At 46.3% G+C, this 70,666-nt stretch overlaps 4 protein-coding genes and 1 long non-coding RNA gene across 8 annotated transcripts; 4 read left to right on the forward strand and 1 right to left on the reverse strand.

Moving 5' to 3' along the window:
• The first annotated feature begins 20,519 nt into the window (after positions 1–20,519).
• LOC136467227 (uncharacterized) lies at positions 20,520–25,828 on the forward strand. Of its 3 annotated transcripts, none has more exons than XM_066465835.1 (4): positions 20,520–20,804; positions 20,996–21,139; positions 21,738–21,906; positions 22,744–25,828. In XM_066465835.1, exons 2-4 carry the CDS (start codon positions 21,026–21,028, stop codon positions 25,662–25,664), a joined length of 3,204 nt encoding a protein of 1,067 aa, XP_066321932.1. In that variant the 5' UTR covers positions 20,520–20,804; positions 20,996–21,025; the 3' UTR covers positions 25,665–25,828. The 3 variants fall into 3 exon arrangements, with proteins under 3 accessions (XP_066321932.1, XP_066321933.1, XP_066321934.1); XM_066465836.1 differs by having other exon boundaries at positions 20,520–20,714; XM_066465837.1 differs by lacking the exon at positions 20,520–20,804 and having other exon boundaries at positions 21,002–21,139; positions 21,706–21,906.
• Positions 25,829–25,895: 67 nt separating this feature from the next.
• On the forward strand, positions 25,896–29,725 carry LOC136467228 (peptidyl-prolyl cis-trans isomerase CYP59-like). 2 transcript variants are annotated; one of them, XM_066465839.1, is made up of 7 exons: positions 25,896–25,949; positions 26,131–26,216; positions 27,314–27,388; positions 28,057–28,161; positions 28,407–28,521; positions 28,765–28,818; positions 28,914–29,725. In XM_066465839.1, the coding sequence occupies exons 4-7, from the start codon at positions 28,058–28,060 to the stop codon at positions 28,941–28,943; spliced, it is 303 nt and encodes a 100-aa protein (XP_066321936.1). In that variant the 5' UTR covers positions 25,896–25,949; positions 26,131–26,216; positions 27,314–27,388; position 28,057; the 3' UTR covers positions 28,944–29,725. The 2 variants fall into 2 exon arrangements, with proteins under 2 accessions (XP_066321936.1, XP_066321937.1); XM_066465840.1 differs by lacking the exons at positions 25,896–25,949; positions 27,314–27,388 and having other exon boundaries at positions 26,127–26,216.
• Positions 29,726–29,887: 162 nt separating this feature from the next.
• Positions 29,888–33,391, forward strand: LOC136463688 (protein FLUORESCENT IN BLUE LIGHT, chloroplastic-like). The gene is made up of 5 exons (XM_066462659.1): positions 29,888–30,084; positions 30,172–30,317; positions 30,916–31,075; positions 31,196–31,513; positions 32,983–33,391. The coding sequence occupies exons 1-5, from the start codon at positions 29,982–29,984 to the stop codon at positions 33,186–33,188; spliced, it is 933 nt and encodes a 310-aa protein (XP_066318756.1). The 5' UTR covers positions 29,888–29,981; the 3' UTR covers positions 33,189–33,391.
• Positions 33,392–34,265: 874 nt separating this feature from the next.
• On the forward strand, positions 34,266–34,813 carry LOC136463690 (glycine-rich protein 3 short isoform-like). The gene is made up of 2 exons (XM_066462661.1): positions 34,266–34,353; positions 34,500–34,813. Exons 1-2 carry the CDS (start codon positions 34,275–34,277, stop codon positions 34,673–34,675), a joined length of 255 nt encoding a protein of 84 aa, XP_066318758.1. The 5' UTR covers positions 34,266–34,274; the 3' UTR covers positions 34,676–34,813.
• Positions 34,814–39,730: 4,917 nt separating this feature from the next.
• LOC136463691 (uncharacterized) lies at positions 39,731–54,962 on the reverse strand. Its single transcript, XR_010761056.1, has 2 exons — positions 54,815–54,962; positions 39,731–39,994 (listed from the first exon to the last, which is right to left on the reverse strand). It is a non-coding gene; the product is annotated as an uncharacterized lncRNA (long non-coding RNA).
• Positions 54,963–70,666: the final 15,704 nt, after the last annotated feature.

Here is a 70,666-nt window from a genome sequence, read left to right on the forward strand (position 1 = left end):
CTATGCTCAAGTGACAAGATCAATATTGACATGTTGGCACCCTCACTTGATGAAGATTGAAAGACACGGCATCAATTTTAAAGAAGATCAACTCAAAAGGTTTAATCTCGTTTTTCTTTTGATCTTGAGTTAATAGGTATGCCGTACTATTAAGAGGGATGCAAGTTTAGGTGGTCTGAGAAAGATAGAGTGCTCGAGCATATTAAATTAAATTAAAAGAGAGACACTCTAGCACTTCACGTGCACATAGAATAATTTTCTGTGACTGTCGGTGTCGGAAGTCCCGACGTAAGCCGGAACTCCCGACAGTCGGAAATCACGACTCTTGCCGGAAGTGCTGACTCCCAGTCACAGCCTGCGCGGTGACTGTGGACGTCGGAAGTCCCGACGTGAGTCGGAACTCTCGACAGTCGGAAGTCCTGACCCAAGCCGGGAGTCCCGGCATCGATGGTTCTACTGACCTGCTGTCTATGCCCGTCGAAAGTCCCGACGATCATCGGAAGTCCCAACGTTTGTCGGGAGTTCCAACACTGACTTGACCCAGGTCGGGAGTCCCGGCATCAGTAGTGCTGACTGTTTGTTCAACTGTGCACGTCGGAAGTCCCGACGAACGTCGAAAGTTCCGACCGTCGGAAGTCCCGACGTTTGCTGGGAGTTCCGACACTGACTTGCACCCGTGGACTTTTGACCTCGCGTGAACAGTGTTTTCTTCATACGTCGGAAGTCCCAAGATCTGCGTCGGAACTCCCGACGTAGATCTGAACGGTTAGATTTTGCCTTGGAGTATATATACCCGTCTCCTCCATTCTAACCGTTGCCCACTCATTTCATTGCAAAAAACACTCGGCCAAAATAGCCCCCAAGCATTCTAGGCTCCCCTCTCTTCACTCCTTTACTTCCAACTTCAATTCCCAAAGGGTTTGAGTGATTGGAGAGTGGATTGAGTGAGAAAAACACTTTGAGCAAGCTTGAGCACTTGATTTCTTCGTCAAGCCGGTTTGATTTGCATTTGTTACTCTTGGGGATTTTCCCCTAGCCGGCTAGGCGTCGCCCAAGAGCTTCCATCTTGTGGAAGAGCCTTGGGAAGTTTGTATTACCCTTGTTTTCTAGTGAAGAAACTCAAGTGACCTTTGTGGTATCCTTGAGTGAGGCAAGGAGGTGGAAGAGACTCTGACCAAAGTGGTCACCTCAACAACGAGGACGTAGGAGCTCCTTTGTGGGGCTGCTGAACCTCGGGATAAATCCTTATCTCCCGCGTGCTTGTTGTTGTTGTGATTTGCTCGAAATTACATGTATTTGGTTGTCTTCCTCTCTCTAGCTATTTCTTAGGGTTTGGGCCTCGATCTACGGAGTGGTGGCTTATCAACGTCAAGAGAGTGACCCAACACCTTACCTTACCACTAGGAAGTGGGTTTGTAAGTTATCGGCATCACAAAGTTCATTTTAGCACTTGTAGTTCATTTCCCGTAGGGGTCGGAAGTGCTGACAGTTTGCGTTGGAAGTTCTGACCCAAACTGTTGGGACTTCTGACACGTTGGAAGTTCTGACCCAAACGTCGGAACTTCTGACACGTCGGAAGTTCTGACCCAAACTGTCGGGACTTCCGACATTAACTGACTAGTGCATTTTGATTCAACTCTTTGGTTGCCGCTGTTTGTCTCCCTAGGTTTATCTAGTATCTTTTATATACTTTGTGGCTAACTTGTGAGGGGTGGTATTACTCTGATTTGGAGTTTCCATTTTGGAAACTCCTATTACTAATCGTTTCCGCTTTTAAAGGTGTTGATTTTTCAGAAACGCCTATTCACCCCCCCTCTAGGCGGCATCCTAGGTCCTTTCAGTTTGCGCATAGGATATTTCCTTAGTTCACGAGTGCCCCTAGTTGGAGATATATTGACAATTATGTAAGTCAGAAAAGGTCAGAAAACTATTTTGAGAATTGTCTCTCTCTATATATGTATGACACTGGATATAGATAATATTTGTGTAATATTATATTTTGCACAAAATCTAATTACCAAATGACATGTCACTATAGCAGGGAACCATTACTATTTTTATTTTGGTTTCACTTCTTTTTAGTGCCTACATATAGTGAAAACATCTAGGATGGTTAAGCGATTGTAACCAATGCGCAACAACAGCAGAAAAATGCATAGGAGCTATTTTGATCCATAGACAAGACTTGACTCAATACATGTCAAAGTAATCTTCACATCAGCTAATCCATAGCTTTGGGTTTTCCCCATCAAAAGATGGAAAATTCATCTTGGGTAATTTGCTACTAGAACTAGGCAGTATACTGCCTAGGTTTGGGTGGCCAAACCCTACACAAAACCCAATCATGTTGCTTACCCAAGCCTAGGGATGAAAGCGGGAACGGGAAATTCCCGTACCGACCAACACCGAACACCGGAATTCCTGACCGGATATCATTTTCTCGGGAAAAAACGGATTCGGGAAGAAATCCAGGAAAATTCAGCGAATCCTGGATTGAAATCGGTTAGAGTGATTTCCCGACCGAATTAGCGAATCCCGTATTTGGTCAGGAAAACTCCCGCGGGAATTTCCCGTTTTTAATGCCGCAGACGACTCGCAGGAGTTGCAGCAAGGAAATTAACATCGGCGGCGGCGCCTCATGCCTCGCTACTCGCGTCGGCGTCGCTTCCAGTTCCCCGCGAGCGATCCTGATCAGCGATTCAGTCATTCAGAAGCGGAGCGGACTGCGGACAGGCGGACATCAGAGGCAGAGCTGCAGTCTGTGTTGTGCCGTCGTGCCCGCGTCCGGTCGGCGGCCGCCAATAGCGAGCACCAAGCAGCCGAGCCCGAGCGACCACTGATTCGCTGCGACTCTATGAGCAAGCAAATCTACAGGCGCAAGCGCAACTGTGCAAGGTGCAGGCAGCCGCAAAGTAAGTATAAACTATATGATATGATTTCTAATTTTTTTAATTGCTAATTGCCTAATTTGCAATGATCATTTGTCATCCGTGCAAATTTTTATTTCTATGCTCATTGTTTGCTATTGTTTGCATATGGATTATACATGGTTGCTATTGTTGCATCGAGCTCACTGTTTCAAGTGGTTACATATATCGATGTTTTCCGTTTTGTGTTACCACTTCCCGATCGTAATCGACACGTTCCCGTTCAAAATATTCTGTTCCCGATATCCCGTAATACCGGATTCGTTTTCCCGTCTGGCCTTCCCGTTCCCATTCCCGTTCCCGGCCAAAAAATACACTAGCGGGAATGGTTAAGACATTTTCCTGACCGTTCCCGACCGTTTTCATCCATACCCAAGCCCTCCAAAGCCAAGGGAGATGAAGAACGAAACAACAAAGGGTTGGGTGGACTATCACTACTACATTCAGACCAATCACAAGTGGTTCGTAAAGCCCTTCACTAGCGTTTTTCGGTCTTGGCAGTAAGCTGTTGGTGGTGATGACATTCTCATCACGGGCGGTTTGCAACGTACGATGATAATAGCTTATCACAGTCGGTTCGTATTACCAGCCGGTCGTGATTTGAATTTTCAAAATCCAAAAAACGAGCCAAAAAATAGCAAAATTTTTTGTTTCAATCCCAGAAAGCCTCCCACTAGCTCCAGCTTCATGGTACCGAGAAGCTGCTGGACCTGAGACCTTTGTCTTTTGCTCCTCTAACCACTCTTCTCTAACCACTCCAACCCTAAGCCACTTGTGTCTATATAGCATATCAATTCCTCTAGTATTCACTTTTTAGGATTTAAAATGAATATTTAGAACCCTAAACAGCTTCAGATGAAAAAGTCATAAACTACAAATTTGTTGTTCTAATCGATATCTACAACTTTGATTTTGGTTGTTTCGCCATCCGAGGTCGTTTAACAAATTTGAATTTCAAAATGTTAAAACTTCAGCTAGACATTTGAGACCTCAAATGATTTCAAATGAAAAACTCATCAACTACAAAGTTGTTGTTCTCATTGAGATCTACAACTTTGGTTTTAGTCGATTTTTCATCCAAGGTTGTTTGAAAATTTTGGTTTTTAAAATTTTAAAACTTTAGATATAAATTTGAGACTATAAATAATTTCTAATGAAATAGTTGTCAACTACAAACTTGTATATCTCATCGAGATCTACAACTTTGGTTTTAGTCATTTTTACATCTAAGGTCGTTTGTACAATTCAAAAAATTTGAATTTCAAAATTTGAGTGCTTCAAACAGAATTCTGGGACCGTAAATGGTTTCAAATGAAAAAGTCATCAACTACAAAGTTGTTGATCTCGTCGAGATCTACAACTTTTGTATAAAGTTTGTTTTCATCTTACTTTATTTGAAAAAGTTATGAATTTATTTATACTACAACATGGTTATCACCGCCGTATCGTACAACAAACTGACAGTGAAAATGTCTTCACCGTTGGTTCATATGGCGAGGCGGCAGTGATGAGGAGCACATTATCACCGTCGGTTGGTGGTGCAAAGCAGCTGTGATGATGGACTATCACCGTCGATTGGTAAGATGAAGCAACGGTGATAGTTATCAACCCGCACGTTCTTACGAACCGGCGGTGATACTCTCATCACCAACAGTTCGTATTACAGACCGTTGGTGATAGCCATCACCAACGTTTTAATGATACCAGCGGTGATAAAAGGTGTTGGTGATAGGTCAACCAGTAGTAGTGTATGCATACCCTTGACTAGGAGAGGAGCATGTCAGTGCAGGACCCACGGGATACCCCGCAAGGAAGGGAAAAGATCTAGTCTAACTAGGATTCTTCCCATATAATCCTAGTAGTAGTATTATTCTATAATCCTACTAGAAACTCTCATTGTAAACCGACTAGGACTCTGGCCTCCTGACTATATAAAGGAGGGCAGGGTTCCTAGAGACGGGACTGAACAACACAACACTTAACAATCAATCCAACACAAAGACTAACGCCGACTGGACGTAGGGCTATTACTCGACTGTCTCTTGCGTTTACTGTTGAGTTCCGCATACGCTGAAGCCCGAACATACTACCCCGGGTACCCCCATGGCAGGCTATCGGTGATCAAACATCGACAGCTGGCGCGCCAGGTAGGGGCTTTCGGCGAATTTGCATCCAAGAGCTCGACAGACCTAGACCACATGATCTTCTCGACGGGATCAACCTTCATCTTCAGCTCATGGATCTGCGAGGCGGACGACAATGGCAAGCTCCAAAGCCATCTCCTCGAAGATTCAGATCACCCTGAAGACCATTCTATTTCGGCGACTACGACAGATCAACTCACTGGAAGATTCGCGCAGCTAGCGATGTCCGATTCAACTCAGATTTCGTGACTTTGCGCATCCGACTCAAACTCAGGTTCCACATCCAAAATGGAGTCTTACCCGAGTTCTTCCGAGAAACCAAGTTCTTTTCCAATGGGGCTTCAGAACGTGGCTTTGGCCTATCAAGAATACAACTCGGAGTACAATCAAAGTCTTTTCAAGAAGTTGGGTCTTTTTCCATTCGGACTCCACAACACGGCAACATTTTATCAGGCACGGCCTAAAGGATCCCCTGATCCGGTGCTTAGAATGCCACTGGAGGGAGCTTAGGAAGGTCTGATACTAACTATAACATCTCAAGACTGCATCGTCCACTGGCCAGGTTCTATTCCTGACGATAGCGGAACCCGACTAGTCGACACGATGGCGACAACAATTCTACCCTACCAAGAAGGAGACTTGATCTGCAACCTTGAAGCCTCTACTAAAGTTATCAACTACTCCGACAGTGTGGAAACTGACGCCGATAGCAGAACAATTCACGCACGAGAAGTATTCATGGTTTGCTGTCCTCGATCACCATTGGTCCCCCTAGAAGCACCCGACGTCAGGTCATCAGATGAATCTGAATCCAACATATCACCCTTTACCCAGAGGCATGATGGTGAGACCGAGAATCAGAAGCAAGCCAGAGAAAGAAAAACAAGTTGAAACAAGGACACCAAAACCGTGCTAGGTAGCACAAGGAAGCTTGGATCAGATATGAGTCAGAACTGGCCGAGTACAATAGAAGAAAATCAGAACGAGAAGTCGAAGAAAGACGCACGGCAAATACACCCTATGATAAGATCCGAGAAGAACTAGAAGAACTCAGAACGACCTCACATCCCAGTGAAAAACAAGAATAGCTCTAGGATTTTCTCCGGTCAACAGCCCTGAGGACGCACGAAGGAAGGACCCGGTCAAGACTACCCGCCAGGTCAACGTCTCATAGGCAAGAAGATCAAAATCAAAGGAAGTCCGCTTTCGAGAGACTTGGACCAAGCGGAAGTCACAATAGAGAAAGTAGAAGGGATCATAGTCAAAGCTACCGAGTCGAACAACCAAGAAAGACTAGAAGCAAAGCACCTGCTCAGATAGCCTCGCAGAACTACTCTCACCAAAACAACAGTTGGCTAGAGGGAGGTGCCGAATCAGAATACAAAGAAGCCAGAACGCACGATAGATTCCCCTGTTTTGCAAATAGACTTGCTTCAATACGACTACCTCACAAGTTCAAGCCGTCCAACCACTATAAGTATGATGGCAAAACTAATCCAAGGCAGTGGCTTAGGATATACTCGCAATCGATTGAACTAGCCAGAGGAGACGACGATATCAAGACCCTGTTCTTTCCCATGGCCCTAGAAACCATGCCCCTCCAATGGTTCGACAAATTGAATCCAAGGTCAATCAAAAATTGGGAGGACTTGCAAAGAACTTTCTGTGAAAATTTCGCGGGTATCATTACGCATCCCATCACCCATGCAGAATTAAAAGGACTCAAGCAAAAAGGGGGCGAAAGTCTCAGAAATTACTATCGATGATTTGGCGAACTACGAGCTCAAGTACATGACATCACCGAACGAGAAGTAATTGAAGCTTTCTCTCACGGAATCATGGCTAGGTGGCAATTTCAAGACTTCTATAAAGAAAACCCGAGAAACAATGAAGAATTCAAACGAACAGTAGAAAAGATGATTACTGCGGAGGAGAAGACACGAGAAAGGTTCTCGGATAGAAACAACCGAGACAAGCAAAATCATCGAAACAACAGACATCAAGAGAGAAAACGTGGACCAGACAACACCATAGCGGTAACTGACAAATCAAGGAACTTTTCCAAGCCTAGAAGGTATGACGACATTGAAAACATGTGTTGCATCTTGCACCCTAAAGGAAATCACACCATCGGAGATTGCTACACCTTCAATGATCGATACACAAGAAAAGATAGTAAGGGGAGCACTAAAGAAGACAATCAGAAAAAAGAAGAAGACAACCACGAAGACAAGGGATTCCAAAAATCCATGGGGACAGTAGTAGTGATCTTCACCAGGGTTCCAGATTCCAGACGCAAACATCAAGAAAAGCTAGCACTACGAACCATCATGGCAGCAGAACCGGCTACTCCAAGATATCTCAATTGGTCACAGTATCCAATCCAATTTTCAAGAGAAGACCAATGGACTAGCATAGGAAATGCAAGCCATTACCCACTGGTTCTAGATCCAACTATTGCTGGTATGACTGTCACAAAAGTACTAATCGACGGGGGAGCCGGACTCAACATCATTTTTCAGAAACTCTAAGGAAGACGGGACTACAACTCGCCGGGATGATTACACCAACGAGCACCCCTTTTTATGGCATAGTACCCAGCAAGGCAGCGATGCCACTTGGACAAATCACTCTACCGGTTACTTTTGGGACTCCCTCGAACTACCGTACAGAGTTCATCAAGTTTGAAGTTGCAGACTTCGATTCATCATATCACGCAATCCTCGGGCGCCCAGCACTAGCAAAATTCATGGCGATACCGCATTATCTATACCTATTGCTTAAGATGCCAGGGCCTAACAGTGTCCTTTCTCTTCGGAGTGATTTGAAGCGCGCTTTTGACTGTGACATTCAGGCAATTCAAATTGCAGCAAAAGCACAAGCCGCCGATGGTAGAAAAGAAATAGCCTCACAGCAGAAATGAGCCTAGAAGAGCTAGAGATACCGGCTAAAAAACCCAGCATCCTCGCACCACCAAAAGAAGCCTACGTCAAGCAAATCGACCTGGGCACCGGTGATCCTTCCAAAACGGCAACCATCAGCGCCCACCTCTCGGCAAAATAGGAACTCGCGCTCACCAACTTTCTTCGGGACAACAAAGATATCTTCGCTTGGAAGCCGGCCGACATGCCAGGTGTCCCAAGAGAGTTGGCTGAGCATAAAATTGATATCAATGAAGGCTCCAAGCCTGTGAAGCAACAGCTACGACGATTCTCACCCGACAAGAAGGCAGCAATTTAAAAAGAAATCACAAAGCTAATGGCAGCCGGATTCATCAGAGAAATCCTTCATCCAGATTGGCTAGCAAACCCAATTCTAGTACAGAAAAAGAATACGGACGAGTGGCGCATGTGTGTCGACTACACAGATCTCAACAAACACTGCCCGAAAGATCTGTTCGGGCTACCATGCATTGATCAGATAGTTGATTCAACAGCAGGATCTGCCCTATTATCCTTCCTTGATTGCTATTCAGGATATCACCAGATTGCATTAAAGGAACAAGACCAGAGCAAGACATCTTTCATCACTCCGTTCGGTGCCTACTACTACAAAACCATGTCATTTGGACTCATGAATGCTGGTGCCACTTACCAAAGAGCTATCCAAACGTGCCTTGGTGATTAGATCGGCGAAAACATAGAGGCATACGTGGATGACGTAGTAGTAAAGACAAAGAACCCGGATACACTAATTGAAGACTTAAAGCAAACCTTCGAAAACCTGAAAAGATGGAGGTGGAAATTGAACCCAAACAAGTGTGTATTCAGAGTTCCTTCAGGACAACTACTCGGATTCTTGGTCAGTCATCGCGGAATAGAAGCAAGCGCCAAGCAAATTCGAGCCATAACAGAGATGGGCCCTCCTCAAAGTGTCAAAGATGTGTAGAAACTAACAGGCTGCATGGCAGCCCTCAATCGTTTCATATCAAGACTCGGCGAAAAAGGGTTACCTTTCTTTAAACTGCTAAAGAAGACAGACAAGTTCGAGTGGACAGAAGAAGCCAACGAAGCTTTCAAGAAGCTCAAGGCATACCTCACCTCCTCGCCTGTTCTCACACCTGCAAAGAAATATGAAGACATGATGCTATACATTGCGGCAACTTCTACTGTGATCAGCACAGCGATTGTCGTAGAAAGAGAAGAAGAAGGGCGTGTATATAAAGCACAACGCCCCGTATACTATATCAGTGAAGTACTATCAGAATAAAAAATCCAGTACCCGCATGTGCAAAAACTACACTATGCCCTCCTGATCACTTCACGCAAGCTTCGCCACTATTTTGAAAGCAATAAGATTACTGTGGTGATAGATTTCCCACTCGGAGACATCCTACACAACAGAGACGCAACAGGGCGCATATCTAAGTGGGCAGTTGAACTTGGTGCTCTCAACATCGATTTCACCCCACGGAAGGCAATTAAATCTCAAGCCCTTGCCGATTTCGTTGCCGAGTGGACAGAAATTCAACAACCTATGTCGAATACCATCCTTGATCATTGGAAGATGTACTTTGATGGATCACTCAAGCTAGGCGGAGCCAGTGCAGACGTTCTCCTCATTTCTCTAGACGGAAAACAACTCAAGTATGTCCTTCAGATATTATGGCAAGCTACAAACAATGAAGCAGAATATGAAGCCCTCATCCATGGGCTCCGAGTGGCAATTACCCTTGGAATCAAGCGTTTACTCGTATACGGCGATTCAGCAGTAGTCATCAATCAAGTCAACAAAGATTGGGACTGCACCAAAGAAAACATGGGCGCTTACTGTGCTGAAATAAGAAAACTTGAAAAACATTTTCAAGGATTAGAAATTCTACATGTCCTGCACGATTCTAATATTGCGGCAGACGTCCTCGCCAAGCTCAGATCGGACAGGGCGAAGGTCCCACCCAGTGTATTCATAGAGGAGTTATCAGCTCCCTCTATCAAACAACCCGGTGAGATAACCCCTGAAATCTCAGCTAAAGGCACCCAGATTTTGGTAATCACCACCTCATGGACCCAAGTTTTTATTGATTATATCAAAGAGAATAAGTTGCCAGCAGATAAAGAGGAAGCTACCCAAGTTGTTCGCAGAAGCAAGAACTACGTCCTAGTAGGGGACAAGCTCTACAGAAGAGCCACGTCATCAGGAGTACTCCTAAAATGTGTCTCATTTGAAGAGGGCAAAGAGATCCTAGACGAAGTACACTCAGGTTGCTGTGGAAATCATGCCGCCTCAAGAACACTAGTCGGCAAGGCATTCCGCACCGGGTTCTACTGGCCAACCGCTTTAAAAGACGTAGAAGAACTTGTCAGAAAATGCAAAGGTTGTCAAATGTTCGCAATACAAGCTCATGTGCTAGCTCACAATCTCATCTGCATCCCACCTGCTTGGCCTTTCTCCTGCTAGGGGCTGGATCAAGTAGGACCTCTCAAGAAAGCAAAAGGCGGTTTCGAGTACATCTTTGTAGCAATTGACAAGTTCACCAAGTGGATTGAATACAAACCACTCGCAAAATATAGCGTAGCCAAAGCAGTCGAGTTCATCCAAGACATTATGCACTGCTTCGGCATGCCCAATCGAATCATCACAGATTTGGGTTCGCCCTTCATAGCCACAGAATTCTAAAGTTGGGCACAGGACTGTGGCTTCAGCATAGATTACACATCAGTCGCACATCCAGAGGCCAACGGACAGGTAGAAAGGGCTAATGGACTCATACTAGCCGGATTAAAACCAAGATTATATGAAGAACTAGTGGACTATGGATCAAAATGGATTGAAGAATTACCCAAGGTCGTATGGGGGCTACGAACTCAAATAAGTAGAGCCACCGGATACTCACCTTTCTTCCTAGTTTACGGATCAGAAGCCGTACTACCTGCCGACTTGATCTGGACATCACCAAGGATAGAACAATATGACGAAGGAGAAGCAGAACACACCCGAAGATTAGAACTAGACAGTACAGAAGAAGTCAGAGTATACGCTACCCTTCAATCAGCAAGATACCTCCAAGGATTAAGACGCCACTACAACAAGAATATCCAGCCTCGATCACTACAAGTCGGAGACCTAGTACTAAGAAGAATACAAAAAACTGACGGACGACATAAACTACTCAGTCCATGGGAAGGTCCTTTTATTGTCTCAAAAGTCACCGGACTATGCACGTACAAGTTGATAACTGAAGATGGAAAAGAAGTCAACAATACATGGCACATCAGCCAGCTAAGAAGATTCTACGCATGAAAACAGCTCATGGAAGGATATATACACCAGCCACAAGGGATCAATGTTCATGATCAATAAAGATGGTGTTCCTCGACAATATATGTATTATTATGGCTTATCAACGCTCATGATCAATAAAGATGGTTTTTTCGACAACATATGTCTTATTATGGCTATCCTCGAGTTGTTTCCAATAAGCATACCGGCTGAGAGCAAAAGAGCTGAAAAGACGCTTGAGCCCGCCGATGAGGGTAGCTAATAAGCTAACACCCAAAACAAAAAGCAAAATGGCTGAAAATATGCCTGAGCATACCGGCCGAGAGCAAAAGAGCTGAAAAGATGCTTGAGCCCACCGATGAGGGTAGCTAACAAGCTAACACCCAAAACAAAAAGCAAAATGGCTGAAAATATGCCTGAGCATACCGGCCGAGAGCAAAAGAGCTGAAAAGACGCTTGAGCCCGCCGACGAGGGTAGCTAACAAGCTAACACCCGAAACAAAAAGCAAAATGGCTGAAAATATGCCTGAGCATACCGGCCGAGAGCAAAAGAGCTGAAAAGATGCTTGAGCCCGCCGATGAGGGTAGCTAATAAGCTAACACCCGAACCAAAAAAGCAAAATGGCTGAAAATATGCCTGAGCATACCGGCCGAGAGCAAAAGAGCTGAAAAGATGCTTGAGCCCGCCGATGAGGGTAGCTAATAAGCTAACACCCGAACCAAAAAGCAAAATGGCTGAAAATATGCCTGAGCATACCGGCCGAGAGCAAAAGAGCTGAAAAAATGCTTGAGCCCGCCAATGAGGTAGCTAATAAGCTAAACACCCGAACCAAAAAGCAAAACGACTGAAACTAAGCCTGTGCATAAATCAGAGCAATTTCAAGACAAGACCCTCCAGCTCCTTGTGCCAAATAGCAAGAGGCTTGGGGGCTACACTCAGATGGATGTACTTTTCCTTCAAAAAGCACAAACCACTCGAAGATCCCAAGAAGCGCTACACGGTTTCGCTCAGGAAAGCACTCAGACGACGCTTGTACCTACTCGGCAGGACCTGAAGGAACAAGACGAGGCTTCTAGAACTCAACCATGAAGTGCTCAGGGGCTTATCGATCCTAAGATGTTTTTGCAACCAGGGAAAGGACCAGATGCTGACCACATCTCGAGTTAAGCGAAAAGCTGAAAAGAAGAAGCTGAAGATACTTGAGATCGCTGGCCCTAAGTCTTTTCGGTCCTAACAAGAGCACAAAGTTTGTCAAGACAACGATCTATACTGAGTTGTTTACACGGCGCAGACGAAAGCCAGACAAGCACTCGACATCTACATACACCAAGTGTTTTGCACAACGCAGATGAAAGCCAGAACAAACAACTACTCGGAGAAGATTCTGATCACTTGGACAACTCATTTAAAGAATAAGCAAGGCGAAGACATCTAGGCAAAGAAGACATGAACAAAAATAAAGAATCTTCATTCAAAAGGAAGTATAATATCCTATTACAAAGGCTGGAGTACAAAGGTCAATTACATCAAACATCGTCATCAGGAGAAGAAACATCAATATCAAGATTGTCCACAATCCTACTGGCTAAATATTTGACCTCAGGCTCCACCTTTTCAACAGCATCTAGATACTCTTGACTCTCGGCTTCCTCTGCAACCTTGAGCAAAGGGAACTCCGGAGCAAGAACTTGGACCTGGGCAAGAACATTTCTGGTACATAAGCGGGTGCACCTCTTCACGAACTCCTAGAAACGAGTCAGAACTTGGGGAATAAATTGAGCCCAAGGTTGACCATCATCTGCTAGAGTCCGAAGAATGTCGGCTACTGACCGAAAAGATTTCCACAAAGCATTCCAGTTCTCAGTAGCCGTCGCCAGCTTGCCAGTCAAGACTTCAACAGTTTTTTGGGCCTGCACAAGATCCTTGTCAGCTCCACGCCTAATCAACTTAGCAAGCACGAGTTCTTCTTTAGCTCGAGTAATTACCTCCTCAGCCCTGTTGTGGTTAGTGCGAACAAGTGTCTTCATCTCCTCGATACCCTCCGAGAGCTTCTGCTTTTCAACTCAAAGAGCTAGACCAGGCAACAAAAACAAGTCAGCAGAAAGGGAAATTTGAATACAAAAGGAAACGAAAAAGAACCCGCAATACCATTGCACTCTTTCTTCATGGCCTCCACGTTCTTCAAGGCCTCCTGGGTAGCTGCATCCCTCTGCTTTTCTGCCTCAACCACCCGGGCATGGAGAGCCTTCTCCTCCTTCTGATGCGTCTGACGCTCGGTCTCCAACTCGGCCCGACAGAGGTCAAGCTCTGCCTTTAAGGTACTCACCTCAGAAGACAACTTTTTCTCGGTTTCAGACGAGAAAAAGAAGCCGGTATGATCCTGAGAAAAAGACTAAACAAAAAGAGAGAGAGAGGAAGAAGGCATAAGAACAAAGCAAAGACGAACACCCAAAGAAAGAACTTCAGAAAAACTTACCTGGAGCTTTTCTCCAAAAGAAGTTGAAAGGGTCCCCCAGGCGGCAGTCAGCTCTGACAAACGATGAGTGGCATCGAACTACTGCAACACATCATCATCCAAGCGCCGAGCACCGGCACCAAGAGGAGCAGAGGGAGAAGCCGCCCGATGCGAAGAAGGCAAGGCCAGGGCCATATCCTAGGAAGCCCCGGCTACCTCCTCAGAAGAACCCACCGCCGTGGCCACGGTCACTTCCGGAGCCACTGAGTCAGTAGCAGTGGGTTCATCAGGGAACCCTGTCCCCCTCACAGCCACCTCGCCGACCGTACATGCCAAGTCCCCAAACTCAGCACACAGAGGCGCGTCAGAGGACTGACAAGAGGTTGGCGGAGGGTTAAGGGAAGGCGAGGGCCTGCAAGATGATAAGGAAAATCAACGATAAGAATATGAGTCAGGAAAAAGGAAAACAGAAGCAAAGAAACATAACAAGGAATCACTCACTCGGCTATCTTCTTCTTCATGAAACCAAAAGAAGACCTTACAGGAGGAACTATGGCAACAAAAACATCACCGCCGCTCTGCGACAGGAGCGGCGCGGCCAGTACCGGAGCCCCAGAATAACTCAAGCTCGACGGCCGCTTACTACAAGAGGACAAGACCAAAGTCAGAACAAGAAGAGGTGTTCAACAACAGAAAAAAAATAGGGAAACAACTCACCGATGCGGGACAAGGGGCGCATCATCGTCCTCATCCTCCTCACTCTCAAGCAAAGTAGCCATAGCACCATCTGAAAAAGGAGAAAAGTACTCGGTTCAAGGCACAAACAAACCACAAAAAGACAAAACATATTAATATGCTCACCTAGGAGCACACTACCTACAACTAGAGTACCTGGACGAGTACTCGACTGGCGAGACTTCTTGGCAACGGACAAACCAGAAGAAGAACTCTCAGCTCGCCCCCTCTTTCCGACACTACGAGGGCCTCGAGGAATTGGACGAGGAACATACTCCACATATACATCAGAAACCGTGAAAGAAACACCAGAAAACATTATGGTGGTTTGAAACTTACTAGTTAAAGAAGCCCCAGCAAGACTATCCCTAGTCCCCACAATGGCAGGGCAGTCACCAAGGGGGATCGGATCAACAAAGTTATGCCCCAATTCCTATAAAAAGAGTAAAACAACCAGACAAGAAAGATTAAGCAAAAGTGGAGACAGCAAAAGAAATACAAAAAGTACCTGCATAAGAAAAAACAACTCACAGCAGGAGGCGGGTTGTTAGCACTATACTCAAGGACAGCAAGCGGGACGCCGCTTACTCCTTTCAACATGTTCTGAAGACGCTCGGGCACCTCCTCATCAGTCAACTCAAGGGTAGGGACCATACGAGAAGGATCCTCCGCCCCACAGTACTCAAACCCAAAATTCTCCTGCTCCTTCAGAGGCTGAACACGGTGGCGAAGAAAACTAGAGACGATACCGAAGCCGGTCAAGCCCTGCTGCTTCAGAGTACATATCCTCTCAAGAAACGGCTTGATCGCTTGGCTCTCATCCGTTGTCAAGGGGTTCTTTTCCCATCGGTCATTAACCAAAGGACCAGATCTAGAATGAACAGAAAAAGGAGGAATCAAATTAGCGGCATAAAACCAGTCGGCACGCCAATCCCTCACAGAATCAACCAGGTCATAGTCAAAGAATTTGCTCTTAAGACCCTGACGAAACTGAATCCCACAGCCACCAAGAACATTGGTGTCATCGCGGCGGGATTGTGGCTTCAGACGAAAGAAGTAACAAAATAAAGAAAGAGAAGGAGGAATTCCAATGAAAGTTTCACAAAGATGAACAAAGACAGAAAGATCAAGGACAACATTGGGAGCAAGATGATTCAGGCTAATCCCAAAATAGATGAGAAATCGGTGAAGAAAAGCAGAAGCCGGAAGGCAGAGTCCGACACGGATAAAGGAGACGAAAAGAATAATCTCACCAGGACCTGGAGTAGGGACCCGATGCTTGTCTGGAGCTCTCCAATCAGCGATATCCTTGCTCTGGATCAGACCATCACTGACAAGCTCGCGCAACTAATCCTCAGTTATAGTCGGAGCCAGCCAGATCTTCTGAGCGGCCCTCATGGCCATGAATTCTTGATTCTCAATCACGGAAAGCGAGGCCTCCTCATCCACAAAGGCTGCCTGGGACTTGCTCGCTGCTTTCTTCCTACCCATATGCTAGCGAAAGCAATAAAAGCACTAAGGAAAGGTGATGCTCAGGTGGCGGCGCTCAGATGACGGTGACAATGGTGGCGGTGGAACTTTGAAGACTAGGGTTTCAAGGCAAAAGCAGGGCAGTAAAGAAAAAGAAGACGAAAGGCCTTTAAATAGATTTTACAGCAGTAAAATGCGGCCCACCGAGCCTATTTTAACACGGCATAAGGACGCAACGGTCCATTTACTGACATAGCTAAAATGACGGACGGCACAAATCCACACAACGGTACAGTTCAACGGGCAGATTTCAGACTTATCCATCCAGCACCATGGCGGGGTTATCATATTGCTACAAAAAGAACTCATCAACCATGAAGCAGCGAAGGGTTACCCCACAAGGAACATAAGAACCTGGTTCTTATAGAAAGAACTCGAGAATCTCATAAACAACCTGAACTTCAGTAGAAAAAAAGAATGACAACTCAGAAGACAGGATTCTTTCCATTACAAATGGCTTCAAAAAATAGAAGATTACATATCTTACAAGACTCAAACCCAGACACAGCTATCTGGAACGACTACGTGTTCCAAATTGCTACTCAGTAGAATAAACCGTACTCGGCTACACTATTTTCTTCAAAGGACGGGCGCAGTGCATCCAAGACGGAAATCAGCAACACGACGGGACAACATAGACCAGGGGAAGCCGACAGGCATCTGTCTACCCAAGTCCGATGTGATGCTGGATATGGTGTTGATCTACACCGGACAGTCTCAGGGCAAGCGGCGAGGATCAACCTAGAACTGCTGGATGAAGGAACGCATCCCACATCACAAGACTTCCTCCAACTACCGCCACGTACTTCCAAGTACAATGCTGCTGTGAGATTAGTCTACCTCTAATCCCTATCATAAGACTTCCTCCAGCTACGACAAGATGTACAAGAACTACAGAATACGCCCGGGGGCTGCTCTACTTCACAAACTATCATATTCATGACTTTGGAGATTTCAGACCATGCAACAAAATGCTCGATGAATCAAAACAGCACACCAGGAGGATATTTATAGACCAAAGAAGTGGTGCACATGGACCGGGCGCGCCAACGGAACAAACCTAACAAATGACACAGTGAAAAGACAGAATTCAATGAAAGAGGACTCAGACATGAAGGAATAGTACTCAAGAACGAGTATATTCGGAAGAATATACCAACATTGTACAACTCGTGAACAAACAGCATTTACTTTCAACCACCACCATACAACTACATCTGACAACAGCAGACTACCAGAGAACATGCCAAGACCCTGTACCCGAGTTCTTTTTGAATAAAAGAACCTAGGTATATGCTCGGGGGCTGCAACAGGAGAGGTTTTTAGTCTTTTGAACAACTCAGATTCAAGACCCTCCAACTCTTTGTTCCAAATAGCAAGAGGCTCGGGGGCTATACTCAGTGAGTGCACTTTTTTCTTTGAAAAAGCGCACATCACTCAGAAGACTTCTTCAAGACAGCAATTTTCAAAACAACATAAGATTCAAGACCCTCCAACTTTTTGTTCCAAATAGCAAGAGGCTCGGGGGCTACACTCGATGAGTGCACTTTTTTCTCCGAAAAAGCACACATCACCAAGAAGACTTCTTCAAGACAGATCACTTCAAGACCTCACGACAAAAAGAACATGGACCTAGCTATATCCGAGCTCTTTTTGATAAAGAACCCGGGTATATGCTCAGGAACCCTCAAGAGAAGACCCTCCAGCTCCTTGTGCCAAAAAGCAAGAGGCTCGGGGGCTACACCCAAATGGGAGTACTTTTTTCTTCAAAAAGGTACACATCACGCGAAGATCTCACGAAGCGCTACACGGTTTTGCTCAGGAAAGCACTCGGACGACGCTTGTTCCTGCTCGGCAAGACCTGAAGGAACAAGACGAGGCTTCCAGAGCTCAACCATGAAGTGCTCGGGGGCTTGTCGGTGCGGGACCCATGGGATACCCTGCAAGGAAGGGAGAAGATCTAGTCTAACTAGGATTCTTCCCATATAATCCTAGTAGTAGTATTATTCTGTAATCCTACTAGAAACTCTCATTGTAAACCGATTAGGACTCTGGCCTCCTGACTATATAAAGGAGGGTAGGGTTCCTAGAGACGAGACTGAACAACACAACACTTAACAATCAATCCAACGCAAAGGCTAACGCCGACTGGACGTAGGGCTATTACTCGATCAACGATCGAGGGCCCGAACCAGGATAAATCGACTGTCTCTTGCGTTTACCGTCGAGTTCCGCATATACTGAAGCCCAAACATACTGCCCTGGGTACCCCCATGGCAGGCTATCGGTGATCAAACATCGACAGAGCATGGGTGTAAACCACACCAGACCCAACCGCCCGGTGACCATGTTCGACATGGTGCCCAAAAGGGTCGACGGCTTGCCGTCATGTGAAGTCACTGCAGCCTCCTCGAGTACTAAGAAGACGCCCTCCGATGAAGCAGCACCCAAATTAAGAACCACTCGGATTCATAGTCTTCCACAAAGCTTTGAGCTCTGTGCAAGTCATCCATCAATGCGTCTACCTTTGGCCTCCAACCGTCGAACACCTTGGCTACGATCTCTAGGTTGCTGAAGTGCGTGCCAATGGAATGCTCCACCGAATCGGTGCACGCGATAAGCAATGACTAAAGAACCGTCACCGAGTTGTGCACAACCTTCTCGTCGAGGATCAACTTAAATTGGGGATCCATAACGCTGAGATGTTTGCGGACGCGAGTAAATAGATCATGGTGGATTTGAATCGGCTCATGAACGATGTCTCAAATACCAATTTGTTAACTACTATAATGTGTAGAAGTAATTTGAGGAAAGGCTAGAAGAATTCGGGATTGGGGAATTAGACGATTGATAACTTGGGGAAAAAATTGTTCAGTGTTCTTCTGGTTACCCTCTTTACACGAGTGTCGTTGCTCATATAGCACACATAGACGCGAGGTCAGAACCCAATCAAGCTGCTCGGTGATGCACTCATGATGTTGACCCAGTCTGGGCCGTAGACGTGTACGCTCCTTCTGGGTAGGCTCTGTCCCTTATTGAAGCCCAACAACTATTATCTTACTAGCCCTTGTTTAGTTCACCAAATTTCCTGAATTTGGCACTATGCAAAAAGAAGATTCCCCGTCACATCAAATTTGCGGTACATGTATGGAGTACTAAATATTGACAAAATCATAAACTAATTGCACAGTTTGGTTGTACTTTGCGAGACGAACGTTTTGAGCCTAATTAGTCAACGATTGGACAACTATTACCAAATACAAACAAAACGCTACAGTACGCTACAGTACCGGAACAGTGCCAGAAAATTTCGGCGGCGCCGATTCTGGAACGAACTAAACGCGGCCCTAGTTGCGAGTCCCGTTGGTGTCCTCCCAGATGGACATAGAATCACTGACACTGAAATATAAGGTATCCTAGGAACTTTAGGGCAAATTATAGGGTTATGAAAATGACATGTAACTTTTCCTTAACTATAGAGAAACTTTGTACTTACCATATTTTGAGTCTGGTGATAAATACACTGAAATATAAGGTATCTTAGGAATTCTAGGAAAAATTATAGGGTAATGCAATGACGCATGTATCCTCCCTTAACTATAGAGAGACTTTGTGCTTACCATATTTTAATTTTGATGATAAATACTAATGTCAATTCACCTAGAACCCCTTATATTTTTGAAAAAAAATTCAATACTCTATCACCTTATATTTCAAAACAGAGGGAGTAGAAGTTATGAAGCAGAATCAAAAACTAACAGAGGGAATAGAAGTTAGGAAGGAGAATCAAAGACCTTATTTCCTCATGGTTCATGTCACCTTGGTTTCCGACGAGATTTCTTAGGCCAGTCTCAATAGGAATTTCATGATATTAAATAAGCTGACATGATATAGAATAGATGAAGAGAGAAATGATGAAAATTTTATGAGATGAAATAAGTTTTATAGGGATGAATTTTATTCACAATATTTTTAACATATAGAGTCTTAGGGGGTGTTTGGTTGCCCCTCCTAAATTTTAGTCGCTGTCCCATCGAATGTTTGGACACATGCATGGAGTATTAAATATAGACTAATTACGAAACTAATTGCATAGTTTGCAACTAATTTGCGAGACGAATCTTTTAAGCCTAATTAGTCCATGATTTAACCATGTTTTGCTACAGTAAACATGTGCTAATGATGGATTGATTAGGCTTAAAAAAATTATCTCGTAGAGTACTGACGAATTATGTAATTTATTTTTTTATTAATATCAAATACCCCATATAATATCCTTCCAACATAGAGTACCTCCTAAATTAAATTTTAGTCACTGGATCAACGCTCCTTTGAAACTGAGACAAACAAAACGTTCCACCGTGTCCCCACCCATCTATCGGGTTAAGAGCTTAGCCCAGACCAACCCGCCTACATCCCAAGTCGGCGGTTCTCTGGCTTGGGTCCGGGTTGATCATCGGTTTTGTCAACCCATGAAGAGCTATCCCGGCCCGGTTGGCCCACAACGACATCGGTTTTGTGTTGCTTCTCCTCTACTATCCATCCCCAACCTCAAGGCTCGACGAGACTTCGACTCGCGGACGCGTTTTCTGTTCGCCGAGCGCTCGAGGAGGCGTCGAGCGGGAGGCGGGCCAGGAGCTAGCGATAGCCGCCGCCCGCCGCCCGCCGTCTCAGCGGATCCACGCTCGACGGATCCACGCTCGGTAGGCCACTGGCGCCTTTCGCCTAACTTTCACCGGTCTGCTGGAGTGGTGGGGAGATCCATCCGCCTTGGATCGATCTTTCTCTACTTGGTAATTAAGGAATGACTGGTGCACAGACTGGCCTTTGTTCTGCACAATTGTGATTTAAATCCGAATCTATGCTGCCATATCGTGATGAATTAAATCCGAATCTGTGCTGCCGTACCGTTTCTTTGCCACGAGAAATCAAATCAGATTATTTGAAGATGAGATTAACCTTGGAAGGTTCCTGATGATTGCAGGGAGAAGAGAGTTTATCCACACAGGCTTCTATGTTGAAGAAGATTGGGTTGCCCCCGAAGCCGTCCATGCGAGGCGCCACATGGGTGGTGGATGCATCCCACTGTCAGGGTTGTTCTGTTCAGTTCTCCTTGTTTACTAGGAAGGTAATCTCTTGTTTTTTCTCCCTTGCAGTGATGGTATTCTGAATAGATGCGCGCCCGGCAACCCTCCTTTTTCTGTTTTGTTAATTAAAAGCTTAATTTAGTTCTCCTCCATAATCCCATAAACTGTCATGGTTGGTTTATTTCATGGGACTCCTATTTTTTTTTTGGTTCAGTTACGTTTATGTATGCTGCTTGTTTCAATTACTTGCTCCACCACTAGCAAAACTCATGAAGTGTTAGACTACAAGTCTACAAAGCAAATTGATTAAATAAATTCATTGATTGTTGATTGTCGAAACTATAATTGCTGTGTTTGGTTCATGTTCTCCATTGTTTTTCCTTCAGTCATTTTCCGCTTGTAATGCTTTTCCTTCAGCCATTTACTGCTTGTAAATATGGTCAGTCATGAAGTTAAATGCTTGCTATGAAACTTTTGAATCCACTGCCTAAAAATGTCTCACTTGTTTGTTTCAATAAATTAAATGCTTGCATTGCCATGTTCATGGTATTTCTGAATTTGCCATTCAATTGAAAGTTTATCTTATTATAACATTATGGTTCTGCAGGAGGTGTTAACTTTTGTGTATTTGACATGTAGCACCATTGCCAAAGATGTGGGGGCTTGTTCTGCAGCAGCTGCACCCAGCAGAGGATGGTTTTACGTGGACAGGGTGATTCACCTGTTAGAATTTGTGATCCTTGCAAAAAGCTTGAGGAAGCAGCACGCCATGAGTTGAGATATGGGCACAAAAATAGAGCTACAAGAGGTCTATTTTCTTTTTCTTATCCTTCTGATCAGTCATGTGTTTCAGTGAATAAATGTGATTTGGTTGACACTACTGCTATGAAATATGTTTAAATAGTACATTTGTGGAAATCATAATAAACCAATAGCAATCAAGGCCGTGTTGATTGAAATCTGACTATCAGCATGGAACCCAATGGAGATGCAGTTTTACGTTGAAATTTGGCTCTCATCATAATATAAATCACGTTTGACCATTTTGGGTGCTTGTGCACAAGGTTTGGGCTGGTTGGTATTTTTTTTTACATTTTATTATGCTTTATGGGAACTATATCGTTATGCTCTGAAACACAGTGCTTATTGACACTGTATCCTACTTCTCATTAGTGAACAATTAAACAGCTTTGAAAATATTTTGTTCTATCTGAGGGAAATTATTTTATTCTGTGGTTTACCTTTTATTAGCTACAACTAGTGCTTACGTCCTAACCAGTTGCAATGACATAAGTTTGATCTTTGATCTGATATACTTACAAAGATCTATTTGTACATATGTAAAGGTGTACCTTTTTCATATTTCTATATTACATGCAGTATTTTGCCTATCATTATATTGCACATGAAAAAATCTCAAAATAGGATTAGGATCTATGGGAGCTAACATCTATAGTGAAATTATTCAAATAAAATAGTGTGTTATGCATGCATGGGACTGATCTATGATAAATGGTGCACAATCAAACGAAGAGAACTTTTTGGTCTTACGATGGAGATTTTTTAGTATGTAGTTGTCATCTATGTTTCTTATTATCTGAGAAAGATTTTTAACATAAAAAATCCTTTCTACCTATTTCTACAGCTACCACAAAATCTGCTTCGAAACCAGAGGATGAAATTCTAAGTGAAATTCTTGGAGGTGGAGAGCGTATCCAATCTCTGGATTCTGAGCTTCCTGGGAGAACCACAAGCAGTGCCAGTACCTCCAGAAGAACTTCTAATTTCAGTACAAATGCAAATGGAGATGGAAGCTTTTCTGCTGAAGCACACAACTATGAACTCAACGATACTGCATCTATTTTTACCCCAGAGGAGTTACACCAACAAGCTGTAGAAGAGAAGAAAAGGTACAAAACTTTAAAATCAGAAGGTAAACCAGAGGAAGCACTGCGGGCTTTCAAGCATGGTAAAGAACTTGAGAGGCAAGCTGCAGCGCTGGAATTAGAATTAAGAAGGAGTAGGAGAATGACTACAAAAGCGCCTAACGTCTCTGCTGCTGTTGGTACTTCGACGACTACTGGTTCTGATGAGGCTGAAACAAAAAGGTCTTCAACTGGGAAAAGGATTAAGAAAGAAAAGAATGATCTTGCCTCTGAGCTCAGAGATCTAGGCTGGTCAGATGCAGACCTTCGTGATGAAACAAAGGCTGCCCCTATGAGTCTGGAAGGAGAGTTGTCACAGCTTCTTAGAGAGGTGGCCCCCAAACCATTGGAGGGCAAGAGAACAGGTGGTGTTGATAAATCTCAGGTTAATGCTCTGAAGAGGCAAGCTTTACTGCTAAAGCGAGAAGGTAGGCTTGCTGAAGCAAAGGAAGAGCTCAAGAAGGCTAAAATTTTGGAAAAACAACTCGAGGAACAGGAGATTCTGGGTGAAGCAGAAGACTCAGATGATGATTTGGCTGCTATTATTCGGAACATGGACGATGATAAAAATGATGACATATTTATCGATGATCCAAAATTCCCTGCTTTCAACTTTGAACAAATTCTGGGTGCCTCTAATGATCTTGCCACTGATGGCCACTTTGATGTTACAGATGATGACATGAATGACCCAGATATGGCTGCTGCCCTAAAATCATTTGACTGGAGTGAGGAGGATGACAAACAATTGGAAAATCTTGAACCTGTTTCTTCTTCAAATCAAGAGGTACTCAAGGAGCAAGTACTTGCTCTAAAAAGAGAGGCTGTTGCAAACAGAAGGTCTGGTAATGTTGCAGAAGCCATGTCGTTGCTTAAAAAGGCAAGGCTACTTGAGAAGGATCTTGAAACTGAAGAGCCAGGCTCAAAGGTTCCTTCTCCAGAAGGACAGAAAACTACACATGCAGAAGATGCCACTTTTGCAGGGATGAATGCCCGACCTATATCAGCGCCAAAAAGTAAGCTTGCAATTCAGAGAGAACTGTTGGCTCTGAAGAAGAAGGCACTAGCTTTGAGGAGGGAAGGGAAGGTGGATGAGTCTGAGGAAGAGCTGAAAAAAGGTAGTGTTCTTGAAAAGCAGCTTGAAGAGCTTGAGAATTCCTCCAAACCACCTGTAGCAAAGGAAACCAGGAGCTTGCCATCTAATCCCCCGTACAAGGTTGAACCCCCAAATATCAGTCTTGCTGATGAGGTATATGAACCTGAGGTTACAGACAATGATATGCAGGATCCAGCATTGCTATCGGTGCTAAAAAATATGGGATGGGAAGATGCTGGTTCAGATTCTGTGGAAACAATTGACAAACCATCAATTTCTTCACATGTAGTTCCTCATAAATCATCAAAAACTAAGGGCCAGCTTCAGAAGGAATTGCTTGGTATAAAAAGGAAGGCTCTTGCACTCAGACGGGAAGGGAAAACCACTGAAGCTGAGGAGGAACTGGAGAAGGCTAAGGTCTTGGAGCAGCAAATTGCAGAGATCGAAGAATCAAATGACTTGAGTGCTAATCAAAGTGTTACTTCTGCTGGCCATCAGATTACAGAAAATAAGTATGATGTTCAGCATATCCCTGGTGTTGATGCAACTGTACACCCATCTTCAGTAAGAAACGCAATGAAGGGGGACGAAATATTGCCAGTGCATGCATCTGAATCTGGTACGTCACAGGTTACTCCATGTGGTTCTTCAAGCAAACCGCAGATTGAGACAACGAATTCTAAACAAGGTGATGTGGGAGAAGAAAGTAGAGCTGAGCATCAGAAAACACAAGGAGATGATACTCTTAAAGATGAGATATTACTTCATAAGAGAAAAGCAGTTGCCTTTAAGAGAGAAGGGAAGATGGCAGAAGCTAGAGAAGAATTGAAACTGGCGAAACTCTTAGAAAAGCGTCTTGAAGGTGCTCAACAAGACAGCATGGATGGTGTGGGTGACTCCATTACTCCTGCTGTAGAACAGAACAGTGTGGTCCAACAACCTGCTAGCTCCAGCAATCACACTGACGATGTAACTTCTGCCCCTCCTGCACAAGTGAGCAAGTCGACGCAACCTCAGAAAGCAATGTCCAGCCGTGACCGTCTCAAAATCCAACGCGAATCCCTCGCTCACAAGCGCAACGCCCTCAAGTTGCGGAGAGAAGGAAAGACTGCAGAAGCAGATGCAGAATTCGAACTTGCCAAGGAGCTAGAGAGCCAACTGGAAGAGTCAGGCAACCAAAGTTCAAGCACTGGGGGCAAGTCAAGTGAACCAAACGACGCGATCGACGAGAGACTTCTTGATCCTCAAATCATGTCTGCCCTAAGATCCATTGGTTGGAGTGACACGGATTTATCCATGCAATCTTCTAGTGCACAACCTCTGAACCCCATGCAGCCCTCAAGTTCTCAACCTCCGCAAAAAGTGGAAGCAAAGTCATCTGTCGCAGCGACCAGCAAACCTCAGAGCGAGAGAAGTCAACTTGAAGAACAGATCAAGGCGGAGAAACTGAAAGCGCTTAACTTGAAGCGGGAAGGGAAACAAGCAGAGGCCCTGGAGGCCCTTCGCTCCTCAAAGCGACTGGAGAAGAAGTTGAACTCAACTTAGCTAATCACACCCTCCCAGATTGCTCATGTTCTTTGTCAGTTGTTCAATTTGGTTACCTGATATCCTAGGGTTCCAGCTAGAACATAGAACCATATTGAGTCTTGTCACCCTGTTTGGCACAACTTGTGAGCATTGAGCACATAACTTATGTCCTGTTTGTCTTGTGTGCTTTGAGCAGGCCCTTTTGTGTATGTGTAAATAAAATAAAATCTGATGGACGGTGATTCTTTTCACGAATTCATGTATACACAATGATGGGGAACGTCAATTATACAACATATACAAGTTGGAAATGTGAAAATTTCTCATGTTTGTCATTTGATAATGTTTCAATTCCTAAGTCCTAGAGGCAAACAAAATATGAGGGGCCATCTACAAATCGTGGCAGTAGTCAGTAGATGCTCAATCCATCGGTCCATATGGACGTTTCCAGGCTCCCAACTTATGCTATTTGGCATTTGCACAGGATTCCAATGCCTCCGCCTTCCATGCTATTCGGCATTTCCATCTTCTCGCAGCCGGATTCCATCCCTCCTCCTTCCAATGCCGCTGGTATGGAATTTTTTGCCTACTCTCAAGTGCATATCTTGTCTTCTGTAGTAGTGATATGTTGGTGTCGTGATTGAGTGACTGTTATCTGTCTTTTATTGATTGACTGTTATTGGCAACTACATAGAGAAAATTCAGACCTGTCCTAAAGAAGTTGCTAGTCATGACTGATTCAGAAGTAAACTTTGTCTTCTGCAATACATCTGATCATCACATTGCTGGTTTATCTGTTATGTTACATGCCTTGATAGATAGAAGCAGCTCACAGCCTCACACCACCCACTTGGAGTCTTGACAAACCAAAAATTCGTGAGCCATGTTATGTGCATTGAGTTATTGGCAAGCTGCATACTACATAACTGTGTGATGGCTTTCTGAGTTTGTTGATCCATGGATCCATTTGCTGTAAATAGCTCCCAAGCACCTTGTTGATCCACAAAAACATGTGTAAGGATTATCCATTAGGTAGGACCAGGTGAACCCATCTGTGAAATTTGTTGTTCAGAATTAGATGCTACTGTGTGCTGTCTTGTTCATTGATTTCTGTGTAAATGGTAAGATTTATTTATATAACAGATTAGCATATTGCACCTGTATTTTTCTGCTGAGAGTTGATGGTCCAGCTAGTTTTTTTGCGGTAGTGTCTTATGTCCCTGGTGATCGAGCCATAACTGTTTGCATGGGTGAGGTAGACATATTCAAGATATTTTGACAGTATTGTACAGCTGATTATACATCTGTACAGTACTGATGTATACAGCTGCTATCACTGTATTTATACAACTGAGATGGGAATGGAATTTGCTATGGTATATAAAAAAAATGGGCTCAAGCTTTGGCTGGAATCAGTAGCTAGCTTGTGTTCTTTTGTTAAAAAACTCTTGTTGAAAATGTAATGATCACCAACATTAGCTGGCTGCTATCTGTTTCTGTCAAGTTCAGTTCGGTCACTCGTCAAGAGTCCGACATGAGCTTTGGTACTATGTACCTGAAGTAATTTGACTTGTTAGTGAACAAATTTAATTTGGGCTAGTTTAAACGTGCCGTACCTGTAGTAATTTGGGCTCATCGTAATTTAATTTTGGGCTCATCGTCACCAGCGTGGGCGACATCGAGGTGGATCTCCACACCAACCGGTGCCCTCTCACCACCAAGAACTTCCTCAAGCTCTGCATGTAAGCATCCCGTCCCGCGTCTAGGGCTTGTTTGATGTCTCGGGTTCGTCTGTAGTTCCTGACAACACAACACGGTTGATGATTTATGTACTGTCCTGTATCAAGCTGTTCAGTTGTCCAATTCGGCGTTGTAGGGCCACTATTGGCTTGATTGTAACTTTTGGGTTGTGATTGCAATAGGTATAAGTTGGTGAAGCTAGTCGCTAGTGGTGATCCTGCATCTATTCATAATTTACATCTAGTTTCATGGGATTCCTAATTCCAAATGTATTTAGCTGCTTACTGATTTCTAGGCTCATAGGTATGCTACCAGAAATTTCAAAATTATTGCGTTGCAGGCTTAGTACTGGACCTTTATAGAGATGATAGAGCCACAGCAATGACCTTAGGCGCCATCAAAGGATTGTATTCTGTTTCTTAGGTTTCTTGTTATCAATTTTTATGGCATTATGGGAACTGGATTTAACTTCTACTGTGGTTCCTGCACTCAATTTCTTCCACATAATCTTGAATTTTCACCATTGGTGAAGTGCTTGAAGAATCGAAGATTATGCCTGGCTGCTCTTTTGTTATCACTTAATAATGGAAAATACCATCTCATGAATTTGAGATTATCGTTTCAGATAATTAGGGTACTTATTCTCTGGTTTTCTTCTTTGACCGACTAGAATGAAGTACTCCAATGGGTGTCTGTTCCGCAAGGTGGAGAAGGATTTCTGGGCACAAACTGGCGATCCAACTGGAACTGGCACCGGTGGTGATTCCGTATACAAGTAAGTGATTCTTTTGATTTGAACTTTTTGAAATGTCTCCAAAGTTTCATCTCTGAACCATGTAATGCGGTATCCTACATCTAGATATAACTAGTGTCTTCAATGGATACAGTACACATATAGTTTCGATAGACTCTTTCTTAGATGTTTGCTCTTTTTCATATGTATACAGTTATTATTATTGAGGTATCTTATTATTACATATTGTTATATGTATGCCTGAAAACTACATCTTATTTCCTCAGATTTCTCTATGGTGATCAAGCTCGATTTTTTTATGCTGAGATCCGTCCAGAGTTAAGGCATTCAAAAACTGGAACTGTTGCTATGGCCAGTGCTGGTGAAAACTGCAATGCGTCGCAGATGCAATGCCTGCCCCACCGTCTCCTGTTCGTTTGAGCTTGTTTGGCTTATAAGCCGTACTTTTTCAGCCAACGAATATTATTTTTCTCTCACACCAAATCAGTCAACAATACTTTCAGTCATGGCTTATCAGTCAAACAAGCCCAAACGAACAAGGCGTTAATTGATAATATTTGATGTTCTATTTTTCAGTATTTTGTTGCTTGTTTTGGCCTTCTATTTATGTTTTTTTAATGTTTTCAGTTCTACATTACCTTGCGGGATGACGTGGATTACCTTGATGATAAACACACTGTGAGTAGTACTTGATTCTGTTAACTGATATTTTTTTCCTTATGAACAGAATTCCTTTATTTGAACAATTCCTGTGTTTGTTCTGTTGACCATAGGTGTTTCGGATGGTTGCCGAAGGTTGCTGAAAATACACATAAATAAAATTCCTTCTATTTATGTGTATTTTGATCCTTTATTTGAACAACCAGTAGACTTTTCTCTTCCCATTGTCGGAGTCGTCTACTCCCTCCGTTCCAAATTATAAGTCGTTTTTATTTTTTTGGTATATCTATTTTACTATGCATCTAAATATAATAATATGTCTAGATACATAACAAAATAGATGAACTAAAAAAGTCAAAGCGACTTATAATTTGTAACGGAGGGAGTACATCTCAAGAAGTTGCTGAAAATACCAATTTGGGAGATGAGGATCAAAATATGAACGTAATGGTTTCTAGCTAGAAGAGAGTGATTGGGAGAGGAGTGGAATTTGTAATAAAAATAACAAAATTTGTATGCACCATAATTTTTTATTTTTATTTCTGCACTTACGCTCTGCGCTTATATATAATTTATCGGTTGAATATAAATTTGTATGTGAAGTGGCAGGGCAGTGCAACTAGCAGCAGCCACGAAGGTAGCAGCAGCAACAACGCGGCTAGCTGCACAGCGCAGTGAGCGGCTAGCAGCAGCAGCAACGCTGTTTTTTTTTTTAAGATTCCAGCTATTTATTAGCTGCCTGTTTGGATGGGGTAATTTGGGCTAGCTAATTATTAGCTCTACTTTTAGCTGGCTAAAAATTAGCTCTAATCCAATCCAAACAGGCCGTAATTCTTGTGTCCATGTCTTGTGGTATTTTATTCAACTTTGTTTTTAAAATGGGCTGATGATCTGTACTAACGGAAACGAAAAAAAAAACTATTACAAGAAAATCTTTACAAAAAGTTAACAAAACGGAGGCCTGAGCTGTTATCTCCATGGGCTGACCAAAACCGTGTACATAGCCCACAGGGCCACAGTCCACAGGCCCAGTCGAAACCTTCGTGCGGTGATGTAACACGCCGCACGCGACCTCGACACGCACGCAGCACGTGACCACCGTCACCCGCGACCTCGTCCCACACTTCCCACTCCCTCCCCCACCTGCCGAGACCGAGGCCGTCGCCGCCCGAGGCCTCGACATGCAGGCGGCAGGCGGCCACCGCGCTGCCAACCTTAGCTCCCCGTCACTCTCGCGCTTTCAGTGTGTCTTCCGTCTCCCCGGCCGCGCCCACCTCTTCTCTGGTAAGCCGCAAAACCCTCCGAGACCCAGGTTCTGGTCTTACCTTTGCTGCTTCGGTTGATTCGCGTTCCGTGTTGATGCGAGAGTAGAAGGCGCGGCGGCGGCGCCACTGCGCGTCGGCTCCCTGCCCCAGCCACGGACCCATGGCTGCGGCGGTTTGGCGCACCTCGAAGCCATGGATGGGGAGGCGCCGCGGCTGCCGCACGCCCTCCGGAGAATGCTTATCGATCATCAGGTGGGTTCGATTATGCTTTCGATTGCTGCAATGAGAATTGAATTGATCGAACTGTGAACCAACTACTTTAAATTTCACGTGATGTGGGTGTACAGTGGCAATGCATAAGCCCACATGGAGCACTGAGTCTTAGAGGTGACACACTGACATTGCAACTGAATACCCTATTGATGTGGCTATGGCTATGGTATATGTAGAGTCATAGATTAGATAGCGTGTTCAATTCGAGGCACTTGTATTTTGTTTGTTCCTCGGCAGTTTGTGTGATACTTTTGCCCACCACCTGTAACTAGTTTGTGAATCGCAACCAGGCAGAAATATGGGCTTACATAGTTACATCTGAAGTGAGCAGAATTTCTGCTCATCGTGAAGAAAGAGGCTTGTTGCAGAGTTCAATGGGTTTAGGGCACAGTGAGCATAATCTGCATAATTTTGCATACAGACAAAACTTTGTGCGGTTTAGTGCATTTACATTTCACTAGTGGAGCATATTCTTGCTTGCCTTTGCTTTGATATGCTGTTCTGCTCTCCATTCAGTTGTGTTGCAGTGTGGATGTTGACCCAGCATTATCTCTGCACTTGAAATTTGCCACTGCAGAAAATGGCATGTCCCAACCTTCTGAAAGCTGCTGTACTTTCAACCATGACATTACTTGCTGTACCTCTTGAGGCATCAGCGGAGACGTGTCAACCACCTAATTCTTTCGCCAATATGCCAATTTCAATTGCTGTAGCTCTAATAGGAGCTGCTGTTGGCGGTAAGACATCTGAACATGTGTGCTCACTCGCATCATTGCTTCTTGCATGCAAAGTTGATGGAGATGGATCTTACTTAGTACTCGCTAATATTTTTTTCGTCTCTGATTTTTCACATGTAGGATTGTTAGCACGCCAAAGAAAGGAGGAATTGAAGCGGCTCAATAATCAACTTCGCCAGATCAATGCAGCACTTAGAAGGCAGGCACAGATTGAATCATTTGCGCCAGGCCTTACTTATGCTCCAGTTGGGAGAACAAATGAAACCGATGTTATTGTTGACCCAAGGAAGCAGCAGTTGGTCACAAACCTGAGAAATGGGAAGAATTACATGAGGAATCAAGATCTTGATAAGGCTATAGTGGAGTTCAGAACAGCTCTGGAGCTTGCAGAGAGCATAGGCGATCGTTTTGAAGAAAAGAAAGCTGCACGGGGACTAGGTTTTTTCTCCCTGATAATCACTGTTATTTATATTTTTGTTATCATAGTGGATGAACAGTGCTTAAATAATATAACCTGTGCTGTTCTTAAGAAGGCATATATGCTTTCCTAGCTCTCATAGAAATGGTCAGTCTACATAATATTAATCAGCACAATATAGTTGACTGATGAAGGGCAGGCCTGGTGCAAGCGGTAGAGTCTTACCGCCTGTGACCGGAAGGTCCCGGGTTCGAGTCGCGGTCTCCTCGCATTGAGCTCTCTGCACTGGGTACGCCCTTTAATATAGTTGACTGATGGAGAACTAGCACTGCTGTCCTAACTTTGGCAACAAGCATTAGCTAAGTAGTGGATATTTGTATATAAAAACTGGAAGTGACTGAAATGTTTGGTGTTGTTTCACCTAGGTTGCATTTTCTTGCTGTCCTTGTGTTTTCAGTTGCTCCTGCATGAGATGACTGTTGTTCAACTTTGAATTTTGAATAATTCCTTTATTTATTGTAAGCAAAGATTTATTTGGCAAACCTTCTAGGAGAATGATTGCCAGGTGAAGATCTTCAAGTAAAATTTTGAAGTAGTTTTTTGCAAATCCCATTAGATGGTAGATTTTGCAGTTTGGTGGATACCGATTACATAAGATCTTATCTAGCTTCTTACTGAATACTTATTTGCCTGTATCCTTGCTCTCTAATTGGAGATCTGCATATCTGAAATAAGTTGAAACATATTTTACTGTGAACTAGTAGCAGAGTTTATATCAACTGGAAAGCTATTGCTCAGCATAAGGTGACTTTAGTTCTTAACGATGAATTTAATGTCTTTCAAACTTCTTGGTCTTTTTTTTTGGGAGGTTTCAAAGTTCTTGTTTAGTTGCCTCCAACGAACAAAGTTATGTAGTTTGTTGAGGTTGCTTTAGTTTATACTGGTGTTTAATGGTTTTTCCAGAAACAAAATCCGACCTTATTTGTAGTTCCAATTTCTAAAATTAAATACGCATCAGATGCAAAGTGTCACAAATCGCAATGGATTGTTGAGTCGTCAGATAGCTACATATTGTACATTTTTATCTGCATGTGTGCTTAGTCTGTAACTTTGGAGATTTATTTACATGCTGGAGATTACTTGAAGCAAATTCTGTTGTGAGCTAGTAATAGACTTTATATCAACGAAATGACTACATCAGTTCTTAGCATAAGATGACTTTAATTATGTTTGAAACCTATGGTCGAGTTGTCTCCAGTGAACAAACTTATTTAATCTGTTCAGGTTGTATTGGTTTATAGTGGTGCTTTAATTTTTTTTTTCAATGGAAAATATTTTGTCAACCTTCTTTATCACCCCCCTAGAGAAGAATTCTAGTTTTAAGTTTCAGTCACTTGCACAGGCAGGCACAAAGCGTCAGTACGCTGTTTCTCATGAAGTCAATCTGTAACCTGAGAATTTCCTCACTCGCTATTTTGCTTCTGATTAGGTGCATCGTTGCAGAGGCTCGGAAAGTACCGAGAAGCAATGAGACAGTACACCAAGGTTCTGGAGCTGTCTAAGGAGACAGGTGAAGATTCTGGCTGCACCGAGGCGTACGGTGCCATAGCTGACTGCTACACCGAGCTGGGCGATCTGGAGCGAGCGGCGAAGATATATGACAAGTACATATCGAGGCTGCAGCCCGGCGAATAGAAAGCGGCGGCCCTTGATTTCTTACAGACGAGACAGTGAGTTCCTTCCTGTTGGTTAAGTTTTACTCGGCACAAGGAGTGGGTTTTGTCGGTCTGTTAAACTCACTGCAGGGCTTGGGATTGTTCTGAGAACGATTTTAATATTTGTAGATAAATAAATATTGATGGTGGTGCTGCTGCCCCGCCTGACCGCCCTTCTTTCCTTGACGCTTTGTTTCTGATATGCCTGCCTACTGAGTCTTGACACAGCATGGTCCATACGGTTGCAGTCGCGATATGTGTGCATGGCCCATGAACTCATCGGTGCTGTTCCAGCTTCCAACCGTTCTAGTATCGATGAATCGATCAGTGCTATACTGCAATGACTTGCTGTTTAACGTATCTTTTTCCTGCAGCATCTTTTACAATACTACTCGTAGTACTTCATTGAGACGCCAGGACGCGTTGCTCCGCTCTCTGGCACCAGCTGATCGGTTGGGTCATCCGGTTGGGAGTTGAAGAGAAAGAAGCGTCCACAGGACAATGTGAGCGTGTCACTGTGTGGCCTGTTGAGGCCGATAGCGAGCTCGCAGCTGCAGCAGCCGACGTATGCACTGGCACCGCATTGCAGACATGAGCCAGCCAGCCAGCCGGGTGTGCGTGCCTACCCTGAATCTGAATCGCCGAACGGCGGCCAGCCCTGGAGCCGGGTGACGCAGGAGCCTGCAGAGTCGTCCGCCCCTGCTCACATCATCATCACAAGGTCACAACGGACTCGCTCAGCAAGTATTCAGGAACTTGAGAATTGAGATCAACGCCGTGGCGGCCAGGCCAAGCCGGTCGGTGAAGCTATCTGAGTACGTGGTAGACTGGTGGCGCCGTGGCGCGTTCTCGGGGCACCACGCGCTGGCACAGAGCGACGACGCCGCACAGGGCGCACGCCGTATGGGAACAAGAGGGCACACGCGGCTCAATCGCCTCCTCGTCTCTGCCCAGTTCCCGTGCATGCGTTGTCAGCGCCATGCTTTCAATGCATAAATGGCACATGGACGCGGCCCCCTGCAGCTCGCCACTCGCTCCAGTCGTCTGGCAATACACCATTGCACCCATGGCGTCCAAGGCTCTCTTCCTGCTCGCGCTCCTCGCGGCGGCCGCCGTGCTCGCCACCGCCGCAGACCATGCTGCTCGTGCGTCTCTCCTCACCGCACATTTTTACTTCTGTTATTACTTTGTTTCATGGTGCGATATATACGATGCGGAAACATGCATGCACGGGTGTTGACGGACTGATCATCGCTGTACATGCTCTGTACTGTATATACCATGCGCGCAGATGAGAACAACGAGAAGGCGAGCAACGGCGCCGGCGTGAACGACTGGCACGGCGGGGGTGGGGGCGGCGGTCACCACGGCGGCGGCTGCAGGTACCGCTGCTGCTACTACGGACGCCACGGATGCGAGCGCTGCTGCGCGACCCCCGACGAGGTCCCACAGCAGGTGAACAACTAGATGCCCGCGCCGCCGCTCGATCGATTCCTAGCTAGCCTAGAATAATGACGTTCATGTGTGTAAACTAGCTGGCCAGGTGGAGTAGTATGTATATACTACATAGTGAATAAATGTCTCTAGTGTACTATGTATGGTACATGCAGACTGCTGAGATGATTTTATATGAACATCATATGGAAAACGCATGTACGTACAGACGTACCCATACGCATATAGCAAGACCATATGAGATATCTCTCTTGATGTGCACGTATCTTGATGCATATCCAGTGGTGTTTTTTTCTACATTACTCTATATGAGTGGCTGCAGGCTACGGCTTTTTCAGCACTCACAGAGTACATGGTAGAAAAAGTCACAACTATGGATGAAAACGGTACGGATATTTATTCGACCGTCCGTTCGACCGAACAAATATGAACACTTATTTGGATAGTTACTCGGATATCCGTAATTTTTTTCGGATACGGATAATAAAACGGATATCTTAGGCGGATATCAAATACGAATGTAATATCATCGATATCCGGCGGATATCGGATAATCCGGTTAAGTATCAGATATATCCGGATATTATTCAAACGGATATTATCCGGATATTATTCAAACTTTCTCAAATAAAAAAATGGCCTATATAAGTATTGTAGATCTTGATGAGCTGAACAAACTTGGTATTCAAAACTTTTCAATTTGAGACAATCTAGGGTTCCGAAAACTAGTTTGTAGACGTCGAAATTTAAAAATCACAAATTTGAACCGTCCAAACTATCTCAAATGGAAAGTTTATCAAAACAACAATTGTAGATCTTGAGGAGTTGAACAAACTTGGTATTCAAAACTTTTCAATTTGAAGTCATTTAGAGTTCATAATACTAGAGTCAAAGTGTAGTTTTTTCATTTGACCAAATTTGACTTGGTCAAACTTGCTCAAATGAGACACTAAATGACCTCAGATGAAAAAACTCTAAATACCAAGTTTGATCATCTCAGCAAGATCTACAATTGTTACATAGCTCATTTTCCCATTTGAGAAATTTTTATCAAACACTAGTCACAAATTCTTGAATCTCATATACACTTTCTAAAACTATGTCACACACTTTTGAAATTTGAACTATATTTTGTTCAAACTTTCTCAAATGAAAAAATGGCCTATATAAGGATTATAGATATTGATGAGCTGAACAAACTTGGTATTCAAAACTTTTCAATTTGAGACAATCTAGGGTTCCGAAAACTAGTTTGTAGGTGTCGAAATTTAAAAATCATAAATTTGAACCATTCAAACTATCTCAAATGGAAGGTTGACCAAAACAACAATTGTAGATCTTGATGAGTTGAACAAACTTGGTACTCAAAACTTTTCAATTTGAAGTCATTTAGAGTTCATAATACTAAGTCAAAGTGTTGTTTTTTCATTTGACCAAATTTGACTTGGTCAAACTTGCTCAAATGAGACACTAAATGACCTCAGATGAAAAAACTCTGAATACCAAGTTTGATCATCTCAGCAAGATCTACAATTGTTACATAGCTCATTTTCCCATTTGAGAAATTTTTATCAAACACTAATCACAAATTCTTCAATCTCATATAGACTTTCTAAAACTATGTCACACACTTGTGAAATTTGAACTATATTTTGTTCAAACTTTCTCAAATGAAAAAATGTCCTATATAAGGATTGTATATCTTGATGAGATGAACAAACTTGGTATTCAAAACTTTTCAATTTGAGACAATCTAGGGTTCCGAAAACTAGTTTGTAGGCATCGAAATTTAAAAATCACAAATTTGAACCATCCAAACTATCTCAAATGGAAAGTTTACCAAAACAACAATTGTAGATCTTGATGAGTTGAACAAACTTGGTATTCAAAACTTTTCAATTTGAAGTCATTTAGAGTTCATAATACTAGAGTCAAAGTGTTGTTTTTTCATTTGACCAAATTTGACTTGGTCAAACTTGCTCAAATGAGACACTAAATGACCTCAGATGAAAAAACTCTGAATACCAAGTTTGATCATCTTAGCAAGGTCTACAATTGTTACATACCGCATTTTCCTATTTGAGAAAGTTTTATCAAACACTAGTCACAAATTCTTGAATCTCAGACTTTCTGAAACTATGTCACACACTTGTGAAATTTGAACTACATTTTATTCAAACTTTCTCAAATGAAAAATGGACTATATAAGTATTGTAGATCTTGATGAGCTGAACAAACTTGGTATTCAAAACTTTTCAATTTGAGATAACCTAGGGTTCCGAAAACTAGTTTGTAGGCGTTGAATTTTAAAATTCATAAATTTGAACTGTCCAAACTTTCTCAAATGGAAAGTTGACCAAAACAACAATTGTAGATCTTGATTCGTTTAACAAACTTGGTATTCAAAACTTTTCAATTTGAAGTCATTTAGAGTTCATAATACTAAGTCAAAGTGTTGTTTTTTCATTTGACCAAATTTGACTTGGTCAAACTTGCTCAAATGAGACACTAAATGACCTCAGATGAAAAAACTATGAATACCAAGTTTGATCATCTCAGCAAGATCTACAATTCTTACATAGCTCATTTTCCCATTTGAGAAATTTTTATCAAACACTAGTCACAAATTCTTAAATCTCATATAGACTTTCTAAAACTATATCACACACTTGTGAAATTTGAACTACATTTTGTTCAAACTTTCTTAAATGAAAAAAATGTCCTATATAAGGATTGTATATCTTTATGAGCTAAACAAACTTGGTATTCAAAACTTTTTAATTTGAGATAATCTAGGGTTCCGAAAACTAGTTTGTAGGCGTCGAAATTTAAAAATCACAAATTTGAACCGTCCAAACTATCTCAAATGGAAAGTTTACCAAAACAATAATTGTAGATCTTGATGAGTTGAACAAACTTGGTATTCAAAACTTTTCAATTTGAAGTCATTTAGAGTTCATAATACTAGAGTCAAAGTGTAGTTTTTTCATTTGACCAAATTTGACTTGGTCAAACTTGCTCAAATGAGACACTAAATGACCTCAGATGAAAAAACTCTAAATACCAAGTTTGATCATCTCAGCAAGATCTACAATTGTTACATAGCTCATTTTCCCATTTGAGAAATTTTTATCAAACACTAGTAACAAATTCTTGAATCTCATATACACTTTCTAAAACTATGTCACACACTTGTGAAATTTGAACTACATTTTATTCAAACTTTCTCAAATGAAAAAATGGCCTATATAAGGATTATAGATATTGATGAGCTGAACAAACTTGGTATTCAAAACCTTTCAATTTGAGACAATCTAGGGTTCCGAAAACTAGTTTATAGGTGTCGAAATTTAAAAATCACAAATTTGAACCATTCAAACTATCTCAAATGGAAGGTTGACCAAAACAACAATTGTAGATCTTGATGAGTTGAACAAACTTGGTACTCAAAACTTTTCAATTTGAAGTCATTTAGAGTTCATAATACTAAGTCAAAGTGTTGTTTTTTCATTTGACCAAATTTGACTTGGTCAAACTTGCTCAAATGAGACACTAAATGACCTCAGATGAAAAAACTCTGAATACCAAGTTTGATCATCTCAGCAAGATCTACAATTGTTACATAGCTCATTTTCCCATTTGAAAAATTTTTATCAAACACTAGTCACAAATTCTTGAATCTCATATACACTTTCTAAAACTATGTCACACACTTATGAAATTTGAACTACATTTTGTTCAAACTTTCTCAAATGAAAAAATGGCCTATATAAGGATTGTAGATCTTGATGATCTGAACAAACTTGGTATTCAAAATTTTTCAATTTGAGACAATCTAGGGTTCCGAAAACTAGTTTGTAGGCGTCGAAATTTAAAAATCACAAATTTGAACCATTCAAACTATCTCAAATGGAAAGTTGACCAAAACAACAATTGTAGATCTTGATGAGTTGAACAAACTTGGTACTCAAAACTTTTCAATTTGAAGTCATTTAGAGTTCATAATACTAAGTCAAAGTGTTGTTTTTTCATTTGACCAAATTTGACTTGGTCAAACTTGCTCAAATGAGACACTAAATGACCTCAGATGAAAAAACTCTGAATACCAAGTTTGATCATCTCAGCAAGATCTACAATTGTTACATAGCTAATTTTCCCATTTGAGAAAGTTTTATCAAACACTAGTCACAAATTCTTGAATCTCATATAGACTTTCTAAAACTATGTCACACACTTGTGAAATTTAAACTACATTTTGTTCAAACTTTCTCAAATGAAAAAATGGCCTATACAAGGATTGTAGATCTTGAATCCATGACCATGACTCCATGAGACCCATGAAGCCATGAGCTTGGCTATTTCTACTCATGCCGCAAAGATTGGTGCTTGTATGATGTTTGATGTATGATGTATCTGTATCTTTATCTTATTTATTGTTTTACTCTTTAGTCTTTTGGCTTAATCTAGATGGATTATGTTATGGACTCATAAAGTGGTGTAATGGTTTGTGCACGTATGATATATATATATGCTGCTTTTACTCAATATCCGAATAGATATTTGTATCCGACCTTCTCCGAATCCGATTCATACCGTATTCGATACTCATTATTCGTATTCGTAACCGAGTCAATCCGTATTCATATATGTATCCGAACGCTATCCGTGTCCGAATTCGAATCCGAACAGAAATATGAAAACAAATATAATATGAGTGATATCCATTCGTATCCGATCTGTTTTCATCCCTAGTCACAACCGCTGTAGCCGAACAGGCCCTTTACTTTCCCCATATGACTCACATGTGCTTTCGAGTTTTGATGGATCCATGAAACCTACGAGCAGTGGCGAATCTAGCATTTTAGTTTAGAGGATGCCGTCAGAAAAAAAATTTATGTACAATTCGATAAATTTATTTTAGCAATTCGGTAATAATTATAAATTTGACAACGTAATTTGTTGAATTCATAGTTTAAGCTGAAAGCATCAAATAAATACAATATAAATAATTCAAAAGTCATACCAATAATTGAAATTAAGGCATAAAAGAGTACTAGAGACTTGCAGTTCTAGTTTCTGATTATTTTATTTGACGTTTTCGAAGGGACATAAATGTCTTGATTATGTCTTTCACCTAGATCATGTGTAAGGCGATCGATGTCATAAACTGGTGGCAGTGAAGACGGCTGTGGTGGTGGCATATAATTTACAATTTCCTCAGTTACTCTCTCATGAGTCTGCCCTTCCACCATATGTTCAATCGGATCAAGAGAACGATTAGAAGTAGCAGCCGCCGCCGCTGCTTTCTTTGCTGCATGCTTTTGAAAAAGTCTACACAAATATTAAAAAAACACAATGGTAAAATAATTAAACATTTTTGTCGGCGTTCGAATCCGCCGACTAGTAAATTTATGTATTGCATGTCAAGGTTTCGGATGGCTGTGCTCAAAGGACACGAGGGTTTATACTGGTTCGGGCAGAACGTCCTTACGTCCAATTTGTGGCTGCTCGTGTTATTGGCACCAAGTTTGTAATAGGGGGTTACAAACGGTCGAGAGAGGGAGTGGGTCCCAAGTCTCTATGAGTTGTGGTGGAGTTTGAGTGCTCCGTGCGTGGTGTGGTCTTTTTCGATGAGTTAGTCCCCCCATCCCTTTAATGGGGTGCCCGGCCTTCCCTTTTATAAACTAAGGGAAGGACCTAGAGTACATGAGAGAGAGAGAAAATAGGAAAAGGGAATAGTTCCAGGGCGGCGCTGCCCTTCTCCTCCGCAGGCGGGTCTTGCAGGGCCTGTAGATGGTAGTGAAATCATGCAGGCGGTGCCTCATCCTTCCTGCCGTGCGGTATGGTTGATAGATCCCGTGTCTGGAGTCGCACTGGAACCAAGTGGTACAGTGCCGGTTCGCTCGACACTGTTAGTGACGCGAGTGCCGAGGTACACTTTTCGGCAGCCGCCAGCTACGTCGAGGTGCGCCGGGGCCCTCCCTAGAGTTGGGGCACGATCTCATGCCTGCACCCTTTGTTCGTAGCGGTCGAGGGCAGCAGAGGACTGGTGGCACAGTACCGACCTGTTGGAGTGTCAAATCCGTGTGCCCTGGGAGGTCAATGCGGCATCGATCCCGCCCCTAGACCTTATCTTCCGTACGTGGGTGATCCGACCTCTGGGGGTCGGGCGAGGCGGAGCCCGCGACCCCAGGAACGGGTGAGATGGGGCACGCGCCCTCGGGGTCAGGCAAAACGGGGTCCGCGCCTTCCAAGGTCGGGCGAGATCAGAGCCCGCGACCCCAGGGACGAGCGAGGCGGGACCCCCGCCCTCGGGCGAGACGGGGCCCGCGCCCTCAGGGTCGGGCGAGACGGGGCCCGCGCCCTCGAGGTCGGGTGAGACGGACCCCACGCCCAGGGGTCGCCCGGGGCTATCATGTTATCCTTAACCCTCACTGGGTCAAGGCTAGCGGTTGTCGTCTCGTAAGTGTCGGATACCCTGATATTTATATTCGACAGTAGCCCCCGAGCCTTTGGAGGAGTGGGACACTCCTTCAGAGGTTTTTTGAGGTGGTCCATCGTTCATTCTATGACCGCGTGTTCGGTCTCTTTGTGATTCCGAGCCCCAAGCTCCCGCGCAAAGCAGGGGCCCGGTCGAGGGGTCGTTTCATCTTGTGATCGCTATCCCTCGCATGTTCATTCGCTAGAACGGAGGAGTTGAGCCGTGCCATGCTTTTCCTCGCCGGACAAAGCACGGTGCTCGGTGAGTTGCTAACGGGCTTGTTCAAGTGGAGCCCCGGCATCCCCTTTGTGGGGGCCCAATTCGAGGTCAACTGGTGACCGACTCCAAATTCTCGATGGCTGGTCCATATAGTTCTCGGGTCCGTTCGGCCGGTCCTGAGGGCTCGCTGCCTTCTTTCGAGGAAAACCATGGACCATGCATCATCCAAGACTCGAAACGAGGGTCAGGACGCCCGTGGTGCTCCGCGCGCCTCGGGTACTGGCCGCTAGCAGACCCGTCCTTAGCCTCCCCTTATTCTAGGGTGCCCTAGAGCGGCTGCGAACCCACTGGTGGGCCAGCCTTCGAACTCTTAGGTGTTTAATGGGTCGTAGGGGCGTTTTCAGCCCCGTATCCCTTCTTACCTGTGGTGGCTTGGCCCATTTCGAGGGGCTAAAAAACCATTGTCCGGCGCGGCCTTCGAGGGAGCGGTTAGGAGCGGTGCATGCGTGGCCCCTAGAATCACGATGTGATAAATACAGAGGGGTTGTTACCTGCACTTACCATGCGGCGCTACGTGGTTTAGGCGTGATTTTGTCGAGAAATCCAAGGAGGCAGATCCGGCAAGGGTTGTGATTCCGCGAAGTCTAGTGTGGTTGGTTTAGGTTCCGCCCTGCATCCATAAATACGGGGACTCCCCTTCTCTTTCCCCCTTTTGCGCCACCACCAACGCCTCTGCGTCGCCACCCCTGTTTGCCAAAAGAGCTGTGGCCTCGCTCCGACGTCCTCCACTCGCGCATGGAGGGGCTGGTAAAGAATGGCCTCCTTCGCGCAAGAACCGCAGCGATGGAGTGGCTCATGCTCGACAATGAGGATGCGCCGGCGCCGCTCGATGGCTACGTCGTCTCCTTTGTCCCCTTCCACGAGCACAGGCTCATGGCCCCTCCTCACCGATTTCTTCACAGGCTGCTGCACTACTACGAGCTCGAGCTGCAGCACCTAAATCCCAATGGGATTCAACACATCTCGGCCTTCGTCGCGCTGTGCGAAGGGTTCCTGAGGATTGAGCCCCACTTCGAGCTCTAGAAGTACTTCTTCTTCGTCGAGTTGCAACAGAAGAAGGAGAAGAAGAGGCCGGACCTGGCAGTTCTGATGGGATGTGCGAGCATCCACCTCCGGGGCAATCGGGCGTCAGAGTATATGTCCATCCCTCTGTCAAAATCGAACAAGGAATGGCATAAACTCTGGTTTTATCTGAGGAACGACCCCGCCGACCCCTTGCCGGTCTTCTCTGGCCGTATAATCGAGGAGGCACCAGAGATGTGGCGGTATGGCCCCATCGCGAAGGAGCAGAAGAGGCTTCGCGACCTCCTCTAGGCCATCGGGATTCTGAAGGCCCACGACCTTTGGGGGAGCGGCATCATTAGGGCTTACCACGTTCGGAGGTTGGCACCATTGATGGCACGCACCCTTCTGATGTATCGGATGACGCCGGATGTGCCGCCAGAGGGGACAGTGATGGTTGCCGACGGGGCACTTAGCATCGGTGAGGTGGCGTAACATATCAAGGAGGCCATGGAGTGCCCGGTGGACGCATCGGTGGACCTTGCCCTGGTCTACCCGGTCCCGGGGCATCCCGTGATGTGGCCGAACGCGGGCTTCGTCGAATTCGTAAGTCTCTTCTCGAGTCTTCTTCCTTAGCCCCCCTATGTTTCTGGTTCCTAAGTGTCGGAACATGTAGCCTAGCCTCGTTGCCCGTGACACTAATCCACCAGTGCTGGAGGATGCAGCCAAGAAGGCGGCGAACCACGCCATGGCCAAGGTAGCAAAGGCGTGGAAAGATCGGAAGAAGGCGAGGAAGGCTGAGAGGGAGCAGACGAAGCTCCAGCGAGGAAAGCGTCATCAAGGCTCGGAGGAGAGCGACGACGACGATGATGATGAGGAAGAGGCCGCCAACTGGGCCAAGCTTGAGGACGAGGATGAGGTTCCACCCCCGCCGGCGATGGGTCCCTTCGCGTTCCACGTCCCAGGCTAGGAGGAGGAGGTCGCGCCATCGAGGACGATAGAGGCGGGCCGCCTTGCCGTGTCGGGACCCCCCATGCCGAGGGAGGGGGTTGTGCCGGCAGAAATCGTCGGAGCAGATCGTCCCACTGCGCTTGGGTCCTCTGAGCCGAGGGAGGACCCAGAGCCACTGCGCACCGAAGAGGCGTGGCCGGGGTCGGATGACCCTGCTCCGTCCAGGCCCTCCGAGTCAGGGGAGGGTCCGCAATGTCCGCGCGTTGAAGAGGCACGACAGAGGTCGGATGCCCTTGCCTCGCCCGTGCCCTCCGATACGAGGGAAGGTCTGAAGCGTCCACGCGCTGATGAGGCACAGCTGAGGTTGGGCGACCCGGCCCCGAAGCGCTCTTGCAAGGTGTCCTCGAGGTGAGTCAAGAAAAGTCTTGTCGCTTTGTGCACTGGTTTTAGTGTTGCTTATCATTGTTCCTCCTGTAGGGTCGGGGGACGCGTGGTCCCTCTGCAACTGGCGCCTCAGAAGCGTCTGGCGGCTCAGCGACCGAGTCCGGCGCCTATCGATGTCACGCTAGGATCAGCGGTAGGGTTGTTGGCAGAGGCTCCTCCGCGCGTGCCCTCGTCATCTCTTGTCAGCGGAGGGTCTGTCCTAGAGGAAGTGTCGTCGATAGGTGGGTTGGCGCAGCCCAAGGGGACGCCGTCGGGCCTCGTTGGCCAGACGTCCCTGTCGGAGAGGGCCAACATCTCCGGTGACACGGGGCCATCGCTACCTCTGGTTCGGAGGGGCGGTAAGCCACATGCGTGGGGGGTCCTCAGATCCGCTGGGCCGACAGGCAGGATCCGGAAGCGACAGTCTTCATCCTCAATGACCAGGAGGAGGCCAAAGACTGCGGGAGCGTTCGCGAGGGGGTCGAGGTGGCGATGCTCTCGCTGTCTTGTGCGATGGATGCCCTGTGCGATGTCGTCATCCCAGCAGGCCGGGTATGATCTGTTCGAGCCCCCGTGCTCCGCCCCCTTCTCTTTTTGCTTTTGGTTCGTGCGTTCACGGTCTTTGCTTCCTTTGTAGTCGCTCATGGACCGTAGCCGGGAGAAATCCCTGTTCCTCCATCGGGAGAGGGGCATCTGGGATTGTCTCATCGAGGAGAGGCAGTCGCGCGAGAGGCTAGCTAAGGAGTTCACCTCCATGAACCAGGAGCTAGCCAACCTTCGGAGCCAGGAGGCGGAGGCTTGTGAGCTTGCGCGTCAGGCCAAGGGCAAGCTCAAGGCCTTGGCCAAGAAGGCGTAGGCGGACACTGCGGAGGCTGAGCGTCTGCTGAAGGAGCAGGACGCCCAGCTTTGGTCCGTTGAGCTGGAGCATGACTCGGCATGCCAGGAGCTCCAGGCCGAGAGGGACCTAAAGGAAGCGGCCCGGGAGGCGGCCGGCAAGCTTGCTGCGGAGGCCATTCGGCGTGGCGTAGAGATCCAGCGTCTCCAAGGTGAAGTGAATGGTAAGGCCCTCGGTCTCTCTACCGTTCCTATTTTTTAAGGGTCGTGGTTGACTTTCTGATGCGGTCTAACGCGTGGCTTGGACAGGTTTTGACGACCGTCTAGCAGCGGAAGCCGTGAAGGCGTAGGACCTGCCAAAAAAGCTCGCCAAGGCATCCAGGAACCTCCAAACGGAGTCCAACAATCACGAGAGCCTCCGCACTGCCATCGGGTTAGTCATGGATGACCTTGGGATGACCTCGGTGCAAGGGGTCAGCTCCCTCGCGGTTTATGCCGTTGGGATTACCGACCGGGCACGCGAGCTTGCGAGGGATGCGCTTCATCTCGGCGTTTAGCGAGCCTTCACGATCGCCCGCTCCCACTATGAAAACATCGACCTGGGGGCGATGAGTGAAGGCTTTGCGCCTGGCTACACCGACGCCTAGCTGGACGAAATCGAGGCGAAGGTGGCTCCCCAAGCACGAGACCTGGCCAAGGACATGGAAGAAGAGATCCTCCCCCAGGGGGGTGGTTAGTTTAGTCGAGTCTAGAGTTTGGGATTTGTAATAACTTTATGAAAGTTCTGAACTTCCATTTTGGCCAGAAATGTTATCTGATTTTACTTCTTTTCATGTGTATGAAAAGGTCGTTGTGATCCGACCCTTGGCTTGTGTCAAAACCATAGAAAGTTAGGTTGCGATCGACTAAGTGCTGATCATGCTAGTTAGCAAGTAGCGCCATAGCTATCGGGGCGTAGGCCTCTTGCCTTCCTACCAATTTTACTTAGCGTTTGGTTTTCGCAACCCTTGTTTCTAGATCTTATCGTAAGAAAGGGTCAAATGGAAAAAGGGGTTCTAAACTTTTGACCTCTTCTCCTTTTGATATTGAGAAGAGGCACCGCGGTCCGATCCCTTTCTAGCGTTAAGATCTTAGAGTCCGGGTCAGAGTGAGGAGTTCTGAACACACTGGTGAGCAAGCAGCACCGTAGCCTCGGGGGCGTAGGTTTCTTGCGGTCCGACCAGCCTTACTCAGTATTCTCCGCGACTCTAACCTTTCAATCTTATTGTAGAAAAGGGGTCGAGTGCGAGGTATTTTTGAATGTAAGTACATCCCTATTAGCCCCTGAGTGAGGGCTGATCCTTGGGCGTTCGAGGGGTTGGCACTCACTAAAATCCATTGAGGGTGGTAACAAAACCATTATGGGTAAAGGATTTCCTATTTCAGAAACACATAAGCGTATAAAAAGCTTTGGACGAACTATGGCTAGAAGCGACGTATCTATTCGCAGTTCCGAGCGTTGGGGTAGTCTTGTCCGTTGGCGTCCTTGAGCTTGTAGGCGCCTCGCTCGATCTTCCGGTGGGTGCGCGCGAGCGCACCCGGTGGGTGTAGCCCCCGAGGCTTTGGAGAGGTGGGACACCCCTTCAAAGGCTTGAATCGAGCAAGGGAGGAAGTGCCTAGCTATGCTGACGCCGGGGTGGACGAAATCCAGAAGGAAGTGGTTTCCTCGGCGCGGAACCCTATGGAGGAGATGGATAAAGAAATCTTGCCCCCGAGAGGTTAATTAATTAGACGGGTTCGGCATCGGGGCTGTAAAAAACTTGAACAAGCTCTTAACTCTCATTTTGGCCAGAAAGGTTATCTGGCTCTTTTTTATGTGTATAAAAAGGTTATTGCAATCCGACCCTTAACTCATGATAGGACAGTGAAAATTTAAGTTGCGAATGACCAAGCGCTGATCACGGTGGTGAGCAAGTGGCACCATAGCCGCTGGGGCGTAGGCTTCTCACAGTCCGACCAGTTTTACTCAGTGTTTAGTTTTTCGCAACCCTCAATCGCAGGTCTTATCGTAAGAAAGGGTCGGATGGAAAAAATGTTTCCAATTGCGTGTAACTCTATCTTAATGCGATCCGATCTCTCCCAACATTGGGGTTTCAAAGCTCGAGGTGCGGGAACAAACTCTGGTTACGCCGGTGAGCAAGAGTGCCGTAGCCGCTGGGGCATAGGTTTCTCGCAGTCCGACCGGTTTTACCCAGTGCTAGTTCCCGCAACTCTTGCCTTTAGGTCTCAGCATAAGAAGGGGTCAAATGCAGAAAGAAGATTTCGTTGAGTATTCGTACTTTTGTTAGGCCCCGAGTGAGATCCGACCCCAGGCCATCGCTAGGGTCGGGTATCACTGGAAATCAGGCGAACACTAGTGAAAACGTTAAGAGATAACATTTTCATTTTCTAGAAACATCATTCTTAGCTTTTATAAGCATATCAATAGCTTAAATAACAAACTAAGGGTAAAAGCGATGTAGTTGTTCGATGTTCCAGGCGTTGGAGTAGACTTGTCCGTCAGTGTCCTTGAGCTTGTAGGTGCCTGGCCGGAGTACCTTGGCTACGATGTAGGGACCTTCCCACAGTGGTGATAGCTTGTGCCGGTTTTTGTTGCCCTGCACGAGGCTCAGCACCAGGTCACCGACGCTAAAGGCTCGTCCTAGGACACGGCGGCTATAGTACCGACACATCGCTTGCTGGTACTTGGCCGATCGAAGGAGAGCAACATCGCGCGCCTCATCGAGCTGATCCATGGCGTCCTCAAGGCATGCTTCATTGCCTTGCTCGGTGTACGCCTTCACCCTCGGCACCTGTATTCAAGGTCAGTGGGGAGGATAGCCTCAGTGCCATAGACCATGAAGAAGGGCGTATGGCCGGTTACCCAGCTGTGGGTCGTCCGCAGGCTCCAGACTACCGAAGGCAGTTTCGCGAACCATCGCTTGCCGTACTAGTTCAGTCGATTGAAAATCCGAGGTTTGAGGCCTTGTAAGATCATGTTGTTGGCGCGCTCAACTTGCCTGTTCATGCGGGGGTGTGCCACAGTGGCCCAGTCGACTCGGATGTGGTGCTTGTCACAGAAACTGAGGAACTTCTTTCCTGTGAACTGCGTCCTGTTGTTGGTGATGATGGAGTTGGGGACTCCAAAATGATGGATGATGTCGGTGAAGAACACGACGGCCTCTTTCGATTGAATCCTAGAGATCGGCCGGGCTTCTATCCACTTAGAGAACTTATTCACGGCGACTAGGAGGTGGGTGTAGCCCTCGGGCGCCCTCTTGAGAGGTTCGACCAAATCAAGTCCCCAGACCGCGAATGGCCAAGTGAGGGGGATTGTCTGGAGCGCTTGGGCCGGCATGTGTCTGCCAAGCATAGAATTGGCACCCTTCGCAGGTGCGCACGATTTTCTCGGCGTCGGCTACTGCTGTCGGCCAGTAAAATCCTTGCCAAAACATGTTTCTGACCAGGCTGTGTGACGCGACGTGATGCCTGCAGACCCTGCCGTGGATGTCCTCTAGCAACCTGACCCCCTACTCGATCGGGATATAGCATTACAGAACCTTGGTATGGCTCTTCTTGTAAATCTCCCCATCGACGATGACGAAGGACTTGGCTCGCTGCGCAAGCCATCGTGCTTCCATTTTATCTGTGGGGAGCACTTCGCGGATCAAGCAGTCGAGGAATGGCATCCTCTAGTTAGCCTGGGGGTTGAGTTTGATTGCCCTGTCCTCATCAACCTGCAAGACCATGAAGGCTGCGTGGCTAATAAGGGGTCAGCCCCCGAGGGTGGTAGGTCGCCCCCCTGTTCTGGGGAGGGTGGCTGGCTGCCGACCCCTCCCGGCTCGCCGTAATACACCGAGGGTTGGTTTTGGTCACTGGCAAAGACTTTAGTTGGGACCGGGTCCCGGCTGGACGCGATTTTCGCCAGCGTATCGGCTGCCTCGTTATCGCTTCACAGGACATGATTCAGCTCAAGGCCATCAAACCTTTCTTCAAGTCGATGAACCTCCCGGCAGTACGCGACCATCTTGGGGTTGCGACAGTTTGAGTCCTTCATGACTTGGCCAATAACGAGCTGTGAGTCGCCCCGGACTTCCAGCCGATGGATGTCCAGCTCGACGGCAATGCGCAGACCGTTGACAAGGTCCTAATACTCCGCTATGTTATTGGAAGCTAGAAAATGAAGGTGGACCGCGTATTGCATACATACACCGAGTGGTGAGACGAAGACTAGTCCTACACCAGCGCCCTTTTTGGTCAGTGACCCATCAAAGAACATCGTCCAGTACTCCTGATCAACGGCCACAGATGGCATCTGGACCTCGATCCATTCTGCAACGAAGTCGGCGAGCGCCTTGGACTTGATGGCCGCTCAAGGGGCGTAAGTGATCCCCTGGTCCATCAACTTGAGCGCCCATTTGGCGATCCTTCCCGTCACCTCACGGTTTTGGATGACTTCCCCAAGGGGGAAGAAAGATACGACCATCACTGGGTGTGACCCGAAGTAGTGTCGAAGCTTCCTTTTGGTGATGAGGATCGCGTATAGGAGCTTCTGGAGCTGTGGATATTAGGTTTTGGAGTCGGAGAGGACCCCGTTGATAAAGTACACAGGGCGCTGCACTTTGAGGGCACGTCCCTGCTCCTCCCGTTCTACTACAAGAGCGGCGCTGACCACCTGGGTGGTGGCCGCTATGTAGAGTAGGAGCGGTTCTTGACCGACCGGTGGGACCAGGACCAAGGCAGTGGATAGGAGGTCTTTGAGCTTGTCAAGTGCCTCCTGAGCCTTGGGAGTCCACACAAAGCGGTCGGCCTTTTTCAGTAACCTGTATAGGGGTAGACCTCTCTCGCCGAGGGGCAAGATGAAGCGGCTCAGCGCTGCTAGGCATCCCATGATCCTCTGTACCCCCTTAAGGTTCTGAATCGGGCCCATTTCAGTAATGGCCATGATTTTTGTGGGGTTGGCTTTGATGCCACGCTCGGAGACGATGAACCCAAGCAGCATACCTCTTGGAACCCCAAAAACATATTTTTCGAGGTTGAGTTTGATGCCATTCTTCCTGAGCTTGTCGAAGGTCAGCTCGAGGTCGGCTATGAGGTTTTCGGTTCACTTGGACCTGACTATGATGTCGTCCACGTATGCCTCAACGGTTCGCCCGATGAGGTCTCCGAAACATTTTAGCATACATCGCTGGTATGTAGCCCTGACATTTTTAGACCGAATGGCATGGAAACATAGCAATATGATCCAAATGGGGTGATGAAGGAGGTTGCGAGCTGGTCGGACTCCTTCATCGCGATTTGGTGATAGTCGGAATATGCGTCAAGGAAGCATAGGGTTTCGCATCCCGACGTCGAGTCGACTACCTGATCTATGCACGGTAAAGGAAATTGATCCTTAGGGTACGCCTTGTTAAGGTTCGTGTAGTCAACACATATCCTCCATTTCCCTTTCTTTTTTCTTACAAGAACAGAGTTGGATAACCACTCGGGGTGGTACACTTCCTTGATGAATCCGGCCACCAAAAGCTTTGTAACCTCCTCGCTGATGGCCCTGCGCTTCTCCTCGTCGAAGAGGCGCAGTCGCTGCTTCACTGGCTTGGAGCCCGGCTTGATCCACAAGGCGTGCTCAGTGACTTCCCTCGGTATGCCTAGCATGTCCGAGGGTTTCCACATGAAGACGTCTTTGTTCTCGCGGAGGAAGTTGACGAGCGTGCTTTCCTATTTTAGGGCGAGGGTGGCACCGATGCGCACCGTCTTTCCCTCCGAACTGCTGGGGCTGATGAGGACTTCCTTGGTGTCCTCAGCCGGCTTGAACGATCCGGTGGCCTTCTTGGCGTCGGGCGCCTCCTCATCGTCCATTTGGTGGATGGCCAGAAGTTCCTTAGAGGCAATGACTGCTGAGGTGAACTCACAGCATTCCACTTTGCACTCGTAAGCCTGCTGGATGGAGGTGCCGATGGTGATGACGCCCTTTGCCCTCAGCATCTTTAGCTTAAGATATGTGTAGTTGGGGACGACCATGAACTTCGCGTAGCATGGGTGTCCTAAGATGGCGTGGTAGGTTCCATGGAACCCGACCACCTCAAAGGTGAGGGTCTCTGTCCTGAAGTTAGAAGGAGTCCTAAAGGTGACGGGCAGGTCGATCTGCCCGAGTGAGATGGCCTACTTTCTAGGCACGATGCCATGGAAAGGCGCTCTGTTTGGCCGGATGCGCGTACGGTTCATGCCCATGGCATCAAGGGTGTCGGCATAGATGATGTTGCGGGCGCTGCCTCCATCCATCAGCACCTTGGAGAGCCGCTTTGTGTCAATGATGGGATCGACCACAAGCGGGTATCAGCCTAGACGCGGAATGTGTTCTGGGTGGTCGGATCGGTCGAAGGTGATGGGCGAGCCAGACCACTTGAGGAAGACGGGCGTGGCCGGCTCGATGTCGTAGACCTCACGGCGCTCGAGCTTTTGTCGGTGCCTTGAGGCGTAGGAGTCGGGTCCGCCGAAGATCATGAGGCATGCGGTCTCGGTTGGGTAGACCGTATCCTCGCCCTCAGTGTCGTCACCGCTGGGGTCAGGCTTCTTCGGCTCTCCCTTCTTGGAGCCCCCGGCTAAGAACTTCCTCATGAGACCGCAATCCTTGAGGGCGTGCTTGACGGGGTAGCCGTGGTTCGGGCATGGCCCCTCGAGCATTTTCTCGAAGTGGTCGGGGATGCCCTCGGTGGGCGCCTTCTTGCCCTTTCGCTCTACGGTGGCCACGAGTGAGCCCTCGCACCACTGCTTGTTCTTCTTCGTCTTCTTGCCGGAGAGGTTGGAGGCCCCCTCATCCTGCCTCGCCTCGCTCTTGGAGCGGTCAAAGATAGCCCCCACAGCGTCCTCATCGGAGGCATGACTGGTGGCGATGTCGAGGAGCTCTTTGGTGGTCCGCGGACTCTTCCACCCCAGCTTGTGGACCAGGGACTCGTTGGAGGTCCCAGATAAGAATGTGCTGATAACATCGGCGTAGGCGATGTTAGGGAGCTCGTTGCACTGCCGAGAGAAGCATCGGATGTAGTCCCGGAGGGACTCCTTTGCCCTCTAGCGGCAGTTCTTGAGGTCCCAGGGGTTTCCAGGGCGCGTGTAGGTGCCCTAGAAATTTCCCACTAAGGTTTCGTGGAGGTCCGCCCAATTTTGTATGCTGTTGGGTGGAAGATGCTCCAGCCACGTACGGGCCGAGTCGGCCAAGTACAAGGGGAGGTTGCGGATGATGAAGTCATCATTGTCCACGCCTCTGGCGTGACAAGCAAGCTGGTAGTCCTCAAGCCAAAGGCCGAGGTTCGATTCCCCAGAGTACTTGAGGACGTTCGTCGACGCGTGGTAACACTGCGGGAACGGTGCACGGAGTATATGCAGATCGAAAGCCCGATGCCCTGGTGGAGGGGGGCTCGGACTTTGGTCCTCATCGGCATCGTAGCGCCCGCCATGGCGTGGGTGGTAGCCGCGGTTGGCCCCCTGCCGTCTATCCTCCTTTTCGTGCCTGCGAGCGTCTAGGATGACTCGGGCGTCGTGAATGGAGCTGACGCGTTCCCAAACTAGGGGCAAGTCGGCGACCCTTGCACCTTGTGGTGCCTGGTGGACCGATGCATCACCCGTGTTGCGCCCGGCGGAAGCGCGCTAACTGGCGTCATGCCCGTGTCATCGTGATTGCGAGCTCTCTGCCTGCTGCTCCGCCGTGCGTCCGAGCAGCTCGCGGATATCTCATTGGGTCTTGCGCTCTTCGGGGGTAGCGGGTGCCGGGAGGCCACGGAGTAAAGCCACTACAGCGGCAATGTTTTGGTTGGCTCAGGTGAATCGTGGGAGACCATCGTCGTCTTCCATGATCTGCCGTTGTACGTCGCGGGCCCTGGCTCGTGTGCGCCCTTGTTCGGCGCGGTGGCACTCGATTTCTTGTTCGAGCTGGGTGCGCTCCCGTTCCACCTCATGGCGCGCCTCGTCGAGCTCCCGCTGTCGGGCCTGTAGCTGTTCCAACCGCAGTCTCCCTTGCATGGGTGGTGCGGAGGCCGCTGGAGCCGATGGATGCGAGGCCACCGCCCCTCCGCCGGGACATGAGCAGGGACTCCCCGTGGGTGACCCTCCGTGTCATCGGTGCTCGAGGTGTGGTGGTCGTGGATTTTCGCCATGAAACACTCGCGCGAGGGGTGGTGGCTCCCATCACTAGAGTGGGTTTCGGAGAGGGATTCGGAGTCTATCCTTAGGAGATCGTAGATAGACTCCGAGGCATAGTCTGCCATCCCCATGAACTCGTCGTCCATGTCAGACGGGCGCATTCGCTGCGCCACGTAGTTGCTAATGACTTCCGCAGAGTTGCGGAGGCCAAAAGGGTTTGCGGTCGAGGCATCCCTTGAGGAACTCTCTGGGGAGAGCGGTTCTCCTTCACCGAGCTATGTCATGACATAGGGGAAGGAGAGATGTTGTTGGTCTTCTTGGGATGGCATTGGTCCCAGGGGGTGTCGAGGAGGTAGTCGCAGTTGCTGAGAAAATGTCGCAAAGCCCCCAGGTTGTCGAGCCCGGAGAAGTCGGCGTCGTCCCAGCCGCGGTCGTATTCGCAGGAGCCGGCGTCTGAGGCCGCCTTAAGACTCTCGAGGAGCTCTGAGGTGACCTGCAGATGGAGGCTACCCATCGAATCGGTGACAAAGTCGACGTCAGAAGACGGGTCAGCAGACCCGGTCAGGTGGAGCGTGGTGAGCCCTTCCTCTGTGCTAGCGACATGGTCAACCGGCACAGAGGGAGGGAGCAGGACCAAGTCATACTCCACCCCGGTGCAGAGGAAGTCCAGGCTCCCAAACCGGATATGGGAGCCTAGGGTGAAGTGGATGCGATGGGTGGCCATCCAAAACTGGGTGGTTAAGATCGTCGTGATGCGCAAAAAGGCCCCTACCTAGCGCGCCAACTGTCGGCGTTCGAATTCGCCGACTAGTAAATTTGTGTATTGTGCGTCAAGGTTTTGGATGGCTGTGCTCAAAGGATATGAGGGTTTATACTGGTTCGGGCAGAACGTCCCTACGGCCAGTTCGTGGCTGCTCGTGTTATTGGCACCAAGTTTGTAGTAGGGGGTTACAAACGGTCGAAAGAGGGAGCGGGTCCCAAGTCTCTGTGAGTTGTGGTGGAGTTTGAGTGCTTCGTGTGTGGTGTGGTCTTTTTCGATGAGTTAGTCCCCCCATCCCTTTAATGGGGTGCCCGGCCTTCCCTTTTATAAACTAAGGGAAGGACCTGGGGTACATGAGAGAGAGAGAGAAAATAGGAAATAGGGAATAGTTCCAGGGCGGCGCTGCCCTTCTCCTCCGCGGGCGGGTCCTGCAGGGCCTGTAGATGGTAGTGAAATCACGCGGGCGGCGCCTCATCCTTCCTGCCGTGCGGTATGGTTGATAGATCCCGTGTCTGGAGTCGCACGGGAACCAAGTGGTACAGTGCCGGTCCACCCGACACTGTTAGTGACGCGAGTGCCGAGGTACATTTTTCGGCAGCCGCCAGCTATGTCGAGGTGCGCCGGGGCCCTCCCTAGCGTTGGGGCACGATCTCATGCCTGCACCCTATGTTCGTAGCGGTCGAGGGCGGCAGAGGACTGGTGGCATAGTACCGACCTGTCGGAGTGTCAAATCCGTGCGCCATGGGCGGTCAATGCGGCGTCGATCCCGCCCCTGGACCTTATCTTCCGTACGTGGGCGATCCGACCTCCGGGGTCGTGCGAGGCAGAGCCTGCGACCCCGGGAATGGGTGAGGCGGGACCCGCGCCCTCGGGGTCGGGAGAAACGGGGTCCGCGCCTTCCGAGGTCGGGCGAGATCAGAGCCCACGACCCCGGGGACGGGCGAGGCGGGACCCGCGCCCTCGTGCGAGACGGGGCCTGCGCCCTCGGGGTTGGGCGAGACGGGGCCCTTGTCCTCGAGGTCGGGCGAGACGAACCCTACGCCCGGGGGTCGGCCGGGGCTGTCATGTTATCCTTAACCCTCGACTAGGTCAAGGCTAGTGGTTATCGTCTCGTAAGTGTTGGATACCCTGATATTTATATTCGATAATTTTATTATTTATGAATTGTGATGTTAGCCTATGAAAGTATACAATAATTTCTGAAAAAAGATGAATAGCACAAGAGAATAGATCGATAAGTGAAATTGGGAAGGTGTCGCATACTCACCGCGTCTCTGTCGTCAAAGCATCAAGCGTCAGGGCATCCTGCGAGCGGCGGCGCCATGACGGTTCATCTCGCTCCGTCGCCACCAATCGAGATTAGATCAGGAATCAGGAAAAGTGCAGCGTACTCGCTCGGCGGCTACTCGCGTCATCGCGTGGGGCAGTGAGCCTATGAGGCTGTGACCAAGGGCGTTTCCTGGTCCTTTCGTTAAATTGTCGCGTGGGCTGCCCCACATGGGCCTTTCGTGGTGGCGTGATCCAGAGAGCAGGATTCCATTTTTTGTTTTTTCTTTTTACAATTCAGATGATTATTACTATACAGTTATATGTATATATAATATACTCTATTTGCCGGTGCTGCAGGGTATGCCAATGCATACATGGCATACCCGGTGCCTCCTCCACTGCCTACGAGTTTCTGGTAAAAATCCATATATATATATATAACTACTACCTGTAGCTAGCTACAAAATAACTTATTCTGTAGTTACTTTAAGTTACAATAATTACTATGTTAATTTACGAGATTATAGTAACTCTTTGCTAAGTGGTTTACTATAACATTATGGTAAATATCACCGTATGTTATAGTAACCCAACTATCGTAAATATGTATTGACATGATCGTAAATTAGTATATAAAATTATCGTAAATTGAGGTGGCTATATATGTATGTGTGTGTTCTCTCCTGAGGGAAACATTGTTTACTTTAGGCAAATGTTTTGGAGAATACTGACCTCATGACACTTCAAGAGTGGATGACACTTTAGTATACTATGTCAAAACCACATATTAGAGACGCGGATAAATAGTCATAAGAGAAATGGAAAAAATATGTCTGAAATTTATGTCTGTTGGCGTGTAAAAATGTGTAACTGATATTAAGACATCAGCGACATGTATTAAACAAACGGGTCCTTGATGAAGAATCATCACATACACGTTGTGAGAGTGGCCACCAAATGAGGTCGATCGTCCTCGGCCAGACCCCCATTTGAAGCAAGTTTGTGGCCTCCCATGCCGTTTTTGTTCAACAAATCTTGATTTATGATTTTTATATCTGCAACAAAAACTTATGGCAAGGTGAACTTATATAGGTCCAACCGATGCATGAATCCATGAACCAATCTGTACATAAAAGTTGGGTTGGCTTCATTTATTAGAAAAGAAAAGCAAAGTGTTTGTTTGTGTTTTTTTTGTCTCATCAAAGACGTGTTTTAGATATACACATCTTTGATGAGAATTTGCAAAAACAAAATATACAAAAATCTTGATGCCACAGTCTTATAAATCAGACCGTGTCTAGTAGCAAAATAACAAACGAACCCTTACAACATTCTCTTTTTTTCGAAGGGACGGCAAAAGCTTTGCCACTATTTTTATTAGACGACCAAAAGGAAAACAAAGTGGCGGCCTAGTTTTTTTGAGTGAAAACCGGGCCTAAAAACCACACAACTGTGGAGAGTGCACCCACTCATCCATACAACTTGGTACTCCAACTCACCACTAACAACTTCATGCTACGCGATGCTCCAGTGAACTTCACCGAGCCAACTTGGTCAGATGACCCAACTAGCAACTCAACTTGGTCGGAAAACTGACCTAACTAGCAACTCTAACAACTAATTCAGGCAAACAAAGAGAGTTATAAGCCACCACCAGCGGAACCTCCTAAAGCACAACCACGACCAGACAGCCGGACCGGAGCAGCGGAGCAGAGCTGGAATGCCTCGCGACGCCTTCAAGAAGGTCATGATGCCAAAGGCACCGACGTCGCAAGCCCGCATGGGAAGGTTTTCACCTGCAAATCCAAAATGGGCGGGGGAAGAGGTACGAGAAGAACGCCTCTAGGGAGGAAACGGCGTCCAAAGACGTCGTCGTCCAGGCTTACGCCAAACCTCTCATCCCCCGCACCACCACCGTCCCCTAATGGCCACCGCGAAGGAGACAGTCATGAAGGAAGGCACCAGTGACGAACGCAGGCGTCCCCGCGGACACCTGACGCCACCACGTGTACTACGAGCGTCCTCGCAGCAAGCGTAGCCGCATGACGACGCCCCGACCCATCACAAAGACAGGTCACGGATAGCCAAGGGGAGCTGCGAGAAGGCACGACCATCGTCCTAAGGAAGGACGATGGGCAGTTGCAGCCACCGACCAGCCGAGAAAAAGAGCCAGATGATGCACGCCGAAGAGGATGCCCACCGCTAGAACCAGCCGAAGCCAGCCAGCAGCAAGTCGAACGGGGCAGCGGCAAGGGAGAAGGAAGATGACGGACAAGAGAAGGGGGGCCAGGGAAGTGGAGGTAGAAGCCCCAGCCACCTAGCCCGCCAACACCCCCCCCCCCCGCCCGCACCCAGCCGCCCTCCACACGGCCTTGGCCGCCGACCTCCCAGATCCAGCCGCCGGACCCATGGATTTGGCCGTCAGCCACCCGGAGCCGCCACCCCCGCGTCACTACTACAGAAATCAATTTTAGCGGCGCCCCCTTTTGAATCAGAGACGGTTCACCTAGCACGCCACCTCTAACTGCGCCGGGGGGCACTATAGCTTCGTGACCGCCTCTTAAGATCCATTTTCAGGGGCGGTTCTATTAAGAAAACCGCTTCTGACAGCCATCCATTTTCAGTGGCGGTTGAGTTAAGAGAACTGCCCCTAAAAATGGATCTTCAGAGGCGGTCTTCGTTAAAAAACCGTATCTAAAAGTATCGTATTTTCAGAGATGGTTACTTAAGAGAACCGCCCCTACATATGAATTAACATATGCGGTTATCTTTAGTCAACCGTCGCTAAAAATAGTCACGCCCTAAGTTTTTTTTATAAAACTCATCTTCATATATATGTAAAAGTAGTGCTTTCGATAACAAAAACCTTTGCTTTGAACTGCTTTGTCTTAGCCGATCAATTGGAGAGATGCGCCTCAATCCTATCTTTTTTCCATCTATGTAAAAATAACTTTTAGAAAAAGTAAGGGCTGAGATAGATATACAAAGAAGGAGAATTCACATCCGTTTTGATTTCCCTTTGCGTCTAGTAGGAGTACCAAACCAGGTATTCACTGGTTTTGCTTATCTTCCTTATCGGGCCATTGCCAGATAGGGCCATTCCACGTTACCCAAACCCATCAATAATATGAAATATTTTAAGTTTACCGTCCTAATATAATTTTTGCATATATACAATCGTTATCTATGTGTGTACGGATTACCAACTCATTCCAGTCTTGGTGGAGCTCAATCATACCCCTCAAACCCATGGCCTGAAAATAGTTCACGACAACTGCCATATGTGGAAAGTTCTCCATGTGAGTCCAACTCACCCACCTATGCTTTTGATACATAGGTCTTGTGTCCAAGCCTCCTCGAAACAGCCTAAATTGCTCAACAGAGTGAAAGTAGGATGATGGCGAAATCATTTGGCTTGTCAAAGTGCTTCACATTGCAAGCCCGTTCATCCCACTCATATCTTGCAGTTGGGACCCTTGACAAGTTCAGGGGATATGTCTCCTCATCAACACTATCATAAAAAAACAAATATGAAGTTAGATAAACTGACAGTGAACTTCTAAAATCTATATCTACTAAACCAGCATGCCGAAAATCATGAAACTTTAGGACAAGCGAGATAATGAAATTATCTACTACTTTGGTATTCAACACATTCATAGCAAACATCAATTTCATTATGGAAACTTCATAATAAATTTAGGGGATAGGTCCCCTCATCAGCACTATCATCATCCAAAAAACAAATACAAAGTTAGAAAACCTGACACTGAACTTCTAAAATCTATATCTACTAAACTAGCATGCCTATAATCATGAAACTTTAGGACAAACAAGATAATAAAATTGTCTACAACTTTGGTATTCAACACATTCACAACAAACATCAATTTCATTATGAAAACATCATGACATGTTTAGAGGATAGGTCCCCTCTTCAGCACTATCGTCACGGAAAAACAAATATGAAGTTAGAAAACCTGACAGTGAACTTCTAAAATCTATATCTACTAAACCAGCATGCCTATAATCATGAAACTTTAGGACAAGCAAGATAATGAAATTGTCTACAACTTTGGTATTCAACACATTCACAGCAAACATCAATTTCATTATGGAAACATCATGACAAGTTCAGGGGATAGGTCTCCTCTTCAGCACTGTCATCGTCCAAAAAATAAATATGAAGTTAGAAAAGAGGATGTACACTGAGAATTAAGTTAACCTGATCACATCCTATATTATATATATATACAATACTAAGTAGGCCTACAACACTTAGAAAAGCACTTCAACTCGTCTATTATCACCAACACATAATCCCATGATTTAATAAACAAAACAATACAATCATTCAGATCTAGTTTCCCTATTCATGCTACTCATTTTCATGGGCACAGCCACAGTAGGGGGTGCTCGAATCCTAGTTTTCCTATTCATGCTACTCGTTTCCCAAATCCAAATCTGAAACCCTAGTGGCAACTCCAAAGGGATAAAGCAAATCAAGACAAGGATAAACTGCTTACCTTCCATCCATGGCAGCAGGTGAACGCAATGATGGTAGCGAGTACAATGACGGCGGCAGAGGTCGGGGGTGGTCGCTCCAAGCGGAACCACCGATGTGGAGTGGTGTGTACGGGAGTTTGGATGTGTGCGAGTTGTGTGCCAGTTATTGATTGTGAGCGGTTCAGCGCCCAGTTATAAAGAGAGAAAGCCCAACCGTCACTTGGCCCATAGCGAAGGACCGTCCGACAGTACACAAATCGAATCGCCGGACTGTCCGTTTCGCTTGATTTTGCATGTTCAGGTGAAGGCGGCCCAACTTTGGCCCATAGCGAAGGACCGTCCGGCGCTATAAATTGTTTGCTTGCCGGACTGTCCTGCAGTTGCGAAATTAGTTGGTTTTTGGCAAGTTTAAATTAGACTTTATACATTTGTACTACTATCAACATAAAACATACCTCACTTTATAGTTGGTATTTGGCATGTTTAGATTTCCATCTCCCTAATCCTATTTATTCACCTAAACCAATACTAGCCATCAAAATATTACTTCTTCAAAATCACGCCTAGTATACGGTCAAACGCTTTCCATCTCTCAAATCTTGTTTGTCCACCTAATCCATGGCTATTATTCATGCTAGTAAAAAAATATCAAGATTGGTCAACCCTTTATGTTCCAAATGAATTTATTATCGACATACATTGTATGATCAATATAATGGTAACTACCTTTGTATATGTATGAACATATATTATATGATTATTTTTATGGTAACAACATTGTATTATAAAATGATAGTAACCTTTCATGTGTGTAACTACCTCAAAATTAAGAGCATTTGACATTTTAATAAACTGAGAGCTGCTTTGATTTTGGAGCTGCGTTTGACCTTGTATTTCACTTGTTTGGTGACTAAACATTCGTGGAAACAAATGTCTAGGTACTGATTTTTGGTCCAAATAGTATATAGTAACAAGTTTGACCATACACCTACCAATGATGATCGATGAATAGTAGCCTAAACAATTATGCCAATGGGACGGTCCGGCCATAAAAAAGTTCAACAAGCCAGACTTTAGCTTGTTTGTCTGGCCTTGCCTATTTCTCGCGCATGAAGTATCTAGAGATAGAGATAGTCCGGCCTCCTTGTAATTTGCAGGGCTAGACTATTATGGTTTGTCCGGCTAATCAAATGTACTGTTACTAAATATTCATGACCAAAATTTATAATTTAATTAATGCTGTAGTAGTATAGATTAAGGGGGTATTTGGATCCGGTGACTAAAGTTTAGTAGGCGTAATATGGGGTTGTCGCATGGGGTGTTTGGATATTATTCTATCATTAGCACCAGTTTAGTGTAGCACTACATTGTCAAATCATGGACTAATTATGCTTAAAAATTTCCTCTCGCAAAATAGTTTGAATCTGTGAATTTAGTTTCGTAATAAGTCTATATTTAATATTACATGCACGTGTCCAAACATCGGATAGGACAACGACTAAATTTTAGGCGGTGAAACCAGACACCCCCTAAGAAAATGTTAAAATTTTAGGCGGTGGAACCAGACACCCCTAAGAAAACGTTAAAATGAAGCAATTCTACTGAACTCCCTATCTTAACACAATGGTTAAGCATCTGCCCCGGGTTCGAACCTAGGCGGGGCAAACTTTTTTGTTTTTAGTGTATTGTTATTATTACTGCTTTAACCATAGACTAAAATAAATAAAAAAAATCAATGCTAACGTACTCACTATCCTAGCCCAACGGTTAAGCCTCAACTTTGTCAACTCACATACCCGGGTTCGAACCCCACGGGGGCCAAACTTTTTAAATTATTTTATTATTGCGGCGGTTGCTTATGTCAGCCTCCTCCGAAGCTCATCTTTAGCGGCGGCTAACTTAAGAAAACCACCTCTGAAGATGCTTGCCCTATATACACCGCGCTCGGGCGAAAAATTTCTAAGTCCTGGCGCGCTTGTTCGAAATTGCAGCAAAGCGCTGCCAAATTTTTCCTTGGCGCCTCCTGTACCTCACCGGCCTACGCGTCCCAAACCACCTCGCCAGCGTCCTCGGCCCAACGCTTCTCCGTCTTCGTCTATCTCGCCGGCCACGACCACGACACGCTCACGGTGGTCGCCGCTGCCACAGTCGACGGAGGAGTCGACCCCCACCGGCGCCACCAGTGCAGAGATAGCTGCGGCCTCGGAGGGAGGCGTCTGCGCGGGACCGGTGCTCGCCAGCTCCTCCAGCGTGGTGGTGCGGGGGGACGCGGAGCCCAAGTGGAGCCGGGAGACGAGCGCGTCTTCCGCGGTGGAGGTTGGGAGCGCTTCTTCGGGTTCAGTCATCCACCATGTATTTTTATCCATATTAATGCGATTATTTCTCTAGTATAAGAATTAGGTACCTACTAATTAGTTTTGTTTCTCTTTTGTCTATAATATTCTATGTTATTTAAAAAAATAGTTATTTTTATTATAACACAAATATTTATTTGGTTACTATATATACTCTTATCGTGTATGCATTTCATCTTGCACCGTTGTTGCCGCTGTCTATTTGAACGCCCCCTATATCCAAATATTGCCTCTGCCCCTGACTTTGATGGACCCAACATGGTTTGGGTATCAAGTTGTGCTTGATGAGTGTTATAGGTACTTGAAGGTGATACGAAGGCTCGGGGTGCTTGAGCAAGTTTATTGAAAATATTCACTCAAGCTATCAATCAATTCATATTGTACTTTCTTATATGGTTGACCCAAAGATGACTCATTGCAACTATTTTAAACTTCATACTCACCTCGGTAACTAGTATCTAACCTTTGCTAGCTAGCCACTTAACTTGTGTAGTCTCTAATAGTACACAAATATGTGTGTGTTTGTGAATTGCTCAGAGTGGCTAGAGTACTTAAAGTTTAAAAGAATCATTTTCCATATGATGCTTTTAATGGCTCTCTAGTAGCAAGATCTTATTCATGTTCTAGGTAATGAGGAACTACCTTGTAAGGCAATCAAGCAAATAACCATTGGTGATATAAGACCACAAGAAGTACAACCTGCTGCAGAAGTATGAGCAGCAGGGACGCTCTCACTCGCTGCAGTGCCGGACAGCAGTGCCGCGCATAGGAGCAGCACAAAAAGTACGTTATATGGTCACTGATTAAAAGTGCTGATTTTTTCTTCTTATTGTTGTTATATGATCGAAACTGATTATTTTTTCTTTGAACATCGCCTATAGATACTACGTTAGAGAAGGTGGAGTGCATGACCTAGAGAAGAAGAATAGGTTGACTATTTGTATGAGTCCATAGGAATGATCATTTTATAACCCAACCAAGGAGAATATTCATTATATGGAACAATGCGTTAGAGTATGCCATACATCCCAAGTTTGAGTCTCTTCGCATTGTAAGCGTGGATCCCTTCCTTTTATTTTTCGAGCAGAAGCAGAGATAATTAGTTTTTTGTAATGTGTATATGTAATTGTGGTACAAATACTTTCTTGATCATGTGTGAATTAATATAGTTAACAAGACCACTGGTGTGTATTTATGAAGTTAATTTTAATCAGTTGCAATTAGGTCCGAAATTTGGTGGGAAAACGCGATTTCAAATATGGCGGGAATTTTCAAATTCAAAAATTTGAAACTAATTTTCAGAGGTGGTTGCCACCCCTGATAATGCCTTTTTACAGGCGATTCATGTATTTGGACCGCCCCTGAAAAAGCATTTTTAGAGGCGGTTTGCATACTGCAACCGCCCCTGAAAATCCATTATCAGCAACGGTTTTCCTAACAAAACCGCCCCTAAAAATACCTTTATCAGAGACGGATTTCCTAACGTAACCGTCCCTAGAAATGCATTTTCAGGGGTGGTTAAAAGCCCATCGCTGGAAACGGCACATCTTTACAATCGGTGGCACCACAGCGGTTTCGCCGACCACCCTTGAAAATCGATTTTATCCGCCTCTAAAATTGATTACTGTAGTAGTGCGTGGAATAGGCCGCCGCCCACCGCAGACTGCCGGAGCCTGAGCCAGCCACCAGACCAGCCAGCCCCCGCTTAGATCCGACTGCACGCACGTTGATTCAGCCACCGGGCCCCTACCTGCCGCCGCATCTCTAGGTCGTAGGGTCCGCGTTCGCCGACGCAACCCACCACCGCGCCGATGTGCCCGCGACCATGCACAGAGGCGCAGGAGACAGCGGATCAGGCCAAGTCAGCCACCGATAGGAGCCATCCTGGACGACCAACGCCGTCTAGGCCGCCACTCCAACCATAGCCGATCCCCGGCTAGGCCGCCGCACAGACGACGTCTCCCGCCCAAAGGGCGCTATCGATGTGGGACCCACGGGGTACCCCGCAAGGAAGAGAGAAGATCTAGTTTGACTAGGATTCCTCCTATGTAATCCTAGTAGTAGTACTACCCTGTAATCCTACTAAGACTCTACATTGTAAACCAACTAGGACTCTTGCCTCTTGGACTATATAAAGGAGGGCATGACTCCCTAGATCGGTGGATCAAGTAAGTCAGAGGTGAGGTCACAATTGACGAGATAGGGAGACGATAGGAACAGACCTCATGGTCTAAACCCTGTAAGGAAAGACAGAACACAACATTACAATCAATCCAACGCGAAGGCTAATGCCGACTAGACGTAGGGCTATTACTCGATCACGGTCGAGGGCCCGAACCAGTATAAATTGATTGTCTCTTGCGTTAACCATCGAGTCAAGCGTACGCCGAAGCCCGAACAACTGCCCCGGGTACCCCCGTGGCAGGCTATCGGTGGTAAAACATCGACAGCTGACGCGCCAGGTAGGGGCTTTCGGCGGATTTGCATCCGAGAGCTCGATGGACCTCGACAACATGATATTCCCGATGGGATCAACCTTCATCTTCGGATCATGGATCTATGAGGCGGACGACGATGGCAGGCTCCGAGGCCATCTCCTCGAAGATTCAGATCGCCATTAAGACCTCACTATTTCGACGACTACGATGGATCGACTCGCCGGAAGACTTACGCGACTCGTGATGTCTGATCCGACTCAGACTTCGCGGCCAACCACATCTGACTCAAACTCAGGCTCTGCATCCAAGATGGAGTCTTACCCGAGTTCTTTCTATGATAGTCCGAGTTCTTTTCCGCTAGGACTCCGCAACGCGACCTCGGTCTATCAAGAATTCAACTCGGAGTACCTTCAGAATTCTCTCAAGAAGTCAGGTCCTTTTCCACTTGGACTCCATAACATGGCAACATCCTATCAGGCACAGCTCAAAGGACCTACCAATCCGGTGCAAAGGGTGCCACTAAAAGGAGCTCAGGAAGGCCTCGTACTAACTATAACATCTCAAGACTGCATCATCCACTAGCCAGGCTCTATTCCTGAGGATGACAGTACCTGGCTAGTTGGCATGACAACGACAACGGTTCTACCCTACCAAGGAGGAGACTCAATCTATGACACTGAAGCCTCTACTGAAATTCTCAACGACTCTGATAAGGTGGAAACTGACATCAATAACAGAACACTTTATGCTCGAGAAGTATTCATGGTTCACCGTCCCCGATCACCGTTGGCCCCTCCAGAAGCACCCGACATCAGGTCATCAGATGAATCCGAATCCAATATATCACCCTTTATCTAGGGACATGATGGTGAAACCAAAAGCCAGAAACAAGCTAGAGAGAGGAGAAACAAATTGAAGCAGGGACGCCGACGCCATGCCAAGTAGCGCAAAAAAGCTTGGGATAAGTACGAATTGGTTATGGTCGAGTACAATAAGAGGAAATCAGAGCTAGAAGCTGAAGAAAGACGTGCGGCAATTACACCCTACAATAAGATCCGAGAAGCACTAGAAGAACTCAAAGCGATCTCGTACCCCAATGAAGAACAAGAACAACTCTAGGATATTCTCCGGTCAACGGCCTTAAGAACACACGACGGAAGGACCTACTCAAGACTACCCGCCAGATCAGCGTCTCACAGACAAGAAAATCAAAGTCAAAGAAAATCTACTTTTGAAAGACTAGGGCCAAGCGGAAGCCACAACAGAGAAAGTAGAGACCATAGACAAAGCAACCTAGTTGAGCATCTGAGGGAAATCAGAAATAGAGTACCCATCCAAATAGCCCCACAGAACTACTCTCACCAGAATGATAGCTGGCCAGAAGAAGGGGCTGAATTAGAATACAGAGAAGCCAGAACGCACGATAGATTCCCCTATTTTTCAAGCCAACTTGCTTCAGTACGACTGTCTCACAAGTTTAAGCCATCCAACCACTCCAAATATGACAGGAAGACCGAACCAAGGCAGTGGCTCAGGATCTACTCACAATCAATTGAACTAGCCGGAGGAGACAACGATATCAAGGCATTGTTCTTTCCCATGGCCCTAGAAACCATGCCCCTCTAATGGTTCGACAAATTAAACCCGGGGTCAATTAGAGGCTGGAAGGACTTGCAAAGAGCTTTCTGTGAAAATTTCGCAGGCATCATTACACGTCCCATCATGCATGCATAGCTAAAAGGACTCAAGCAGAAAGGAAACGAGAGCCTCAGGGATTATTATCGATGTTTTGGAGAATTACGTGCCTAAGTACATGACATCACCGAACAAGAAGTGATTGAGGCCTTTTCTCACGGGATAATGGCTAAATGGCAATTTCAAGATTTCTGCAAAGAAAACCCAAGAAACAATGAAGAATTCAGACGCATAGTAGAGAAGATGATCACTGCAGAGGAGAAAACACGAGAAAGGTTCCCGGATAGAAACAACCGAGACAACCTGTACAGGCAAAATCATCGAAATAATAGGCATCAGGAAAGAAAGTGTGGACCCGACAACACCGTAGCGGTGGCTGACAAATCAAAGAAATTTTCCAAATTAAGAAAGTTCGAAGACATTGAAAATATGCATTGTATCTGGCACCCTCTGGGAAATCACACAACCGGAGATTGTTGCATCTTCACTGATCGATACGCAAGAAAAGATAATAAGAGGGACAGGAAAGAAGACGGGCAAGTTCGAGTGGACTGAGGAAGCCAAGGAGGCTTTTCGAAAAGCCTTAAGGCGTGCCTCACCTCCTCCCCCGTTCTCACACCTCCAAAGAAATACGAAGACATTCAGCAACCAAGCGGCGTCTGACATAGGGCGGCAGTCCATCATCGCAGCCATATACGCTTTACAGCAAGATGCCGAGTACTGTCCAAGTCGTCCACTACCGCAAGCATTACAAGAAGGTCCTAAATAGGAGGACATACATCTACATGGAAGCCGACTAAGTTATTTGCATGGGCATATGCACTACTCTATCAATGAGATACACGTACACACATACGGCCGTCCACAAGTACCGACTCTCCTTCACGCAAGATCAACTACTCTTCAAAATTTTGAAGCCATCAAGACATCTGAGTACTCATCTGAGTACCGCATCAAACCGATAGCTAACATCCGAGATAACTCTGACAGACAATATGGATGCCTATTATGCTGAAATACGCAAGCTGGAGAAGAATTTTCAAGGACTAGAAATTCTACACATCTCGCGTGATCCAAATGTTGCAGCAGACGTCCTTGCCAAGCTCGGATCAGACAGGGCGAAGGTCCCACCTGGAGTGTTCATAGAGGAGTTGTCAAGTTCCCTCTATCAAATAACCCGGTGCGATAACCCCTGAACTCCTAGCTCCAACCACTCATATCATGATCATCGCTCTAACGAAGACACAAGTATTCATCAATTATATCAAAGAGCTCAGATCGGACAGGGCGAAGGTCCCACCTGGAGTGTTCATAGAGGAGCCATCAGTTCCCTCTATCAAACAACCCGGTGTGATAACCCCTGAACTCCCAGCTCCAACCACTCAGATCCTGGTCGTTGCTCCAACATAGACACAAATATTCATCAATTATATCAAGGAGCTCGGATCAGACAGGGCAAAGGTCCCACCTGGAGTGTTCATAGAGGAGTTGTCAAGTTCCCTCTATCAAACAACCCGGTGCGATAACCCCTGAACTCCTAGCTCCAACCACTCAGATCATGGTCGTCGCTCCAACGAAGACACAAGTATTCATCAATTATATCAAAGAGCTCGGATCAGACAGGGTGAAGGTCCCACCTGGGGTGTTCATAGAGGAGTCATCAGTTCCCTCTATCAAACAACCTAGTGCGATAACCCCTGAACTCCCAACTCCAACCACTCAGATCCTGGTCGTCGCTCCAGCATAGACACAAGTACTCATCAATTATATCAAAGAACTCGGATCGATCAGGGCGAAGGTCCCACCTAGAGTGTTCGTAGAGGAGTCATCAGTTCCCTCTATCAAACAACCCGGTGCGATAACCCCTGAACTCCTAGCTCCAACCTTCAAAGCATCAACAGGCAATAGCTTCAACCCTCATCATCGACAACATGACGACACGATGCAGCTCGCGTCATTCTACTACAATCTTCCTCAAAGCATCACACCTTGGCTCATCCAAAAAGTTCCTGCTACAAAAGTACATAGCCTAATGACTGTTCACGGCTATCCTAGAGTTACTCAACTGGATGAGAGCAAAAGAGCTGAAAAGATGCTTGAACTCACTGGATGAGAGCCAAATAGCTTAAAAGATGCTTGAGCTCGCTATCCTAAGTCTTTTCAGGCTTAGATGAGAGTAAGAAAGCTGACAAGCTAACACTCAAACCGATCCTAGGTTGTTTTTATGACCAGGATGAGTGCCAGAAGATGCTAGCCATATCCCGATCCTGGGTTGTTTTCACAACCAGGATGAGTGCCAGAAGATGCTGGTCATATCCCGAGTTGAGCAAAAGAGCTGAAAAGATGCTTGAGCTCACCGGATGAGAGCAAAATAACTGAAAATATGCTTGAGCTCGCCTATCCTAAGTCTTTTTAGGCTTAGATGAGAGTAAGAAAGCTGATAAGCTAACACTCGAACCAATCCTGGGTTGTTTTCACGACCAGGATGAGTGCCAGAAGATGCTGGCCATATCCTGATCCTGGGTTGTTTTCATGACCAGGATGAGTGTCAGAAGATGCTGGTCATATCCTGAGTTGAGCAAAAGAGCTGAAAAGATGCTTGAGCTCACAACTCACAAATTAAGAGCAAAAGAGCTAAAAAGATGCTTGAACTCGCTATCCTAAGTCTTTTCAGGCTTAGATGAGAGTAAGAAGGCTGATAAGCCAAACCTACCCCGAGTTGTTTACACAGTGTGGATGAGAGCCAGACAGCGCTCGCCCTATCACGGAGTTATCCCACATCGGATGAGAGAACACGACCGCTCTAAGCTACAGATACGTGCCATGCCCAAGAAGCGATAACTCAAAAGAAGTTCTGATCACTTAGATAACTCGTCCAAAGGACAAAACAAGGCAAAGACATCCATGCAGAGAAACAAAAGGAAGCTACATCGAAAGATAAAAATCTTCATACAAGGCAGCAGAGTATATTGTTCTTTACAAAAAAGGCTGGAGTGCAAAAATCGATTACAACCAAGTCAAGCATTGTCATCAAGAAAAGAAATGTTGATATTAAGGTTCTCAGCAATCTTCCTGGCTAACTCATCGTCACTTCTTCAACGGTATCCAGGTACTCTTAGCTTCCTCTGCAATCTTGGACAAAAGAACCTCTGGAGCAAGAACCCAGACCTGGGCAAGGACGTTCCTGGTGCAGAGCTGGGCGTACTTCTTCACGAACTCCTAAGCAGTATACATGGAATAGGAGCACCAACAAATCCAACCTGATGAAACATTCAAAGAAGTAAAAGAAAGCGGTAAAGGAAATGCTACCATGCATGAAGACACAGTACTCAAGGACGGTACATCTGGAAGAATATGACAGCACTGTGCAACCCGTGACTATGTACCACTCAACCAACTCAACTACCACCTTCAATCTTCCTTGAACAGAAAGCAGGCTACCTAAGAACATGACAAAAGACCCTCTATCCGAGTTCTTCTTGAATAAAAATAACCCGGATATATGCTCGGGGGCTACAGGGTACATATCCTCAGAAGATATTTTTCGTTTTTCCAACGATAAAGATTCAAGACCCTCCAACTTTTTGTTTCAAATAGCAAGAGGCTTGGGGGCTACACTCAGTAAGTGCCCTTTTTCTTCGAAAAAGCGCACGTCACTCAAAAGACTTCTTCAAGACAGGACCACTTCAAGGCTTCACGATGAAAGAAACCAGACCAAGCTTGATTCACCACACGCTCCGTGCTGTCTTACTCGGTTGCTGCTCTACAAGTCGCCAGGACGTCCGACTACTCGACCACATGTCTGAGTACTCGATCGCATGTCCGACTACTCAGCCGCGGTGATCGACTACTCGGCAGCAAAGTTCGACCTTGTTTCGGTGATTTGGGAATTCTAAGGTGGGGGTGACATGAGGTCTCCGGTGAGGGGACTGCCCACCCGAAGCCTTTTGATGGATTATCCAGGTTGCCTTACTCAGATCGGATCATGGTCGAACGACGGACTATCCATGTTGACTTACCTAGAGGAGATTTATTATTGCGTCAGCAAGATAAGCACAAATATGAGGATGCACGTGCATGTTTATATGTGCTTTCATTACTCAAGCGAAACAAAGAAAGAGGGACGGCATACAGCAGCATGCAAGAAGACGTCAAGCACGCAAATTATGGAAAGTACTCGGATCCGAGTACTCGGCGGTGCATGAAACCCCGCCGACTCGTCGAGTACTCGGCGGCGCAACTATGTCATCTTACAACGGTATATGGATAGCTTACTGCAGTTCGCGGGTTACTTGGATGCACCCTTTAGAATGTCTACAAGATCCTATAATCCGACTACAGAGTACTCGGATTTAGGTTCGGGGGTTGCTGGATACATATCCTCAGAGAATGTTTTTTAAATTTTTTCGACGAGGAATCGGAGCAATTTCAAGACAAGACCCTCCAGCTCCTTGTTCCAAATAGCAATAGGCTCGGGGGCTACACCCAGCGGGTGCCCTTTTTTTAAAAAAAATGCACACCACTCGAAGATCTCAAGAAGCGCTACACGGTTTCACTCAAGAAAGCACTCGAACGACGCTTGTTCCTACTCGGCAAGACCTGAAGGAACAAGACGAGGCTTCTAGAGTTCAACCATGAAGTGCTCGGGGGCTTGTCGATGCGGGACCCACGGGGTACCCCGCAAGGAAGAGAGAAGATCTAATTTGACTAGGATTCCTCCCATGTAATCCTAGTAGTAGTACTACCCTGCAATCCTACTAGGACTCTACATTGTAAACCGACTAGGACTCTTGCCTCCTAGATCGGTGGATCAAGTAAGTCAGAGGTGAGGCCACAACTGACGAGATAGGGAGACGA

Source organism: Miscanthus floridulus, chromosome 7 (genome assembly GCF_019320115.1).
Source record: "Miscanthus floridulus cultivar M001 chromosome 7, ASM1932011v1, whole genome shotgun sequence".
NCBI classification, from domain to species: domain Eukaryota; kingdom Viridiplantae; phylum Streptophyta; class Magnoliopsida; order Poales; family Poaceae; genus Miscanthus; species Miscanthus floridulus.

Bases quoted from the DNA above. Each gene is read 5' to 3' on its own strand.
- LOC136463688 (XM_066462659.1), top strand. From the start codon at position 29,982: ATGCAGGCGGCAGGCGGCCACCGCGCTGCCAACCTTAGCTCCCCGTCA. The intron at 30,085-30,171 runs GTAAGCCGCAAA...ATGCGAGAGTAG, and splicing joins CCGCGCCCACCTCTTCTCTG to AAGGCGCGGCGGCGGCGCCA. The intron at 31,076-31,195 runs GTAAGACATCTG...TTTCACATGTAG, and splicing joins AATAGGAGCTGCTGTTGGCG to GATTGTTAGCACGCCAAAGA.
- LOC136467227 (XM_066465835.1), top strand. From the start codon at position 21,026: ATGTTGAAGAAGATTGGGTTGCCCCCGAAGCCGTCCATGCGAGGCGCC. The intron at 21,140-21,737 runs GTAATCTCTTGT...TTTGACATGTAG, and splicing joins TCTCCTTGTTTACTAGGAAG to CACCATTGCCAAAGATGTGG. The intron at 21,907-22,743 runs GTCTATTTTCTT...CTATTTCTACAG, and splicing joins CAAAAATAGAGCTACAAGAG to CTACCACAAAATCTGCTTCG.
- LOC136463690 (XM_066462661.1), top strand. From the start codon at position 34,275: ATGGCGTCCAAGGCTCTCTTCCTGCTCGCGCTCCTCGCGGCGGCCGCC. The intron at 34,354-34,499 runs GTGCGTCTCTCC...CCATGCGCGCAG, and splicing joins CGCCGCAGACCATGCTGCTC to ATGAGAACAACGAGAAGGCG.
- LOC136467228 (XM_066465839.1), top strand. From the start codon at position 28,058: ATGAAGTACTCCAATGGGTGTCTGTTCCGCAAGGTGGAGAAGGATTTC. The intron at 28,162-28,406 runs GTAAGTGATTCT...TTATTTCCTCAG, and splicing joins GGTGGTGATTCCGTATACAA to ATTTCTCTATGGTGATCAAG. The intron at 28,819-28,913 runs GTGAGTAGTACT...TGTTGACCATAG, and splicing joins ACCTTGATGATAAACACACT to GTGTTTCGGATGGTTGCCGA.